Source organism: Procambarus clarkii, chromosome 7, assembly GCF_040958095.1.
Source record: "Procambarus clarkii isolate CNS0578487 chromosome 7, FALCON_Pclarkii_2.0, whole genome shotgun sequence".
Lineage (NCBI taxonomy): Eukaryota > Metazoa > Arthropoda > Malacostraca > Decapoda > Cambaridae > Procambarus > Procambarus clarkii.
The window spans coordinates 8,036,326-8,108,414 of NC_091156.1; the positions used below are offsets into that span (position 1 = coordinate 8,036,326).

Sequence of the window (72,089 nt, forward strand, 5' to 3'; positions counted from 1 at the left end):
CCTCTCTCATGCTGACCCCCTCTCTATCTCATGTTGACCCCCTCTTTCTCATGCTGCCCTCCCTCTCATGCTGACCCCCCCTCTCTCTCTCTCTCATGCTGCCCCCCCCCCCCGGATTAAGGCCAGCGAGAAATGTCAATCACCCGCAGAAGACATTATATAAACTTTTGAGTCAAACCAGTTGAACACAAAAAGTGAGCCGAGTAGCGGGCCGTAGATGGTATGGTCAAGGACACCCGCCACACAACCATCCACCAGCACCCAAGGCCGCACGCGAAAGTAAAAATTCGATTGACGCAGACATTAGGCCAGGCAAAGTGTTAAATAAAGGCTCTCGTCGGCCACCAGGGTCATTAAGGCAGTAATGTCTCACAGCTCCCGCAGAAGTTTGTTCCTTGTAGCCCTTTAAGTTAACTATGTGGCACAGAAGTCTCCGAAATGACTATCTTGTTGCATCACTCCAGTTGCTTGTGGGTTTTATGATGTACAAAGGATCTTTTCTTCTTTAGCTGTTGTCGACTTTTGGGATGATTATGTGTATTAAATTTACCTATAGTCTCTCAGCTTAAAAGATGTGTTCAAACCATCCATGGCTTCTGAGGCTGCCCACCAATTGTCCTTCCATTTATCAGTCTTTCTTTGTTACTTTGCTATTTTTCTAATGAGGTTTTTATATTACTTTTCCCTTCCGTTGTTTCTACTACTTCTTACACAACTGCAAGTGACGCTGACTCTACCTTGTTTGTTGCGTAGTCCTCAGAGTTCTCTTCCTTTGTCGCGTTTCTTTTGTTACCCGTTTTCCTGCTTAAATTGTTATATATATATTTTACTTGATTTCTGTAAACCAAATGGTGTCTCCAGCAGTACATGTCCCTGGGTTAAATTGATCGCGATGGGACATTTACAGTCACATTAGATAACTAATATTAGAACAGATTGGTGAACTCTTTCGCACCTCAGAATACTCACATTGCTTCTCCGACTCGTCAATTGTCCATCATGAACCTCATTTTACCTGTTGTCAATGAGCAGACTCTAGCCTGGGGGCGTGTCATCTCTCAGTGTATCTGATCGGCCCTTTACAGCTTACACGCCCCAGTCCTTTTTATTAGTAAGATAAAATAATTTAAACTAGTGTTGACCAGACCACACACTAGAAAGTGAAGGGACGACGACGTTTCATCGATTTGAGAATGGTCCAGGACGGACCGAAACGTCGTCGTCCCTTCACTTTCTAGTGTGTGGTCTGGTCAACATACTTCAGCCACGTTATTGTGACTCATCGTCTGCATAATTTAAACAAGAGAATCACGAGGTGGGTCATATTACTGCTAGAATATCACAAATATCAAACATACACAGCATGCAGGAAGTTCGAAGGGTTACGATAGGGTCCGTTCTCAGCAAATGCATTACCTCGCTCGACAAACCGCCCCGTCAAAGTCTAGATATTTGTGAGGGTATGAAAGCCAACCCGGCCTCAGACCAAGTCCATTCCAACCAGTGGTCGACCTCAAAGACGCATTCATAAATTTTAACACGCTGTTCATTCAAAACAGGAATTCTCTCAAATAATATTAATTGATATCATATTGTACATATTTAGGCACTGGTTAGGTTAGGTATTTAGGTTCTGTTGGCGATTATTTGTATTTGTAGTACGCAGGTGAAGTATTTACAGCGTTGTGGTTCGAACACAATTCGTTAGTGAAGGACTTGTTTCGGAAGTGTTCGGACGTCATCAGTTGTGAGTCGTGTAAACCGTTTTTCATTCATAAACAGGGGGTTTGGCGGGTGCATGGAATGGAGTTTGCCTTTTGTTTATGAGGACGGGCTGCTGAAATCATATTACGGTTCTAGTAATAATCTACTAATATACTCACAATGGAACCTTTGTCCTAAACATAAATTATTCTCGAGTTATAAATTCATTGTATTATAAATCATTGGTTTAAAATATAAGTGTTGAAAACGTTTTCTTTGAAACGGTCTGAAGAATTTGGTTTTCTATAAACAAAATTTAAGGGTACACTTAAATAGATTTGTTCATTTGATGCATCACGTTAGTGTGATATATCTGTGTGTAGTGTAGTGTACACTTAAATAGCTTCAGAATTCCATATTTAAACTTTGGGCAATATTACTCTGTATTAATTAACGTAACCAAATATAATGAATCCTCACCTAATCAACCTCTAATCTTAAGTAACCTTATCCTAACCGAACCAAACCTTATCCTAACCTAACCAAACCTTATCCTAAAGTAACCTTAACCTAACCATGGATAGAGAGTAGATAAAAGCTCTAATTACGAAGTCGTTTTGAATCCATTCCCGCGAGCGGATTTCCTCCCAGAGAACAGGTTGCATAACATCGTAACATACAAATATGTCATTTTGACAAACTCAAAATCTTGGTGTCTCTTGTGTGGAGAGAGTTGCCATTACTGAATCTTGGCATTATAAAATTGCCAGGCGACGGACGAGGTCACCGCCATGGGAGTGTATGAGAAAGGGAAAGTGTAGGTTAGTGGAACCTGCTGTCCCGCCCGCCCGCCCGCCCTGCCTCACACCTCCCGCCCTGCCTCACACCTCCCGCCCTGCCTCGCACCGCCCGCCCTGCCTCACACCGCCCGCCCTGCCTCACACCGCCCGCCCTGCCTCACACCTCCCGCCCTGCCTCGCACCGCCCGCCCTGCCTCGCACCGCCCGCCCTGCCTCGCACCGCCCGCCCTGCCTCGCACCGCCCGCCCTGCCTCGCACCGCCCGCCCTGCCTCGCACCGCCCGCCCTGCCTCGCACCGCCCGCCCTGCCTCGCACCGCCCGCCCTGCCTCGCACCGCCCGCCCTGCCTCGCACCGCCCGCCCTGCCTCGCACCGCCCGCCCTGCCTCACACCGCCCGCCCTGCCTCACACCGCCCGCCCTGCCTCGCACCGCCCGCCCTGCCTCACACCGCCCGCCCTGCCTCACACTGCCCGCCCTGCCTCACACCGCCCGCCCTGCCTCACACCGCCCGCCCTGCCTCACACCATCTGACTAAATTGGAGAGGTTCAGAGGTTTGCCACCAGACTAGTGCCTGAGCTGAGGCGGTATGAGCTACGAGGAGAGACTACGGGAACTAAACCTCACGTCGCTAGAAGAAAGAAGAGTTGGGGGAGACATGATCACCAAATACAAGATTCTCAGTGGAGTTGATAGGGTAGATAAAGACAATTTATTTAACACAGGAGGCACACGCACAAGAGGACACAGGTGGAAACTGAGTACTCAGATGAACCATAGAGATATTGGAAATAACTTTTTCAGTGTCATTTTTCACTATAGCTCGTGCTACAAGAACATTTCGTTCTGATTAGCCAAATCTAAAACAACAACAACAGTGTCATTTTAGTTAACAAATGGAATGCATTAGGTAGTGATGTGGTGGAGGCAGACTCCATACACAGTTTCAAATGTAAATATGATAGAGCTCAGTAGGCTTAGTCGACGTTTGGCGTAGGACTATTATCGCGTATACTGAAGATAGAAAATAAGACTCAAATGTGGTCCCATGGCTACACAATTAATATACCGAAAGACCTGACCATAAAAACTGGCTGTACTTGAAGCCCGGCTGATTTGAGAGCACGATTACACAATAGATAGCAAGCGACCTGTTCAGGTTTACTTTATGCAATGCAACGACCGCCTCTTATTATGAGTAAATTATAGTCGCCTCTCCTGCTACCTTAACTTCTCCACTTGATGCATTAATCTAAATTAATTACTCTAAGCTTTTGACATTTATTTATTTATTTTTTTTACTAATTTAGTCACCTCTTACTAGTGTTCGAGCTCCTCCACTGAAATCGCCCCAACACCTAGACTAGGTCCATCACAAAACTAACAGAGACAAACAGATAGACAACAACATGTATTGATGTAGGAAACTATAAGTTTAAATGAAGCAGGAAATAAAGGCCCTCCCCAATAATATTAATTTAGCTGCTTGGTGAATGTACAAAGTCTTCTTGGTTGTTTTGATGATGAAAGTTAATTAATAAAAGATGCGGGTCAGGTACGGTAGAAAGTTGAGTTTGAGGAAGGAATGAGTAATGAGTGAGTTGGAGGAAGGTGGTTACCTGAGCCCTAGGTGCCAGGAAGTGTACACACACACACACACACACACACACACACACACACACACACACACACACACAGACACACACACACACAGACACACAGACACACACACACACAGACACACACACACACAGACACACACACACACAGACACACACACACACAGACACACACACACACACAGACACACACACACACACAGACACACACACACACACACACACACACACACACACACACACACACACACACACAGAGTGGTAGTAACAAGCTAAGTGAGAAGGTGGTGGCTAAAACTATTAGTAGTTTCAAAGCGTTTCACGCTATCAGTTTAAAAACCCTATCACCCTTTGAACCTTTGTGACTCTCACTTTCTGACTCCCTCCAGACTCACCACAGGCTCCTGGTGCCTGTCTCCTCAGTCAGCCTCCTGCAGGCACCAGGCCAGTCAGCCTCCTGCAGGCACCAGGCCAGTCAGCCTCCTGCAGGCACCAGGCCAGTCAGCCTCCTGCAGGCACCAGGCCAGTCAGCCTCCTGCAGGCACCAGGCCAGTCACCATCCTGCAGACACCAGGCCAGTCACCATCCTGCAGGCACCAGGCCTTATCCCGTCACTGAATGTAGGACACCAAGATCTGAGTCTGACTTGATTGCAGTTTGACTACCAACATGACGGACTGCCAGGTTGGTTAGAATGTTGGCCGCTGAAGTGAATGGTTGTTGACATGGCTGGATAGTTACTAGGCAGGCTGGATAGCTACTGGCCAAGATGGATAGTTGGTAACTTTGCCGGATAGTTGCTTGGCTGGGATGGCTTGATGGTTATGTTGGATGAAATTATTTACCGAGTGGGTTTGAGCACTGGTCGACTCATAATGTTTTGATTGGACGGCTGACTGGAATAGTTGAATTGGACTGACCAATCGTCTTATTGGGTTACCGGAATGACCGTGTGAGCTGCCAATACCAGAACTGGTTATTCAGGCCTCAGGCCAGACACTAGATTATCATTATTCTCTCTGTTTCTTGTTCGTTAGCATCTTCAACTTTTTTGTTTGGGCTTCATTATCATTTTTGCCCATCCTCTGTTTCTATATATATGCTGCGACTCTCCACTCTCTCTTTCATGAGGGTGGGTGTCCTTGGGGAAGAGGGAGGGGGGGGGGCTCCCCGTTACCCAACAACGGGGCCTCTCCGTTACCCCCAACAACGGGGACGCCAGCATCCCACTTATGTGTTGACACCTCACGTTTGTTTACCTGTGTTTTAGCATCCCCAGTTCATCTCATCTCGTCTTCTCTCTTCCTGTGAATTGCGTGTCTGTGGTGTGTGCGGTGGATGTGTGGTTGGTGGGGGGTGTGGTTGGAGTGTGGTTGGTGAGGCGCATATACTTAAGCGTTTGGTGTTTGTTGATGAGCGTCTAAGAGAGATGTGGCAGGTCATGACCAGGGTGTGTCTGACCCAGTGCCACCCCATGGGAGCCCCAGTGCCACTCCAGGGGGACCATATTTCGGGTTCTGAAGTGCCACCTGGGGCTCCGGCGTGGCCGCTAAGAGTCGTCTGTACGCTCTACCGTCCATGCAGACGGTAGAGCGACGGTAGTCCCTGCAGGAGACGGACTCTTCCCCCAGACCGTCCCGGTCCGTCTAATTACCCAAAGCTTCCAAGCACTACGTAAATAATGAAAACTATGATCTATTTACTCACTATAATGTTGATGCTGAATGTAGAACATGACACAACATATTTTTTACTCTGAAATAATATCACTTTATAACATTAGATGAAACTAAGTGGCAGGCGACGCCACAGGAAGTCGACGATCCAAGTAACTATGTTGTGACTTTGAGTAATTTAATGGACCTAATTTTGTTATAAAATGGTATTATTTCAGAGTAAAAATAAGTTTTTTCATGTTCTACATTCATCACTACAATTATAATGAGTAAATATATCATAGTTCTTCACCAGGAAAAAATGGAAGAATAGAACAATGGTTAAAACAAAGAAAACAGTGATGCTAAAATGGAATAAATCTGATTTTAGAAATGTGGTAAGTGGGGTACCACGAGGGTCCATTTTGGGGCCAACCCCTTTGTCATATACATCAGTGACGTAGATGAGAATATTACAAACCACATCATCTAATTTGCGGATGACACAAAGATTCATGGTAATGTGGGAAATGATAATGATGCTGAAGCCTTACAAAAAGATCTGCAGGAACTCCACAAATGGCCAGATGACTAGCAAATGCTTTTTAATGTTGACAAATGCAAGACCCTGCATGTGGGGCATAACCCACGCCACAACTACCTAATTAATAACGTTACACCACAGCAGATTGGTGTTGAAAAGGACCTTCGAGTCAAAATTCTCCACTCAATGAAAGTTGCACAACAGGTAGGAGCAGCAGTCAAAAAAGTTAACCAAACACGGAATAATCAAGCGTACCTTCGACTTCAAGGAAAAGTAGGTAGTGATTCAATTGTATAAATCGTTGGTGCGCCCCATTTAGATTACTGTATCCAAGCATGGAGACCTCGTCTTCAGAGGGATATAGCTGCTCTGGAGAAAGTGCAACACCGGACGACATAACTGTTACTAGTTTTGCACCACAGTGCTAACAGGGCCACAGGGCTAACACAGCTGCAAACCAGGCATAACAGGACGGACCTTACCGAAACCTTTAAAATACTGAACAATTTGGAGGATGTTAATCTAAAAAATTTCTTCAAAAGGTCAGATATAGGTTTCAAGGAGCAACGGTTTCAAGTTCAACACAATGTAGGACTGAGAACTGGAAATGCTGTGTGTGCTCATTTGATGATGAAGATGATTAAGCCACCCAAAAGGTGGCACGGGCATGAATAGCCCGTAAGTGGTGGCCCTTTGGAGCCATTACCAGTATCATTAGCTGATACTGGAGATCTGTGGAGGTGCGTCTGCACCCTACGGAAAGGTCGTGACCTCTGTGTGTTCATTTGTTGTTGATGTTATAGATTCGGCTACTCGGAACAAGTTCCAAGTAGCACGGACTATGGTGAGCCCGTAGTTGACTTACCTGGCACAGGAGCGGTGCTGAAAAAAAAAATACTGTTCATTTAAGTCGGCCCTGTATTTATAGCTGTATGCTGCTAGTGTGGTGTGTCCCCAGCCTTAGTCTGGTCGTTGTTGTATATATCTCACTGTTTTCATGCCTAGTATGTATACAAATTTCCCAGGTTTATTGTATGTTTACAAAATATAATAATAATTCATTGTGTCGGGGGACAGGGAGCTAGAGTGTATTCATACACGTTAGGCTTATATCGAGATCAGATCAATCTTCTTTGTCAGATATAACATTGTCAGATCAATTCTTTTTGTTCTTAAGGAAATCAATCAAATTTTTATAAATTATTTCTTTTCTATACTCTATTTTGTTTACTGATGTATTCCGTGTTGCTGCTTGAAATCAGGATGGTAAGAATATATGAAAGGGAATTTATATTATTTTATTTAAATTGTTACATAGCTCATGACAATAATTAGAAACACGTGCAGTTTGAAAACAAGTGTTGTCTATTTACAAAAAAGGCAAAGTTGTCAGTAAATCGACTTGCTTCATCAGCTAAGTTGCTACAGCATCTAGAACAACTTATCTATGCCATCAATTAGTATAGCTCACTCATGCTAGCACCTGAAAAAATTTCACTTAACCTTGCATCTATTATAGCTGCACTAATAATAGCACTTAGTATAACTGTAGTTATACAATCTTGTATAATGCCCCTTGCACTAGCACCTAGTATTACTTTACTTATGCTATCACCTTATAAAACTCATTAATCCTAGCACCCATAATAAGATCACTTATCCTAGCCTTACTACAGCTTCTTGTAACTGCACTTTATTACTGCATATTGTAAGTCAACTTTTGTGGGTGGGGGTGGACATAGTGGAGTGCCAGGCTGGAGCAGAGGTGGGCATAGTGGAGGGCCAGGCTGGAGCAGAGGTGGGCATAGTGGAGGGCCAGGCTGGAACAGGAGTAGGCATAGTGGGGAGCAGAGGTGGGCATAGTGGAGGGCCAGGCTGGAACAGGAGTAGGCATAGTGGGGAGCAGAGGTGGGCATAGTGGAGGGCCAGGCTGGAACAGGAGTAGGCATAGTGGGGAGCAAGCTGAGGGTATTGATTAGTAGGATCCAGAAAGTTTAATTTATCACGAATACTCTGGTAATGGCGGTACTGAGATGGCCGTCATTAAATGCCCAATTTCAATGCGTGGCTTACGTCTAAGAAGGTTTTCTTCATAATGCTACCAAACACACACACACACACACACACACACACACACACACACACACACACACACACACACACACACACACACACACACATACACACACACACACTCACGGATCATTTCATAAAGAAACTCAAGTGTCACATCAGCGGACACAACTCCTCTTTACTTAGTTCTGTTCAAATGTAATTCTGGATAACGCTTACATATTTTTTTAATAAAATGATTGGCTGTGTTGTCTGATTTTCTGCTCAGCAGAATGTCCAGCGCCCTGTAATCTGTAAACAAATAACGATTTTAGTTTCTACTTTATTATTTCAATACATTTTTTTATATAAACAATATATTAATGATTATTTTTAATTTTTTCTTGTTCAATATAATAAATGTGTGCTGTATTTACTGTCAATTACAATTAACTTTTTGGAAATTTGAGAAACATTTGTAATTAATTAATATAAAATAATTATCTCAAAGTTTGTCTTTTAAAGGTAAATAAAACAAATTCCCTGTGTTTAGCTTTCCATATAATTATTTAGCGACACTGTAGCACTAAGCTGGTAGTACTTACGACGGTCTTTGCTGAGGAGATTCAAGTGGAGGTATGAGTTCTTAACCTCAGACAGATCTGAAGGAATGTTGGAGAGGGATACGAAGGCTTCGCCCAGGACAATGTCTGAATAAATTCTGTTCTTGTCCTTGAGAGTCAGCAGCAGCATGCCCTTGTCCGTCTGACTGGTGTCTGAGCCACTGATGTCGCTGCCAGACAAAAGGAAACAAATATAGGGATTAGGTCTCTAATGACTGGGATGGGGACAAGACCCAGTGGTTGGAACCTGTTCTCGCACTTGCTTAGTCAATATTGGCTTATTTAATAAGTGCATATGTGACATACTAATTGATTGTAAATATTTTAGTTTACCTTGAAAAGCTTCATAGAAAACACCGACCTCACCTAACCTTCTTAGTATGTTAGATAAGCATCTTATTGCTTCTTAATTACAATTTTTACTTAATCTATACCGTTGATAGGTTAAGCAATAATTGTAATTAAGAAGCAATAAGATGCTTATCTTAACATACTAAGAAGGTTAGGTGAGGTCGGTGTTTTCTATGAAGTTTTTCAAGGTAAAATAAAATATTTACAATCAACTAGTATGTCACATATGCACTTATTAAATAACCCAATATTGACTATATGCAAGTGCGAAAACGGGATGCGGTGTAGAGCGCGCGCGCACACACACACACACACACACACACACGTGCACACAAGTACACACACGCACACTAACCCTGTAGTGGCTGCGACGGGTTACAGGAAGCCTGCCACTAGAGACTGTAAAACACACATGCTATATAACCCAATTTTTTTATTGTAAATGATTTAAAAAAAACAATAGCCACAGGTTTCTTGTCCCAGGTTATGTCCCTAAAGCTAAAGGACATCCAGGCAAAGAAAATGTTTGATTTTATTCACCTATTTTTCTCTTCTCAGGATCTCTGTATTACATACTTGCTGTAGTAATATCAATGCTCTCTACATTCTTTTATTTGAGCAGACAAGTGAAAGATTGTAGTATGTGGCAGTAATCAGTGTGTTGTTTGCGGATGTTGAAGCCTCGGACGGGCATGTAGATTTGTTCAGGAAGAGATGACAAATAAAATGTTATCACGACGATTCTAAAATCTGTCTTCCTTTAGAGCTTGACAACTATAACCAATCCTTAAACATGTATACACAAGTTGTTGTTTTTTACTCACAACTCAAACTCCTCATCAAAGGTGGCTGGATCTTCCTTTAGAATTTTAGTGTGTGCCTTAGTTGCTTTAGGGAACCACCCTGGAGGCTGGAGCTGAAGTTTAACAAAATATTCCAGTGGTAAACTACGGGCGTCCTCCTCAGTGCTCGCTACTATGTCTCTTGCCATGATAATTCTCACGGCCAAGTGGTCTGCATCCTTGTAAAATGCCTGTAATAAAGAGCATTATCCAGTGAACTATTGCACAAGATCTTACGGCTGCCTCTCTCTCTCTTGTATATAGACTTTCAAATAGAGGACCTAACCTGAACTGATCTGAATTTGCCTGAGGACCACCATCTGTCTAGTGGCCCCATATATTTCACTCAAATTCAAAATTCAAATTTTTATTCAGGTAAGAGTATATACATAGATGAAGAATTACAAACAATGTTGGATTGACATTATCCAACATTATCAAGTCTCACAATCGACTTGAGACTGGTCCAGGACGGACCGAAATGTCGCCCCTTCACTTTCTAGTGTGTGGTTTGGTTAACATATTGAATTTATAGATAGAGCTAGTACATACAATACATAAAGCCACTAATACGCATAGTGTTTCAGACACTCCATGTGTCTAGTGGCCCCCCCCCCATATATCTAAATGACTTTAAATTATTAAATAACAGTGAGACCATAAGATATCATCTTACCCTGATGACAAGCAGCCCCGTGACGGGAAGTGTAGCTTCAGTCTGTTCGTCGTAGCGCTCTTGACAATAATTGGCAATGAGCCTATTTGAGTCCATCCTCATTATCTCCAGGTGGTCGAGAACGGACGCGTAATCTGCATAATAAGACCTGCATTATTGATATGTTATATACACACACGAAGTTACGAATAGCCATGAACACACAAGGTTTTCAAAGTGTTACCTTAAACTGAATAGTGCTAGAGGAAGGGAGGTAGAGGCAACAGATGAGGTATCGACGGAAACAGTCTGTTTACGGGGTTAAATTGAGAGAACAGGTGAGTGGCGCTGCCCAATAAACTCGCCCCTCGGGGTAAAATTTAAAAAAAAAAAATTAAATGTGACTGTCTTGCTTAACCAGAATGAGTAAAAATTTATCCAAACCCCCCAACGATATTTTTCAAAATATCGGAAATCTGATTCATGAGCGTTATTTTTTAGCCGAATTCTGGCTCACTCGACATATTTGGAGTTTGAAAAATTACGACTTGTTATTCCGAAAATATGGCAATTAGTGAAAACGGCGATGGGTCGCATTTTGCCCCCCCCCCCCACACAGTTTTCAAAATAGACTAAATATCCCAAATCTGACTCCAGAACCATATTTTGGAGCCAAATACTTCCTCTCTACACATATTTGCAGTTTGAAATTACGACTTTTTATACCGAAAATTGCCAATTGCTGAAAACGACGATGGGTCACATTTTGTCCAAACTCCTCCCCTCCCCCCTCCTACACTTTTCAAAATATCCCAAACGTCCCAAATCGGACTCTTGGGCCATATTTTGGGGGCCAAATTCTGGCTCTGCACCTATTTTCATTTTCAAACTACGAATTTTTATACCGAAAATATGCCAATTACTAAAAACGGCGATGGGTCATATTTTGCCCAAACCCCCGATGCAGTTTTCAAAATGTCTGAAATGTCCGAAATTTGACTCCTGAGCGTGATTTTTGAGCCGAATTCTGACTCTCTGCACCTACTTTCATTTTCAAATTACGACTTTTTATACCGAAAATATGCCAATTATTGAAAACGGCGATGGGTCATATTTTGCCCAAACCCCCCTGCAGTTTTCAAAATATAGGAAATGTCCGAAATTTGACTCCTGAGCGTGATTTTTGAGCCGAATTCTGACTCTCTGCACCTATTTTCATTTTCAAATTACGACTTTTTATACCGAAAATATGCCAATTACTGAAAACGGCGATGGGTCATATTTTGCCCAAACCCCCCTGCAGTTTTCAAAATGTCTGAAATGTCCGAAATTTGACTCCTGAGCGTGATTTTTGAGCCGAATTCTGACTCTCTGCACCAATTTTCATTTTCAAATTACGACTTTTTTATACCGAAAATATGCCAATTACTGAAAACGGCGATGGGTCATATTTTGCCCAAACCCCCCTGCAGTTTTCAAAATGTCTGAAATGTCCGAAATTTGACTCCTGAGCGTGATTTTTGAGCAGAATTATGACTCTCTGCACCTATTTTCATTTTCAAATTACGACTTTTTATACCGAAATTATGCCAATTACTGAAAACGGCGATGGGTCATATTTTGCCCAAACCCCCCTGCAGTTTTCAAAATGTCTGAAATGTCCGAAACTTGACTCCTGAGCGTGATTTTTGAGACGAATTCTGACTCTCTGCACCTATTTTCATTTTCAAATTACGACTTTTTATACCGAAAATATGCCAATTACTGAAAACAGCGATTGGTCATATTTTGCCCAAACCCCCCTGCAGTTTTCAAAATGTCTGAAATGTCCGAAATTTGACTTCTGAGCGTGATTTTTGAGCCGAATTCTGACTCTCTGCACCTATTTTCATTTTCAAATTACGACTTTTTATACCGAAATTATGCCAATTACTGAAAACGGCGATGGGTCATATTTTGCCCAAACCCCCCTGCAGTTTTCAAAATGTCTGAAATGTCCGAAATTTGACTCCTGAGCGTGATTTTTGAGCCGAATTCGGACTCTTTGCACCTATTTTCATTTTCAAATTACGACTTTTTATACCGAAAATATGCCAATTACTGAAAACGGCGATGGGTCATATTTTGCCTAAACCCCCCCTGCAGTTTTCAAAATGTCTGAAATGTCCGAAATTTGACTTCTGAGCGTGATTTTTGAGCCGAATTCTGACTCTCTGCACCTATTTTCATTTTCAAATTACGACTTTTTATACCGAAAATATGCCAATTACTGAAAACGGCGATGGGTCATATTTTGCCCAAACCCCCCTGCAGTTTTCAAAATGTCTAAAATGTCCGAAATTTGACTCCTGAGCGTGATTTTTGAGCCGAATTCTGACTCTCTGCACCTATTTAGATTTTCAAATTACGACTTTTTATACGGAAAATATGCCAATTACTGAAAACGGCGATGGGTCATATTTTGCCCAAACCCCCCTGCAGTTTTCAAAATGTCTGAAATGTCCGAAATTTGACTCCTGAGCGTGATTTTTGAGCCGAATTCTGACTCTCTGCACCTATTTTCATTTTCAAATTACGACTTTTTATACCGAAAATATGCCAATTACTGAAAACGGCGATGGGTCATATTTTGCCCAAACCCCCCTGCAGTTTTCAAAATATCTGAAATGTCCGAAATTTGACTCCTGAGCGTGATTTTTGAGCCGAATTCTGACTGCACCTATTTTCATTTTCAAATTACGACTTTTTATACCAAAAATATGCCAATTACTGAAAACGGCGATGGGTCATATTTTGCCCAAACCCCCCTGCAGTTTTCAAAATGTCTGAAATGTCCGAAATTTGACTTCTGAGCGTGATTTTTGAGCCGAATGCTGACTCTCTGCACCTATTTTCATTTTCAAATTACGCCTTTTTATACCGAAAATATGTCAATTACTGAAAACGGCGATGGGTCATATTTTGCCCAAACCCCCCTGCAGTTTTCAAAATGTCTGAAATGTCCGAAATTTGACTCCTGAGCGTGATTTTTGAGCCGAATTCTGACTCTCTGCACCTATTTTCATTTTCAAATTACGACTTTTTATACCGAAAATATGCCAATTACTGAAAACGGCGATGGGTCATATTTTGCCCAAACCCCCCTGCAGTTTTCAAAATGTCTGAAATGTCCAAAATTTGACTCCTGAGCGTGATTTTTGAGCCGAATTCTGACTCTCTGCACCTATTTTCATTTTCAAATTACGAATTTTTATACCGACAATATGCCAATTATTGAAAACGGCGATGGGTCATTTTTTGCCCAAACCCCCCTGCAGTTTTCAAAATGTCTGAAATGTCCGAAATTTGACTCCTGAGCGTGGTTTTTGAGCCGAATTCTGACTCTCTGCACCTATTTTCATTTTCAAAAAACGAATTTTTATACCGAAAATATGCCAATTACTGAAAACGGCGATGGGTCATATTTTGCCCAAACCCCCCTGCAGTTTTCAAAATGTCTGAAATGTTTGAAATTTGACTCCTGAGCGTGATTTTTGAGCCGAATTCTGACTCTCTGTACCTATTTTCATTTTCAAATTACGAATTTTTATACCGAAAATATGCCTATTACTGAAAACGGCGATGGGTCATATTTTGCCCAAACCCCCCTGCAGTTTCCAAAATGTCTGAAATGTCCGAAATTTGACTCCTGAGCGTGATTTTTGAGCCGAATTCTGACTCTCTGCACCAATTTTCATTTTCAAATTACGACTTTTTATACCGAAAATATCCCAATTACTGAAAACGGCGATGGGTCATATTTTGCCCAAACCCCCCTGCAGTTTTCAAAATGTCTGAAATGTCCGAAATTTGACTCCTGAGCGTGATTTTTGAGCCGAATTCTGACTCTCTGCACCTATTTTCATTTTCAAATTACGACTTTTTATACCGAAAATATGCAGATTACTGAAAACGGCGATGGGTCATATTTTGCCCAAACCCCCCTGCAGTTTTCAAAATGTCTGAAATGTCCGAAATTTGACTCCTGAGCGTGATTTTTGAGCCGAATTCTGACTCTCTGCACCTATTTTCATTTTCAAATTACGACTTTTTATACCGACAATATGCCAATTACTGAAAACGGTGATGGGTCATATTTTGCCCAAACCCCCCTGCAGTTTTCAAAATGTTTGAAATGTCCGAAATTTGACTCCTGAGCGTGATTTTTGAGCCGAATTCTGACTCTCTGCACCTATTTTCATTTTCAAATTACGACTTTTTATACCGAAAATATGCCAATTACTGAAAACGGCGATGGGTCATATTTTGCACAAACCCCCCTGCAGTTTTCAAAATGTCTGAAATGTCCGAAATTTGACTCCTGAGCATGATTTTTGAGCCGAATTCTGACTCTCTGCACCTATTTAGATTTTCAAATTACTACTTTTTATACCGAAAATATACCAATTACTGAAAACGGCGATAGGTCATATTTTGCCCAAACCCCCCTGCAGTTTTCAAAATGTCTGAAATGTTCGAAATTTGACTCCTGAGCGTGATTTTTGAGCCGAATTCTGACTCTCTGCACCTCTTTTCATTTTCAAATTACGACTTTTTATACCGAAAATATGCCAATTACTGAAAACGGCGATGGGTCATATTTTGCCCAAACCCCCCTGCAATATTCAAAATGTTTGAAATGTCCGAAATTTGACTCCTGACCGTGATTTTTGAGCCGAATTCTGACTCTCTGCACCTATTTTCATTTTCAAATTACGACTTTTTATACCGAAAATATGCCAATTACTGAAAACGGCGATGGGTCATATTTTGCCCAAACCCCCCTGCAGTTTTCAAAATGTCTGAAATGTCCGAAATTTGACTCCTGAGAGTGATTTTTGAGCCGAATTCTGACTCTCTGCACCTATTTTCATTTTCAAATTACGACTTTTTATACCGAAAATATGCCAATTACTGAAAACGGCGATGGGTCGTATTTTGCCCAACTCCCCTGCAGTTTTCAAAATGTCTGAAATTTGACTCCTGAGCGTGATTTTTGAGCCGAATTCTGACTCTCTGCACCTATTTTCATTTTCAAATTACGACTTTTTATACCGAAAATATGCAGATTACTGAAAACGGCGATGGGTCATATTTTGCCCAAACCCCCCCTGCAGTTTTCAAAATGTCTGAAATGTCCGAAATTTGACTCCTGAGCGTGATTTTTGAGCCGAATTCTGACTCTCTGCACCTATTTTCATTTTCAAATTACGACTTTTTATACCGACAATATGCCAATTACTGAAAACGGCGATGGGTCATATTTTGCCCAAACCCCCCTGCAGTTTTCAAAATGTTTGAAATGTCCGAAATTTGACTCCTGAGCGTGATTTTTGAGCCGAATTCTGACTCTCTGCACCTATTTTCATTTTCAAATTACGACTTTTTATACCGAAAATATGCCAATTACTGAAAACGGTGATGGGTCATATTTTGCACAAACCCCCCTGCAGTTTTCAAAATGTCTGAAATGTCCGAAATTTGACTCCTGAGCGTGATTTTTGAGCCGAATTCTGACTCTCTGCACCTATTTAGATTTTCAAATTACTACTTTTTATACCGAAAATATACCAATTACTGAAAACGGCGATAGGTCATATTTTGCCCAAACCCCCCTGCAGTTTTCAAAATGTCTGAAATGTCCGAAATTTGACTCCTGAGCGTGATTTTTGAGCCGAATTCTGACTCTCTGCACCTATTTTCATTTTCAAATTACGACTTTTTTATACCGAAAATATGCCAATTACTGAAAACGGGGATGGGTCATATTTTGCCCAAACCCCCCCTGCAGTTTTCAAAATGTCTGAAATGTCCAAAATTTGACTCCTGAGCGTGATTTTTGAGCCGAATTCTGACTCTCTGCACCTATTTTCATTTTCAAATTACGACTTTTTATACCGAAAATATGCCAATTACTGAAAACGGCGATGGGTCATATTTTGCCCAAACCCCCCTGCAGTTTTCAAAATGTCTGAAATGTCCGAAATTTGACTCCTTAGCGTGATTTTTGAGCCGAATTCTGACTCTCTGCACCTATTTAGATTTTCAAATTTCGACTTTTTATACCGAAAATATGCCAATTACTGAAAACGGCGATGGGTCATATTTTGCCCAAACCCCCCTGCAGTTTTCAAAATGTCTGAAATGTCCGAAATTTGACTCCTGAGCGTGATTTTTGAGCCGAATTCTGAGTCTCTGCACCTATTTTCATTTTCAAATTACGACTTTTTATACCGAAAATATGCCAATTACTGAAAACGGCGATGGGTCATATTTTGCCCAAACCCCCGTGCAGTTTTCAAAATGTCTGAAATGTCCGAAATTTGACTCCTGAGCGTGATTTTTGAGCCGAATTCTGACTCTCTGCACCTATTTTCATTTTCAAAATACGACTTTTTATTCCGAAAATAAGACAATTACTGAAAACGGGGAAGGGTCCTATTTTGCCCAAACCCCCCTGCAATTTTCAAAATATCTGAAATGTCGGAAATTTGACTATTGAGCGTGATTTTTAAACCAAATTCTGACTCTCTGCACCTATTTTCATTTTCAAAATACGACTTTTTATTCCGAAAATAAGCCAATTACTGAAAACGGGGAAGGGTCCTATTTTGCCCAAACCCCCCTGCAATTTTCAAAATATCTGAAATGTCGGAAATTTGACTATTGAGCGTGATTTTTAAACCAAATCCTGACTCTCTGCATCTATTTTCATTTTCAAATTACGACTTTTTGTACCGAAAATATGCCAATTACTGAAATCGGCGATGTGTCATATTTTGCCCAAACCCCCCTGCAGTTTTCAAAATGTCTGAAATGTCCGAAATTTGACTCCTGAGCGTGATTTTTGAGCCGAATTCTAACTCTCTGCACCTATTTTCATTTTCAAATTACGACTTTTTATACCGAAAATATGCCAATTACTGAAAACGGCGATGGGTCATATTTTGCCCAAACAGTTTTCAAAATATCTCAAATGTCCGAAATTTGACTCCTGAGCGTGATTTTTAAACCGAATTCTGACTCTCTGCACCTATTTTCATTTTCAAAATACGACTTTTTATTCCGAAAATAAGACAATTACTGAAAACGGGGAAGGGTCCTATTTTGCCCAAACCCCCCTGCAATTTTCAAAATATCTGAAATGTCGGAAATTTGACTATTGAGCGTGATTTTTAAACCAAATTCTGACTCTCTGCACCTATTTTCATGTTCAAAATACGACTTCTTATTCCGAAAATAAGCCAATTACTGAAAACGGGGAAGGGTCCTATTTTGCCCAAACCCCCCTGCAATTTTCAAAATATCTGAAATGTCGGAAATTTGACTATTGAGCGTGATTTTTAAACCAAATTCTGACTCTCTGCACCTATTTTCATTTTCAAATTACGACTTTTTATACCGAAAATATGCCAATTACTGAAATCGGCGATGTGTCATATTTTGCCCAAACCCCCCTGCAGTTTTCAAAATGTCTGAAATGTCCGAAATTTGACTCCTGAGCGTGATTTTTGAGCCGAATTCTGACTCTCTGCACCTATTTTCATTTTCAAATTACGACTTTTTATACCGAAAATATGCCAATTACTGAAAACGGCGATGGGTCATATTTTGCCCAAACAGTTTTCAAAATATCTCAAATGTCCGAAATTTGACTCCTGAGCGTGATTTTTAAACCGAATTCTGACTCTCTGCACCTATTTTCATTTTCAAAATACGACTTTTTATTCCGAAAATAAGACAATTACTGAAAACGGGGAAGGGTCCTATTTTGCCCAAACCCCCCTGCAATTTTCAAAATATCTGAAATGTCGGAAATTTGACTATTGAGCGTGATTTTTAAACCAAATTCTGACTCTCTGCACCTATTTTCATTTTCAAAATACGACTTTTTATTCCGAAAATAAGCCAATTACTGAAAACGGGGAAGGGTCCTATTTTGCCCAAACCCCCCCCAGCAGTTTTCAAAATATCTGAAATGTCCGAAATTTGACTCCTGAGCGTGATTTTTTAGCTGAATTCTGACTCTCTGCACCTATTTTCATTTTCAAATTACGACTTTTAATACCGAAAATATGCAAATTACTGAAAACGGCGATGGGTCATATTTTGCCCAAATCCCCCTGCAGTTTTCAAAATATCTGAAATGTCCGAAATTTGACTCCTGAGCGTGATTTTTGAGCCGAATTCTGACTCTCTGCACCTATTTTCATTTTCAAATTACGACTTTTTATACCGAAAATATGCCAATTACTGAAAACGGCGATGGGTCATATTTTGCCCAAACCCCCCTGCAGTTTTCAAAATATCTGAAATGTCCGAAATTTGACTCCTAAGCGTGATTTTTGAGCCAAATTCTGATTCTCTACACCTATTTTCATTTTCAAATAACGAATTTTTATACCGAAAATATGCCAATTACTGAAAACGGCGATGGGTCATATTTTGCCCAAACCCCCCTGCAGTTTTCAAAATGTCTGAAATGTCCGAAATTTGATTCCTGAGCGTGATTTTTGAGCCGAATTCTGATTCTCTGCACCTATTTTCATTTTCAAATTACGACTTTTTATACCGAAAATATGCCAATTACTGAAAACGGCGATGGGTCATATTTTGCCCAAACCCCGCTGTTTTCAAAATGTCTGAAATGTCCGATATTTGACTCCTGAGCGTGATTTTTGAGCCGAATTCTGACTCTACACCTATTTTCATTTTCAAATTACGACTTTTTATATCGAAAATATGCCAATTACTGAAAACTACGATGGGTCATATTTTGCCCAAACCCTCCTGCAGTTTTCAAAATGTTTGAAATGTCCGAAATTTGACTCCTGAGCGTGATTTTTGAGCCGAATTCTGACTCTCTGCACCTATTTTCATTTTCAAATTACTACTTTTTATACCAAAAATATGCCAATTACTGAAAACGGCGATGGGTCATATTTTGCCCAAACCCCCCTGCAGTTTTCAAAATGTCTGAAATGTCCGGAATTTGACTCCTGAGCGTGATTTTTGAGCCGAATTCTGACTCTCTGCACCTATTTTCGTTTTCAAATTACGACTTTTTATACCGAAAATATGCCAATTACTGAAAACGGCGATGGGTCATATTTTGCCCAAACCCCCCTGCAATTTTTAAAATGTCTGAAATGTCCGAAATTTGACTCCTGAGCGTGATTTTTGAGCCGAATTCTGACTCTCTGCACCTATTTTCATTTTCAAATTACGACTTTTTATACCGAAATTATGCCAATTACTGAAAACGGCGATGGGTCATATTTTGCCCAAACCCCCCTGCAGTTTTCAAAATGTCTGAAATGTCCGAAATTTGACTCCTGAGCGTGATTTTTGAGCCGAATTCTGACTCTCTGCACCTATTTTCATTTTCAAATTACGACTTTTTATACCGAAAATATGCCAATTACTGAAAACGGGGATGGGTCATATTTTGCCCAAACCCCCCCTGCAGTTTTCAAAATGTCTGAAATGTCCGAAATTTGACTCCTGAGCGTGATTTTTGAGCCGAATTCTGACTCTCTGCACCTATTTTCATTTTCAAATTACGACTTTTTATACCGAAAATATGCCAATTACTGAAAACGGCGATGGGTCATATTTTGCCCAAACCCCCCTGCAGTTTTCAAAATGTCTGAAATGTCCGAAATTTGACTCCTGAGCGTGATTTTTGAGCCGAATTCTGACTCTCTGCACCTATTTTCATTTTCAAATTACGACTTTTTATACCGTAAATATGCCAATTACTGAAAACGGTGATGGGTCATATTTTGCCCAAACCCCCCTGCAGTTTTCAAAATGTCTTTAATGTCCGAAATTTGACTCCAGAGCGTGATTTTTGAGCCGAATTCTGACTTTCTGCACCTATTTTCATTTTCAAATTACGACATTTTATACCGAAATTATGCCAATTACTGAAAACGGCGATGGGTCATATTTTGCCCAAACCCCCCTGCAGTTTTCAAAATATCCGAAATGTCCGAAATTTGACTCCTGAGTGTGATTTTTGAGCCGAATTCTGACTCTCTGCTGCTTTTTTCATTTTCAAATTACGACTTTTTATACCGAAAATATGCCAATTACTGAAAACGGCGATGGGTCATATTTTGCCCAAACCCCCCTGCCGTTTTCAAAATGTCTGAAATGTCCGAAATTTGACTCCTGAGCATGATTTTTGAGCCGAATTCTGACTCTCTGCACCTATTTTCATTTTCAAATTACGACTTTTTATACCGAAATTATGCCAATTACTGAAAACAGCGATGGGTCATATTTTGCCCAAACCCCCTGCAGTTTTCAAAATGTCTGAAATGTCCGATATTTGACTCCTGAGCGTGATTTTTGAGCCGAATTCTGACTCTCTGCACCTATTTTCATTTTCAAATTACGACTTTTTATACCAAAAATATGCCAATTACTGAAAACGGCGATGGGTCATATTTTGCCCAAACCCCCCTGCAGTTTTCAAAATGTCTGAAATGTCCGAAATTTGACTCCTAAGCGTGATTTTTGAGCCGAATTCTGACTCTCTGCACCTATTTTCATTTTCAAATTACGACTTTTTATTTCGAAAATATGCCAATTACTGAAAACGGCGATGGGTCATATTTTGCCCAAACCCCCCTGCAGTTTTCAAAATGTCTGAAATGTCCGAAATTTGACTCCTGAGCGTGATTTTTGAGCCGAATTCTGACACTCTGCCCCTATTTTCATTTTCAAATTACGACTTTTTATACCGAAAATATGCCAATTACTGAAAACGGCGATGGGTCATATTTTGCCCAAACCCCCCTGCAGTTTTCAAAATGTCTGAAATGTCCGAAATTTGACTCCTGAGCGTGATTTTTGAGCCGAATTCTGACTCTCTGCACTTATTTTCATTTTCAAATTACGACTTTTTATACCGAAAATATGCAATTACTGAAAACGGCGATGGGTCATATTTTGCCCAAACCCCCCTGCAGTTTTCAAAATGTCTGAAATGTCCGAAATTTGACTCCTGAGCGTGATTTTTGAGCCGAATTCTGACTCTCTGCACCTATTTTCATTTCCAAATTACGTCTTTTTATACCGAAAATATGCCAATTGCTGAAAACAGCGATGGGTCATATTTTGCCCAAACCCCCCTGCAGTTTTCAAAATGTCTGAAATGTCCAAAATTTGACTCCTGGGCGTGATTTTTGAGCCGAATTCTGACTCTCTGCACCTATTTTCATTTTCAAATTACGACTTTTTATACCGAAAATATGCCAATTACTGAAAACGGCGATGAGTCATATTTTGCCCAAACCCCCCTGCAGTTTTCAAAATGTTTGAATTGTCCGAAATTTGACTCCTGAGCGTGATTTTTGAGCCGAATTCTGACTCTCTGCACCTATTTTCATTTTCAAATTACGACTTTTTATACCGAAATTATGCCAATTACTGAAAACGGCGATGGGTCATATTTTGCCCAAACCCCCCCTGCAGTTTTCAAAATGTCTGAAATGTCCGAAATTTGACTCCTGAGCGTGATTTTTGAGCCGAATTCTGACTCTCTGCACCTATTTTCATTTTCAAATTACGACTTTTTATACCGAAAATATGCCAATCACTGAAAACGGCGATGATTCATATTTTGCCCAAACCCCCCCTGCAGTTTTCAAAATGTCTGAAATGTCCGAAATTTGACTCCTGAGCGTGATTTTTGAGCCGAATTCTGAGTCTCTGCACCTATTTTCATTTTCAAATTACGACTTTTTATACCGAAAATATGCCAATTACTGAAAACGGCGATGGGTCATATTTTGCCCAAACCCCCCTGCAGTTTTCAAAATATCTGAAATGCCCGAAATTTGACTCCTGAACGTGATTTTTGAGCCAAATTCTGACTCTCTGCACCTATTTTGATTTTCAAATTAAGAATTTTTACACCGAAATTAAGCCAATTACTGAAAACGTGGAAAGGTCCTATTTTGCTCAAACACTCCTGCAGTTTTCAAAATATTTGAAATGTCGGAAATTTGACTCCTGAGGGTGATTTTTTAGCCAAATTCTGACTCTCTGCACCTATTTTCATTTTCAAATTACGACTTTTTATACCGAAAATATGCCAATTACTGAATATCGCGATGGATCATATTTTGCCCAAACCCCCCTGCAATTTTCAAAATATCTGAAATGTCGGAAATTTGACTATTGAGTGTGATTTTTAAACCGAATTCTGACTCTCTGCACCTATTTTCATTTTCAAAATACGACTTTTTATTCCGAAAATATGCCAATTACTGAAAACGGGGAAGGGTCCTATTTTGCCCAAACCCCCCTGCAATTTTCAAAATATCTGAAATGTCGGAAATTTGACTATTGAGCGTGATTTTTAAACTGAATTCTGACTCTCTGCACCTATTTTCATTTTCAAAATACGACTTTTTATTCCGAAAATAAGCCAATTACTGAAAACGGGGAAGGGTCCTATTTTGCCCACACACCCCTGCAGTTTTCAAAATATCTGAAATGTCGGAAATTTGACTCCTGAGCGTGATTTTTCAGCCAAATTCTGACTCTCTGCACCTATTTTCATTTTCAAATTACGACTTTTTATTCCGAATTTTTTTCATTTCCTTTTATGGTTATACAATTTCAAGTTATTCGTCACCTTTTAATTTCTTCGTGATTTACACATGAAACACACAGCTCAGGCTCTGAGAACTTGGTCATACCTGGAGTTTTAGCAAGTGTGGGATCCAGACCTCCAGATTCTGGTGTGAAAAACTTGAACAATTCTTGCAATATTTTGTGCATTGTTTCAAAATAGACATATTCTCTCTGAAAAGTATGGAAACGACTTTAAGACATTCAAGAAATCCAAATTTATTTGTGGAATCTTTTGTTTATGAATAATAATATACATACAGAATTTTGTATTTGCATTATTACTATGAATATATCGTGTAGTACAAACCTTTGAATTAATGCTTATTTTGCTTGCAATCGTCGACAATGTGGCTTTCCAGAATCCCCAGAGGAAATGTTGGAAATAATGATCTTGCAGGCCATTGCGGAGGATGACAACGGAGGGGTCAAGTACCTCTTTCAAAAGCAGTGAAGATTCGTGAAACTCATTTGCATCATCAATAGATTTGTCAATTGTTGCCTTCATCTGGGGAAATAAATACTTGAATGAGCGCAAGTGGTGACAGTGACCCCATCTTTCCATTGTTATTTAGCCTGTTCTTTACTTTCATGAGGCGATATTAGCCCGGCGAAAATAGGTGATGTTATATGTAATAAAGACAAATGTACTACTCTTCGGTTCGTTATAGTGTAAAAACTAAATTATACCACAGATAAATAAATACCACTACAGATCAGCAGTCATCTACAGTAGCGTCCCACTGCTTCTTAGGACCAGGTGCACAGTACTCCTTATAAATTGTGTTAATTTACACCACAAACAAATATAGCCACTCCATATTTACAACACACTTCCATCCAGACTTCTTCCTCACAATATTCCGTACGCTGTTCAGTTACTCCAAGTGCTATATAGTCGTAATGGCTTGACGCTTTCCCCCTGATCATTCCCTCCCCACTTACTCACACACACTCAACATGTCTGCCCATCTTCCGTGCCTTCCTCTTCTCCTCCTGCTCTCAAATTCACTAAAGTCTACCCTCATACACTCGTTAAACACTACCCAAACCCTCTCGGTTTGCTCTCAATTAAATTTTCATTCCTTACTCTTATCAACTCTCTCTCTAACACCACACACGTTGCTTACATTGTCCATTCTATTTCTCTAATTTGTAATTGTTTATATTCATATTCCACCGTAGTCTCGCATCCTCAAGTAAGTCTCTACACTACTACTACTACTACTACTTCTTGCTAGCCCCTGGTGGATTGTATCCATGTGTTGTTATCCACCCCAGGACACCAGCCGCTTGCCTTCCTTCACTCCCTCTACTCTCAAAAATTATGCTTTTGCATAAACTACACATCCCAGGCATTGAAGCCGATCATCTCTAGAGTTTCACAAGTCTCATATATTTTACACACATATAATGTCCATCTCTCGCCACCACCATAAATACCTTTGCTCAACATTCACTAATGACTATTTTCTACACGCATCAATAGCATAGGCTGTAAATTAGCTTATGTAAATCCCTATCACTCTCACAAAACAACTGCATTATCTCTATGCAACTTATCTGACTTGCTCTCATTATTTATATTAGGCCTATGCAATATTGAGACGACTCCGACACTCTTAGCTTCACACCCCTCACGACCCCAACCATGCACACTGAAGAGCCATCGTGTCGGATACACGGTTTCAACTTTGTGACCAGACAAGCCTTTCACACACTCCTCATATCATACATATTCTTAAGCATACTTCTCTCACCAAGCACACAGTCAGTACAAATATTTTCAAGTGTTTTGTAAACTTAATAGTTTACAAAACAAATCGTGAAAAAGCCAATATGAAAGCTATTAATAATGGTCTATAGCTCATCTTCTTACTTAAAATTCAATTGATTATAACACATATTATTCTGGTAAGCACCATCTCACTTTATAACTAGTAATACTAACACTATTCGCAGTAATGTTAATATGGAGCGAGAACTGAAGACGTGCATTTCTCTGTTGTAGTTTGGGTGAAGAGGTTTTCGTCTGGAAGCTCTCTACTGTTTCTAGTATATGGTTGTGTGTTCAGTGGTTTGCTCCAGAGCGCTTTTAAAACAGTCGACCGTTTCCAGTATATTGTAGCGTTCAGTTGTTTAATACCAAAGCGCTCTAGAAGTCACATACCATCTCCAGTAGTAGTAGTAGTATGTAGTGTGTTAAGCTGCTTACTATAGTGCGCTCTCGGGAACACTGGAGATACGTCTTACCTTATTTATGATAACATCCATAAAATCATGGGTCTTGACCTTCATATCATGTAGTTTACTGCTAGTCAGAGTTTCCTCATTTGAGTTGATCTGAACGGCCAGGCTTTCATTTCCTTCTTCAATGATAGTGGTTACTAGAGCATGAATTCCGAAGATTTCAGGCAATCTTTCCATCTCCTTCTGAATTTCATCAATATTTTGAAGTGCTATGCATACCTTTTAGAATGAAATGTGACTATTAGTAAATATTAAAGAACGCAAAAGACTGCTTTAAATTTGACAAAAAGTTGACAAATTTGGCAACAGTATATGTATATTACAATACTATATGTAATTTTACAATAATATATGTTTATTGTGGAATATGAGCTGCAGGAAATGTAACAATAACAACACAGTTTAATCACGACTTACCTTTTCACTAATATGGAGACCATTTGAATATTCTTCAAGCAACCTGTCAGTCGTTTTGCACAGAGTATCAACATAGTATATACACAGGGAGTACATGTTTTCCAGAGTTTTGAGAAGGAACAGCGAACGAGAACTTGGATCAGGCCATGACAGTTTATGCCACCATACTTTAATCTGCAATGTGAAATAAAATATTAAAACTTGCATCATTTAAATATATGCAAATGTTTATTTACTTAAGCATTGTGGTCACTTGAAGTGTTCTTGGAGCAGTGGGTTGAGGTAACGGCAACACTAGCTGGGCCCTGTGGAACTTTCAGAAAAATGTGCGTCTCCTGTAGAGCATTAATAATATACATACTTGGTGATCACCACCACCGTCAGACTTCACACAACATACTGCAGCTTCGTGTAGAGATGAAACCATCAATACTCCGGCAGAACGTCCACAACAGCACCACATCGTTAAATATAATCAAGTTAACATGTGCCGCATCAGTTATAAGTTAATTAAAACAAATAACATTAAATTCTTGTAACTACCTAAAGAGAGGAGTTCATTAAGGGGTCTCAGTCTCCCTGTCACTTTGGTATTTTCAGTGAGGTGTTTCAGATTTAGTATTTCTTAAATTTCTTAGTGTTAGACTGATGAAAGGACACTGCACATTTTACAATATTGAATAAATATTGACTGCGAGTAATATAGCAAGCTGTGATATGGAGCTGAATCCTCACACGAGGAGTGTCATCCAGGTCGTGCAGAGGCAGTTTGAAGGTGGACACTTTTTAAGGTGTGTCCATCATAACAGCACTCAGGCTGTATGACTTTGAGAGTCGTACTCACCCACAACCAACATGAAGGACTGCCAAGGAATGTTATATTTATGTTAGGATGTATAAATGTATGCAATGAAATTGATATAAAGGTAACTATATAATTCTGTGTATTATTATGGTTAAACAAGAAGGCGGCAGTTAGAGCTGTGGTGTGTCACTTGTTTGTTTGACATCACGGACTCTCGCGGACGGAGTAAGAGTCCTTCATCTTGGTGCTCTGCGAATTTTTGGCCTTCGTCTATTTGAAGATTTGTAAGCACGACTGCCCCAAGTTTTGAGCAGAAGCTATCGTATTTTGAGATAGGAGTTATCTGAGGACCCATTCTCATGTAGACCTGGTCGTTAGTAAGACGTTTGTGCAGTAATGGACGAGATTATCAAAGATGTGACCTTGTGACGGAGTCGACGGCAATTTTATGATCTTGGAAAGTGTTTGGTCCAAGGTCAGTGTTCGAGGTCCACCCCTATGTAGTGTTGATGCATTTCTTGTCTTAGTAGACTTCCTCGTGTGTACTGTTTATTACAAGAAGATTAGTATGAGATGTAAACCTAACACGTGATAATTATCATCAAGCCATTTGTTTTCTTAGAAAAACTGTGACTATGACAATTTACCTAGACATGTTCCAACTCTGTCTTGGTTCCTAAGTGGAAAAATTACCTAGTGTTATTTTTAGAAAGACGGTAAGATAATTATCAAAAGGAGGCTCTAAACGAGTATACCATAGTATAGCATATACTCTAAACCAGAGTATAGCACTTGGAAGGAATATGATCACAAGATAAGAGTGGGATATGATGATGGAGTACAGGAACCGTTCCAACCACTTTAATCATAAGGGGGATCGAACCACAACTCTTCAAGAAGCAATAGTAATTATTAAAAGAATTATTGAAAGAGTTGGTGTTCGTAGCCCTTACTCTACTTACACTATGGAAAATAGCAGTTGTCTCTTTAGAAGACTGGCTGAAGGAGTTATGAAAATCGATTGGAGTAAAGGAGTCCCTCTGTATTGCTTGCAACACGTGGTCATAGGCCAGTTGGTTAGTAGAGTGGAGCCAGCTCTCAACAGCAGGAATGAACCACTGGTAATACTGATCAACACCTGTCGAGGTCTTTATCACAGGTGGAACATCTAAGTTTAGTCTATAATAGAACAAAACATGTTATTAGTATTTCAATAATTATATCATCAATAATAATGTGACATGCGAGATGTCACATGGCCTTCATTTAATGACTAGTATTTCAATATAATAAAAATACAGTTCAATTATGTTTTATACACATCGCATCTGCAACTGTACTCACAGAGAGATGATGTCAAGATTCTTGAAAACCTTAAACAATGAAGAACCTAAACCAAAGTCACACTGGGGTTTGTCGTCACGGTTCTCTGTAAAAGATGCACCACATGAGAAACCTGTTCAACTCAATGCCCCTGAATTTGTCTCATATTTAAATAGCAAAATCTTGTAGCGATTTATAACCTTGTGGGCCATGTGAGATACATTGTGTTAGACAAAAATGAGCGAGTTCAGAAAGGCACAAACGTTCAAGCAGTGTACCCACCTGAGAACAGTTCCGAGATGATTTTACTCTGAAGATCAGCTACGACTGGCTGCAGGGCCTCCACCATGTTGCTGACAACAGTCTCGTATATGTACATCACGGCACGGATGTCCATCTCTCTGTATTATGGTGGGTTAATGACCATGTAATGATGTAATGAGTGGTAGTATATATATATATATATATATATATATATATATATATATATATATATATATATATATATATATATATATATATATAAAAATAGGGGTGGTAGAAGCAGAAAATATTAATGTGTTCAGTGAGAATCAACAAGGTCTTCTCTGAATACTCTTTATTTTCTTCTTCAAGGCAATGGGTCCCTACAATTGCACCAAAAGTGGTACCCCTACATATATATATATATATATATATATATATATATATATATATATATATATATATATATATATATATATATATATATATATATATAAGCCTATACTTGCATAAACCACAAGTGAAGATTAACAATCTTTGGACAACACCCACCAGTGGGACTCGAACCCAGAAAGCACAACTACCTTCCAGTAGCTGGCATAACTAGTATGCTTTAACCCACTACGCCATCAGACCTTACAAAAGAAGTAGATAGTTCGAGATATATATATCTCAAACATCTCCACCTCCCGAAGGCACCAGATGAGTGAGGGGTCAGTCTGCATTTTTCGTCAAGCCACTGTCAATGTGAGAGAACTCGTGTCCAGCTTATAAGAGCCTTATATATAGCCTTATAAGCTGGACACGAGTTCTCTCACATTGACAGTGGCTTGACGAAAAATGCAGACTGACCCCTCACTCATCTGGTGCCTTCGGGAGGTGGAGATGTTTGAGATATATATATCTCGAACTATCTACTTCTTTTGTAAGGTCTGATGGCGTAGTGGGTTAAAGCATACTAGTTATGCCAGTTACTGGAAGGTAGTTGTGCTTTCTGGGTTCGAGTCCCACTGGTGGGTGTTGTCCAAAGATTATATATATATATATATATATATATATATATATATATATATATATATATATATATATATATATATATATATATATATATATATATATATATATATAATAGTTTTGTTGTAATAATTCATTCATGGTAATTAAATTGTAAATATATCCAATTTACTAATATGAAAGCATTAATTATACCTTCCAAAGATATTTTTTTACAAAGCCACAAATATAGACTATTTATAATAATAATGAATACCAATAAATATTTGATACAGCTTACTGCATGAAGATGTCATTATAAGGCTTGGAGTGATGCTTGAGGAGGAAGAGCACCTCCTCGGTGACTGTGAGGGCGGCGTTACACTGCTCAGAGACGCTGGCCGCCTTATCCAGGGCCGGCTGACACGTCCTCCGCCACCTGACACCAAACACAAACTCTTACATGCTCCTTAAAAACTGTCTTATTCCATTTCATGTCATATAATATTCTTTGGTATTTCAGACTTTGTGTCTCGAAACAAAAGACTAACGTCACTTAATACAAAGGTATGATAAATATTATTTTGGTTCATCAGCTTCATTGATAACATGTTTACATTCAGTGTTCCTTTGACATCAGTTCTTTAGAAATCAGGAGGTTCTTAAGAGTATGTACTCTTAATGACAGTCTAAAGGAACACAAAACAAGTGTTAAGTCTGCAGATATAAATAATGCTATCTTCTGTCATGTTAGGGACTGTAATCATCCTAGAGAGTGTTCTAAAATAATCTTTCCTGCCTCTACTCTTCACAGACGACGTCTGGCCGAATCAGCTCTCATACCCAACATGTCCAACATGAACCTCAGTCCTAACTGTGTTGCTCTTGATTCCTGACTTTGTTGCTCTATGTACTGAGACACTTGTGTTTCTCAGTACACACTATGTACATTGTACATAGTGTTAACCTTAACAAACGTGATTTAATTTAGATATTGCTCCAGTAGACTATTTTCATTCGTTCTCTTCTGCATCACATATTTCCTGTCCCCCGTCACGGCCACTAGAGACATTAGCCGGCAGGTAAATCTAGGTAAATATTCCCACGTTCATACACAGAGATTTCAAATACATTTGGAAAATAAGGGAATCACCAGGAGAAAGCGCTAAGCTAGTACGACTACACAGCAGTAGGAAAGAGATACGAGGACGAAGATCTGGGATAGGAAGGAGGATAATAACGTTCCCCAACCATTTGGATGGTTGGGGATCGAATGCTGACCTACAAGAGGCGAGACCGTCGTTCCGCCGGCCAATCCAAATGGATGGTTATGTTAACCAACTCATCCATTTGTTTAGGCACTACTCTTTGCATCTATGTAGACCAGCGCACATATACTGACGTAATGGACAAGTAGTTCAATTTGTACAATTAACTTAACAGCGTCCGGAAAAAATAAAGCTAAAAACCAAACATATATCCCTAGGTCTAGTATTGGACATATATGTACTATATTATGTACTATATAATATGTACTATATTAGGCCTGGGATGGTTAGGTTAGCAACATAAGTACAACTCCCTTTTCCGATCTGTCCAAATTCGATAGTACCCACTTCTACTTTCTAATTGTCCATTACCTGAATATATGTCCAATGTTCAACATTGTTACTATAAGTACTATATAAACAGGAGAATGGGCTGATTTTAACAGTATATATATATGAGGAACTATATGCAGAAGACGTGCAATATTGCACCACGTGTACTACAGCCACACATCCTGTACACACACACACACATATAAACATGTTCTATATAAACAAACATTAAAGTTTTAAATCAAGTTTCACTCATTGTGGATGACCTACCACTGATCTGCGTATTGTTTAATGGCCTTAGTAACATCCTCGTTGACGCCTGACTGCTTGACATGGCTCAGCAGCTGTCTGGTCTGTGGGTGATTATGCAGACTCTGCAGGGCTCTGTAAATCAAGACAAGCAGGCAAATATAATGTCTTAATATATCGTAAATGGATTCATTTAAGTGCTGACAGCTGACACCACACAGTCACAAAAAAGCGAGTAAGACACTTACTTTAATGTAGATGAGAGCTGTAGTTTGGAGTGATCTGAAGTAATGGGGAAAACTATGTCCAAATTTTGTATCTGCTTTAAACATTTACTTCTAAAGAAACACAGAGAGGAGCACAATTCTAGCTGTTCTTCACTGGAATACAAGTTGAGGACAAGCGAAGACTGAACAGCCTTGAGTTGGGCGAGGGTCCAAATGGCGTCCACAGCGCCTGCCTGGACGGCTGTGCTCCACCAGAGAAGCTGCTGAGCTTCCATGCTGAGGTTGAGCAGCAAGGCGTGCTGGGCGATCACGGCACTGATGCCATCCGGGACTGTTCCATTCCACATTGCACTGCGTTTATTGATGTCAATCTGAAGATATAAATATAAACATTACATTATTTAGTTCAGCACTAATGACAAATATTAAATATATAAATAATACTAAGTAGAGATGTAGCTTAATTAAATCCAGCGTCCATAGGAGCATTACCACGAAGGAAACAAATAAGGGTATTCTTGTACCGTAGACGTTGCCTCTCAGTGGCAACATCCGTATGCATGTTATGGCAGCACAACTTATCAATGAGAAGTGGAAAATGATACAGGGGCACATAATGAGCTCAGGAACTGAATCCGAAACTCATTCAGCTAAGAAAGTCACAATCTTATAATTCCATAGTTAATATAATAGTCTTTCATAACATAATTAGTTCAAGGCGAGCCAAGGTACGTTTCAGTTGAAAGGCGCACATTTCTGGCACACACAGAAGCACAAAGTTTCTCAGTACTGGATTCTATCCCCTCTTAATGCTTGCTTTGTGAAGAGCTTTGACAGCCAAATGAGAGGAGATGAAAACCGAGAGAGAAATAATCACAGGAGAAACAGAATGATCAGACTGGGCGACAACACGTCATAAGTAAACATATCATTATATATATAATAGCCAGGTTGTTAGCCAATTCCATTTATACCAACAATTATCATTATCAATGTGATTAGTTGAGTATTGAGTGTGCCGCATGCATAATGGAAGGGAAGGGAATTGTCAGGGGGAGGAAAGCGCCAAGCCATTACGACTATATAGCACTGGGAAGGGGACAGGATAAGGATTCGGGAAGGGACGGGTGGCGAAGATTGGTACCCAACCACTTGGACGGTCGGGGATTGAACGCCAACCTGCATAAAGCAAGACCGTCGCTCTACCGTCCAGCCCAAGTGGTTGGACTACGCATAATGGAAGGAAACCAAAACTCTGTATACATGCCGTGTCACTGGAGTGAAGAAGGTGATGCAGTACCAGCTTCAGCAGAGCACCATGGGTCTTATAATTAATGTTTGTTAAGTCTGTCACGGCTGAAAGACTGCCTGAGAGCCGCACTTTTGTAGAATAATGATCACTGTCATTTTCGAAATCAGCATGATTTCCAAACACATACCAGCCATCAAGTGGCGCTAAAACAATATCCTGCAAAAGAATACAAATTATATATAACGAGAACACTGAAGAATATTTAAAAATGGAGAAAGCCACTGGCAGGGAACATTGTTTAATCAATATATAGATGAAGAGAGGAGGTAATATAACCCATACATTTAACCCCCACAACAAAATACGAATATTATATATATATATATATATATATATATATATATATATATATATATATATATATATATATATATATATATATATATATATATATATATATATATATGTCGTACCTAGTAGCCAGAACGCACTTCTCAGCCTACTATGCAAGGCCCGATTTGCCTAATAAGCCAAGTTTTCCTGAATTAATATATTTTCTCTAATTTTTTTCTTGTGAAATGATGAAGCTACCCATTTCATTATGTATGAGGTCAATTTTTTTTATTGGAGTTAAAATTAACGTAGATATATGACAGAACCTAACCAACCCTACCTAACCTAACCTAACCTAACCTAACCTATCTTTATAGGTTAGGTTAGGTTAGGTAGGGGAAAAAGTTAGGTTAGGTTAGGTAGACGAAAAACAATTAATTCGTGAAAACTTGGCTTATTAGGCAAATCGGGCCTTGCATATTAGGCATAGAAGTGAGTTCTGGCTACTAGATACGACATATATATATATATATATATATATATATATATATATATATATATATATATATACATACATATATATATATATATATATATATATATATATATATATATATATATATATATATATATATATATATATATATATATATATATAACTTGCCTTAAGGGAGTAGGTGAAGGAGGAGAGGAGGACAGGAGCGGCGTGAGTGTTACGGACCAGTTTATGGAAGAGTCGTTGACTTGCAGTCTCCTCTACCTCCTCTTCCTGCTGCCTAGTGGGTACACCTGCTGGTCAGTCTCTTTAACTACGTGTCTCTCAACACGTCGTAAGTTTAGACATGTATACCATAACTGATGCAGTATTTAAGATAAAAAGAGCAGGTGGGTTTTGGCTACTTGAGAGAGATGTAAGGAGTTGTGAGATGTTCAAGAACTGCTCCAGTAATATAATTGAATTCATATTAACATTTATATTCATGTCAGTCATAAACGGCAGAGAAAGTAAAATAGTAATTACAAATTAAAATGTAGTATACACAGAAATTTTTATTCCATTAGACTCGATACAGACTATATAGAGTTGGTGTTTGAAAAGTGCATTATGAAATAAATTGAAAACTGGAAATGTGGCCTACCAGTTTGTGATCAGAATAATAGTTTACATGTAATACATAATGGACGCTAAACTTAAAATAAAATTCAGAATATAAAAGTTTCTTCATGGAAGAACAACAATAAATATTTTTTTAAAATCTCACCATAATTCCAACAGAAGATGATCCCTCTGAAGGTCGTTGATAAGCCTGGAAAAAAATATTTGTAGTTAATATAATAATATATAAAACTGAATCGACTACTGTCTCAAAATACCGTTTTAAAAGATAGGAAGTACCCGCTACATAGGAAACTCCCCCTACCACCGGCCACCCATGTTGTCAAATGAATATTGTAGTTTAGTTCATTTATTGTGCACCCCATACCCCTCCTGTGGGCGGTAGTGGAGAAGGTTACAGAGGCACATAATGGGCTCAGGGACTGAACCCCACAATTCATTTAGCTAAGCCAGTTACAATCTCGATGAGCTAGTTACAACATTCAATGCACATCGTCACATCAATAATGGGTTCGAGATCAAGTACAGTTTCTAAATTAAGCAACTGACATATGTGAAGAGCTAGTGTCACAATTGACATGTTTATGGAGCTCATATTTGTGTTTAAACTAAAGCGTTCTCTTAGCTTGTACGAGTTCAATGGGTACTCTGTTACTATGATGTAGTTCCCTCTTTACACATGTCACATTATACATTATGAAGTATAAGGTGTAATTATACACATTTCTAAGTGTAACATTGTGAAGTGTAGGGGAAGAGTAAAAGGAAAAAATAGTTTCTATTTTAACGAACTTAAACCGTTCAGAGAGCAGCCCAGTCATGCCTTGTCCGTACAGTTACCAGTCCTGCGGCCTCCACCTCACACTGTTAAGCCACGTAACTTAATTCAGTAATAATTCTCGTCACATTGTGTTGAACTTTTTTCAGAGACTGTCATTGTGTAGGTGGCTTGCATGTTATAATATATGAGTCAAGGTACATGTTGTAGTCTAGGTGTTGGAGTATGAGGGATATGTAACACTAAATATGTACAATGACGTACATAATGGAGATTGTCAATACTGTCAAATCATGATTTCTGTTTAGTCCTCATCAAAGTGCTAAAACAACACAAATTACAATGTGATTCTGCTTCTTTACTTCTATAGCAGGTGATACCCAAGTCCATCCACGCGAGGGAGGAGTCTTCAAGCCTATAAACTCAGAACTAGTGAACAGAATAGCACAAACACACAGTAAGTAATTATCAAAAGAAGGCACACACACACACACACACACACACACACACACACACACACACACACACACACACACACACACACACACACACACACACACACACACACACACATACACATGTCGGTGGGCCTGATAGCTGAGTGGACAGCGTTCTGGGCTCTTAATCCTAGGGTCCGGGTTCGATCCCTGGTGATGGCAGAAACAAAATGGGCAGAGTTTCTCTCACCCTGATGCCCCTGTTACCTAACAGTAAATATGTACCTGGGAGTTAGAAAGCTGTTACGGGCTGCTTCCCGGGTGTGTGTGTGTGTGTGGAAAAAATTAGTAGTTAGTAACAGTTGGTTGATTGACAGTTGAGAGGCGGGCCGAAAGAGCAGAGCTCAACCCCCGCAAGCACAAGTAGGTGAATACAGATGCTCACTCCCGTTCAAATCATAGGTGACATGCATGATAATCCGCAGATTATCAAGCACACCGCTGCTTGTTGTTGTTGTTGTTATAGATTCAGCTACTCAGAACAAGTTCCAAGTAGCACGGGGCTATGGTGAGCCCGTAGTAGACTTACCTAGCACAGGAGCGGGACAAGTAGCACGGGGCTATGGTGAGCCCGTAGTGGACTTACCTAGCACAGGAGCGGGACAAGTAGCACGGGGCTATGGTGAGCCCGTAGTAGACTTACCTGGCACAGGAGCGGGGCTGTTCACACCGGACTCTACCGGACTCGTCTAAACAATAACTAATGATACACACAAACTTACAGGTCAAAAGTTTCCATCCACTTGGGATAGAGCGTGTCCCTCTCCGTCCGGGTCCTGTGGTCTGGGTTGCCGGCCAACACAACCGTCACGTGGGTGCTGGTGGGTCCTGTCACAAGACGGAGTCATCTTATTCGGGGACAGGAAGCCAGAGTGTATTCAAACATGTTTGGCTTTTATCGAGGCCAATGTGACCGAATTATTGACCCCCTTCCCCCCGGTTGCAACCTCAAAGCAGCAAGCTGAGTACCTACTCACTGCTAGGTGAACAGAGGCATTCAGTGAAAAGAAATGTGCCCAACCATTTCTGCTCCACCCGGGATTCGAACCCGGAATTCTCGATTGTGCGTCGGGAACAAACCCGACTGTACTACCGGGATCCCTCTTGTATTAATACATAGTAATGCATGACTGGTTTAACCTAGGTGAAATAAATATATATTACAAAAATTAGTCAGATAAAATCAATTACATTGGGATCAATGCACTTTTAATACAAGTTTGAATAGGCTACAAAGCAACTGTATGTGTTTGTTATCGTATTTGCAATTAAAATTACCTTATATCAGATACGTGTTGGAGCTTATATGATCAATGGATTTAAAATATAATCACAGTAGTCTGTTGGCAATTAGAACTGGACATTTAAACTTTGAAAGGAAAGTTTTTAAATATATATGAAAATAATAACCCACTATTTTGAAAACACGAGGAAATGTAGAATATTTCGATCCCAACCTGGGATCCTTTTCAGCAGTGGATCCCAGGTTGGGATCAAAATATAGCCTATATTTCCTCGTGTTTTCAAAATATTGGGTTATTAAATTATATATATATATATATATATATATATATATATATATATATATATATATATATATATATATATATATATATATATATATATTATAAATACGCACCCTTAACATCCCTCCGACAGAACACCCTGGCTTCCTTCACCATCAGGTGCAGGGTCACTGCAACAGGCTGCAAATAGACGAATAGTGATACAACAATCAAGTACATCTGAGAGGAACCTGTGAGGTTCACTCTAATGCTTGTTATTTTGTTAATCTGTTTTGCAAGGCTATTGGGTCTCTCGTTGAAACAGCTTAAGTACACGGTATTATGCTGTTATCCTAGTCTATATGAGGGGGTAACAGAGTAAAGGTCAAGAACTATGTTATTAATATTATATTCATTTTTCATAGGATAGTAAACCATGTATGGGATGGAAGTCGAGTCTACTAGTCGGCACAAGCAATCTTCTAATGTCCATTAGTAAACCAAAGTGAAAGATATAGACCAAACGGACCCCCAGGGGACAGATTCACGAAGCAGTTACGCAAGTACTTACGAACGTGTACATCTTTCCTCACTCTTTGACGGCTTTGGTTACAATTATTAAACAGTTTACAAGCATGAAAACTTGTCAATCAACTGTTGTTATTGTTATAAATAGCCTCCTGGTGCTTCGGAGCTCATTAACTGTTTAATATTTGTAAACAAAGCCACCAAAAATTAAGAAAAGATGTACAGGTTCGTAAGTACTTGCGCTAGTGCTTCGTGAATCTGGCCCCAGATTTCCAGACGATACAAAGACTTGTGACAGTATAGTGATACAAAATCATCCTAGAAGTCCTTGTAATCCAATCTCCTAATTAATTATCTTAAAAATACATATGACTGTACCTTTCTTTCTTCAACTTGTAGCCTCAACCGCTCAATGGTTTCATGATCAACGGTGAAAATATCTTTGAGGGATTGTATCAGTTGCGGCACAGTTGTCCTTCTTGAGGAAGCTGCACTGTGGCTCACCTTCCTCCCTGGCACACAGTTTGCTCGTCCGGCGGGGCCCGTGGGCACGTACCACACCCCACCCTTACCCATGAGGGCATTGATGCCGTACAACAAATCCAGCAACAGTTCTTCATTCTGTGGTAAGAAAGCTCTGTGTTTACAATATATTACATAGACTCGTTACCAGATATCCAGAATATACTCGTCTGAGGAGAGACATCCACAAATCAACACTATAAATTGTAAACAAGTATGATAGAGACGAGGAGTCACAATAACATGGCTGAAGTATGTTGACCAGACCACACACTAGAAAGTGAAGGAACGACGACGTTTCGGTCCGTCCAGGACCATTCTCAAGTCGATGAAGGGACGAAACGTCGTCGTCCCTTCACTTTCTAGTGTGTGGTCTGGTCAACAAATATGATAGAGGATTTAACAATTTTTTACAGCAGTTTCTACAGACAATGATAAGTGTATTTGTTGACTTATATATCTCTTCTCTTCCTAGATTGCCTTACCATCCTTTCTCTCCTCCTCCTCCACAGCTTGTGATAACATGGTCAAGGATATCCTACCGGAGGGAAGGAATTATCAAGGGAAAGCGCCTAGCCATTACGACTATGTAGCACTGGAAAGGTCCAGGATAAGGATTTAGGATAGGACGAGCGGAAGGAATAGTGATCAACCACTTGGACGATCGGGGATTGAACGCCGACCTACATGAAGCGAGACCGTCGCTCTACCGTCCAGACCAAGTAAAAATCTTACCGGAATGCCTTAAAGGTACAAGACATTCCGGGCACACCCTGACACACTGTGTCACTGAGTAGGACACCCTTGTAATTCCAGTACCCAGATTAGTCCCATCAAAAGCCAACAAGCAACTCAGCTGGGACAGCCTCATCGTGGATAAATCCACGATGAAATGTTATTTGAAGCCGCAAAAGCACCTCGTGATTATGTCTCCCCACAAAGCTGTTAGTGCTTCCCATGCAGAGTTTCCTTTACTGACCTCAACAAGTTTCCACTTTTGTTTTGCGCTTCACAAAATGCAATTTCCAAGCTGGTGTGTTGCATATTCCAGTATTAGTCTATTGTAGGTTGCATTACAAGATGCAGAGTCCAGCCTAGTGCTACATATTTAAGAACTGGTCTACTGTAGGCTGTGTAGATTGCCTTGAAAGAGTTATTATTTAGAGTGTTTAGATGATGGTCTAATGTTTGCCAGTGTCCCATATGCCATCCATGTTACCCTGTTTATGTGAGTCTCCAGAGTTAGTGTTGGAATTATAACCACATCCCAAATCTTTTTATTTTTCCGATTAGTAAAGTTGCCCGCCTCTTATAGTATAGATTCCTTGTAGCCTCTTTTCTCCCCTTGCCCATTTATCTCTCATTACACTCTATGGGATTTAATTCTAGCAACTATCTGTTTGCTTCTCTAACAACTATTTCTTGTCTGCATTTTTCCATCCTTTTTATGCCTTTTCATTATTTTCTCTGCATTGCCTACTGAACCAAATATTTGCTCTTCACTTATTGTTCACCTTTTTGAGTGGGATGAACTGCTTTGTGGCATCCACATATTTCCGGGCTAAGAATTCCATCATATCATTTGTTTTTTTTCTATCAAGTGTCTCCCTACCATTGTTTTCTTGGCAGACAGGCCTTCACCGTCCTGTAATCCCCACTTTTGACAAATCTAACTTTTCTCAGTGTGTTTCTTGGTATCAATACCTTTTATTAGCTGTGTACTCAAACGATAATTCAGTGGTCGTTAGCCCCCCCCCCTAGATGCCTCTTATACTCTTATGTTTTCGACATCTTCCTTATTCTGGGTAAATGCCTTGCTGTTAGGTCTTCTTCTCTTACCTGTAGTTGGTTCTGAAATATGTTGCTTTAAGAAGCGTTTCTCTGCTGTGTCTACCAGTTTTACTCTCGTCTCATTCTTCCCTAGACCTTCTATTTTGTACTGTACAATCACATCTTCCGCTATCTTCATGTCACCTGCTTTTGCTATTCCTAGTATGTACTCTTGCTAATCATTTTCCTCTGATAATTTTGTTTCCTGTAGTTGTAGTAACAATCTGAAGAACATATATATATTTTTATAATATCGGGATTATAGAAAAGGTCATTGCTGTCAGACTGGTTATTCTATTCAAACATCACAAATACATAAAGTGTACTTCTTCAGAATCATTTGAATATTCTAAGCTAAGAAGGCGTAGTCTGCGACGAAAGAATGCATGGAAAAAACCTAATATCCATGCGCCCACACACACGTACGCACAACACAGACGAGCTAACTTGTAAAACAGGTTGTGGTAACCTGTTGGAAACTGCAGTGCATGAGTCTCCGTGATCCAGTGGTAAGACACTCGCCTGGCGTTCCGCAAGCGCTTTGTCATGGGTTCGTATCCTGGCCGGGGAGGATTTACTGGGCGCAAATCCTTAACTGTAGCCTCTGTTTAACTCAACAGTAAAATGTGTACTTGGTTGTAAAAACGATTCTTCGCGGCGGGGATCGTATTCCAGGGACCTGCCCGAAACGCTACGCGTACTAGTGTACAGGAATGTAACAACTCTTGTATATATCTCAAAAAAAAAGGTAGCATCTATCATAGTGGAGATAGCGTCTCAGTGAGGGAGGAAACCAGGGGAGCATCTAACAAACAGGCTCAAAAAATGCCAAAACTGTTAACTTTTTAGGTATATTTTAGGTATACTTAGGTGAACGGAAGAGTACTCGACAAACAGAAGGCACAGAATTACAGTAATAGTGGAGATATCAGGGTGGGAATGCGGGAACGACCTACTTGCACAATCCTTCAGGACGTGACTTGTGGACAGCATGAAACTAGTGAAAATATCATAAATTGAAAGGATGTAAATAAACATAAACTGAAAGTATGACATTCACGAACTGTAGGAATGATCTAGCACTGGCTACAGGAGTTGCAGTAACACCTGATAAATGTAATAGGACTTTGATAAGAACAGAAGGTCATTGGTGCCGCTCAAAATAAAACGCAAACAGCTCAAGCGTCAGAAAAAACACTTATTTATTATACCAAACCTTCACATTGGGGACACATCAACATATTGGCAGAGTGGTTATCATACTGGCCGATCACTCAATGGATTCAGAGTTTAATACCCATTGAGGAATTTTTCTTTTTACTACTACTGCTCCAAGATACGCCCATATGACCATGTCTATGGTATAAAGAATTATCAGCAAAATTGTTGAGCTCCATTGTGGGCTGGGGAGGTCTGGCCAGAGTAGCGAAGATGTGAATATCGGTATAAATAGTATTATTATTAGTATTTTCATTCTGTATAATTAACGACCGTCCGGCTATTCTCTCCAAGGACAACAACAACAAAAAACCTACCTCTGCCAGTGTCATGTTCTCTGAAAACAAAATAATATCTCTAGAAAATACTACAACGTAGACACGCATAAAATATTACCCCATCCCTCACAAATAATGATTTTCTTTTACTCAGTGGAGTGGAAGAGGATTCATAGCAAATAACATATTTTTCTAAGGCATACAAAACAATTCCGTTTATTTAAAAAATATATTTCACCTCATACAGGCACAAGGCAAAGCGCTACCCCCCCCCCCCCCTCAAAATTACGCAACAGGCTGCAGCTGTAAGGGTGGTGTTGTATCAGTTAAATTCAATAGGAACCACGCACCTGGAAGACTCTTTGCTGCTTGATCTAGATGACCTTTAAAACCTGTTGCATGAACTCCCCTCCCATCACTGCCCCGCTGCTCCCCTTCCTGTTACCAAGGGACTTCACTCCTCATTCACATTAACGTAAACATATATTTATTCTGCTTCTGGGATCAGTATTTATTCTAGCAATATATCCCGTTATTTCGGCTGGCTTGTGGAACAAACTTCACGGAAACAATAATTTGCCAATACATATATAAGTAAATTCAAAATAAAGTATGCCACTTTTAGCACCATCAGAACGGAGGCCAGTAGACAAAGGGAAACAAATGCACAAAGAACGCCACCATCTTCCAGACACTCTACTCTTGTAAAACACACCAGTAATAGTAGCCAAAAGTTTCTCCAGGAGTAATACAATAAATTAAAAGTATACTACTCATGCTGATATTTATAAATACTATAAGTCCTAATGCGGACTAGGTACAGTTTCCGGGGTACCATAATAGTCTGAAAGCTTATTCGATCCCGATTTGAGACAGTCAAATGGAAACGCAATAAAATCTCAAAGATATTAGAATTCCCCTTCAATCATCAGTAAGGAGTTGGTAGGTCATAGTCTTGAAGATCTACGACGCCAAAATACAGATAAAAACTGGTTTATGTTGATCAAATATACTTGTTGACCAAGTAAACCGCTTTGAATTAAGATGCTGGAACTAGAGGACAATCTGGGTACTAACATATGTTCAAGAGGTATAGATACAGGAAAAAAAGAGCCCTAGATCTAATAAAGGAACTGAGACTTCATTATCTGAATAAAGCTTCACACACTTCAAAACAGTTATAACACAAATGGAGCTCTATGCTGTTAGATACAACAAGATAACAATAAATCTCCGAACGTGGTGAAATGTTGTTAGACCTTAACATAAACTTCCTAAAGCCAGAAAATGCATACAGGGTGGGTCCAAGTCCGGGACGGTGTTGGACGTGCCCAGCGTTCACTGATTATAGTCACATACATCCCAGTAAAAATATCAAATTTTCATAACCTTCGAACAATTTACTACCAATATTATTATTTGTGAAAAGTTTAGCTATAGCCACACTGGCTTAATACTGCTCTATCATAGTGAGAGCTGATAAACCTGGCATTGTAATTTATCCCGATAGAAGAGATAAATGTTAGAAATAATAACTGGAAATTCATCTTAAAAGCTGATTTGTTTGCCGCGCTCATTCCCCCCAGATGTATAGAAGATACAACCATACACAGCTTAAGCTCTCTCAATCATCCTCATCACTGGCATTATTCAACAGAAGCCAGAATGTGATAGAGACGAAGCCTTACCTGAAGGATTCAATTCAAATAAGTTTGGCTTTCTTCTCAAATATGTCGTCACGAACACTATCAACTTGCATTAAATAAAGATCATGTTTAATATACTTTTGCCTTGTTCAAGAAGACGTTTTACTTAATGAATTTAAATATGTTATGGGCCCTTTATTATTGTGAGGGACACCCATCCTTTGGGAGGTCTTACCCATCCTCTGGAAAAGGACGTGTCCAAAAGGGAGGATTTCCATCCATCTTGCTGTGGATGGAAATGACCTCCCTCCCGCATTCATCCTGCGCGAGGTCTCATTCATCCTGCGGAAGGTCACATCCATCCTGTGGGATGTCTCTCCCATCCTATGGAAGGTCTCTCCCATCCTATGGAAGGTCTCTCCCATCCTATGGAAGGTCTCTCCCATCCTATGGAAGGTCTCTCCCATCCTATGGAAGGTCTCTCCCATCCTATGGAAGGTCTCTCCCATCCTATGGAAGGTCTCTCCCATCCTATGGAAGGCCTCTCCCATCCTGTGGAAGGTCTTTTCCACAGGATGAGGAGGAAACGACATGGTCTCTCTGCTGTGGTCTGACACCACCGCTAATATCCCGGAGCCACTTTCCTCGTTAAGGTCACATCAGTGCCATATCCGGAGGAGTCCTTCAGCGTCGTTTCTCTGTCTCATAAACCATCAAGATGTTGTCAACACCAGTTTAATAAAACCGTTTATAGAATTAAATATTACGTCTGAATAATTATCGAAGAAATAAATCGTGGTTTTCATGTCCTTTTCTAATAAAACAGCCCCACTGGTAACTCATAGATTGGCATCATTTTCGTTCATAAAAAGCAATTGTTACTTCCTGTTTCATTTATATTTTCTTAGACGATGTTTATATTTTATCAATCTTTTCATTTTATTTATTTATTTATTTATACAAGAGTTTTTACATTCTTGTACAGCCACTAGCACGCATAGCGTTTCGGGCAGGTCCTTAATCCTAATTTTCCCCGGAATATGACCCGCCAAATCGTTTAACAACCAGGTACTCATTCACTGCTGGATGAACAGAGGCTACAGTTATGGATTCGTTCAACTGCTACTTGGTCACCTATAACAAGTTCCAGCAGCTAAGAAGTCCGCCCTAGACTACACCATCAGTCGATGCAGCCAACGCTGTGTCTTAATGACTAATAGTACTAATATCATTGGTGTGACTAACTAATATGCTTCAAAACGGTGACTTGATTGGGATGTTCAAGACGATAGAGCTAACGAGTGTACAAGATCCAGAGCAACTGGCTCACCTTGAACGTCTGCTCGGCTCCTCAGTCTTCCTAAATGATAGTCCATTATATACCTGTATGAATCTTCCACCACTGCCCACTGGAGGGATACGCACGGGGCCTTTATAAATCAGCCATCTAATTACATAAAGAAACTGCTGCTATATAAAGACCTTGATCATAATCAAAGCCGTGGACAATTGTTTCTGTGTTACCAGTGGGGAAATAACATGACAAGAAATGAAAGGCTCGGGAATCATTACACTTGACAGCCGACGATAGGAAAGGCGGATCTCAGGAGCTGCAGCTTTGTCATATAAACACTGTAAGGTAAGTACTGTTTTTGCAAACGAACATACACACATAATTGCAATAGTCCGGTGCGATAGGCAGCATAAGGATCAGGTATCATTCAATAGGCGACAGTCAACCGACTACTAAAGGTGGGACCCAGGAGTTATAGCTCACCAATGAGCACATATTGGTGAGAGGTTTATACGTACTTTGAATTAAGTGTGTTAACATTAGCTCTTGCAATTCCTTTACTGTCAAAACATACCTCATGATAAGTATTAACATCCACTCTTCCCTCATGGCAATGGTGTATTGACCTTACTACTTTCAAGATATGTTGTAGAAATAAGGTTGCTGCGACCTCATTTTGAGAGATGCAGTAAAGACAAAGGTTGGTAACTGTACACAGGCGGTCATCCCAAGAAAGCGGTGCTGGAGAACAATTCAAGTATACAGGATGTCTCTCTCTCCCAGACAAAACGTCTCCTCATTAGGGCGGACTCCTGGTAGCCTCACGTAATAACTGTTCTCCATAAACTGCCACAAATACTAGTATAACTTATTAACGTTTTACTTAAGGCGTAGATGAGTTGTGTCTAAAGTATATCGGCCTTCATGAAATGAATTACCTGGTCTTTATAACCAACCACCTCAAGGATAACCAGTAGCTTACACTTTTCATTAACTTTAGTTTATAGTTAATTGTGTCTATATTATTAGCATTGTGTCCAGGCTTTTCGAATCACAACATCATGAAGTTTAGTGAATTTATAATCACTATTCGCGATTGTACTGCGGTTGTCATTTCCTTTATAACGGAGATGCCAGTGATGCACTGTGCTCCCAGCCAAAGCTAGAGTGATATCTTCTGCAAGTTGTAATTCACCGCATACTATGGTGATATATAAACGAGAATACAGTGATTTTAATATCCTGCTTGAATTATCTTGAAGTTATGATCGAGTTGATTGGCATCATACTTTCATGCTGCCTATAGTACGTGATGGAACAACCAAGCTGGCAGCACGTATTTGATGTTCTCATGTCAGGAGATTTTCACGGTAGGAGCCCGTGCTACCATTTATCGTTAGGTTAAATCTAAAGTTGATAAATGATTGGATAAATTATAAACAAAAATAATAATGGGCTTACCTTTGGGTCATTGTATGGAGGTTCGTTCTGGATTTCGGGAATGGCCTCCAGCTCGGGTCCATTGCTCAAGTTGAGGACTAGATTTGGCAGATAATCTAAGTCCTCCAGTGACTTAGCCACGAACGCAGACTGTGGACAGGTGTTTGAGGAAGGTTAGACCAGACTCTTGTTGACAATACTGATACAACGAAACATGATACCTACTTTGGGTTACTAAACTGAGAGGCAATTTGAAACGAAATTGCGGCGTAAGCTAAAGGATCAGCCAAAGCTGTTCTATAGCCACGTAAGGAATGTTGTATATACAACATAATGGAAAGGCTAACTATAGAAATCGAAGAGAAAAACACATTTGGGAGTAGATATAATTCCAACACTACCACCAGAGGCACACATAAACACGGGTGACATCGACGGCATATTGGACGCTGGCAGAGATTAGAACGTTGTTTAGAAACCTAAATTCAGGACTCTTGCAAGGCAATCTATGCAGCCTTTATTAGACCAATAATGGAATATGCAGCACTGGACTGGAATCCAAAATTAAAAAGTGCAGAGGTTTTTTTATAAAATTAGTGTCAAAACTATGATAATAGGTTAAGGGAGCTGGATCTTACAGCCCTGGGGAAGAGAAGAGATAGAGGGGATATACACAACATACAAGATACTTAAGAGAACTAGGCAACATGGATAGGTCTTGGAGCCTTAATGTTGATAGAATTGTCTCTTAGTGTACCCATTGTACCTCTGCCTTCACTACAGGGCTGTTTTGCACTTCCTGTCATACTTCCTGGTTTCGTAAGGAGTTATTTCCGTTTGTAGATTTGAACCCAGTCCATCAATTATTTTCCATGTGTAAATAATAATATAATATAATCTCTTGCCTGCTCTCTAAAGCGAACATATTGAGATTGTAATCGGTTCCAATAATTCGGATGTGTTATTAATGGATTCAATCAGTAAAAATTATGTGCACGTTCTCCAGATTAGCAACTTCTCCAGCTTTGAATGGGGCTGTTCGTGCGCAGCAATATTCCACCCTAGATACCATCACTTCCTTAAACAGTACCATCATTGGTGTGGCATCTCTTACTTGAAAGGTTCTTGTTATTCAGCCTGACACTTTTCTTGCTGTTGTGATGACTACTTTAGTGTGTTTTTAAAATATAAGAATTTTCGACATAATTACTCAAAGGTAAAACCTTTTATATTTTTTCTTTCTATAGTGTGATTTAATTCTGCTTTAAATGTGGTCTTCGTTTTGATATTTTCGTGTTTATCACAGCAGAGGCGCTAGAACTTGTCATTGAACATCATGTTGATTTCTGTGGTCCATGGAAAGACGCATCAGTTAGGTTTGCTGTCCTCTATATTGTCCACTTTCATAAAAAGACTAATGTCATCTGCGACGCATGATACAGTACTACAATGTGTCCTTGTCTATATCTGATACGAGAATGAGAAAAAGTATGATACTTTTATATGTAAAAAGTATGATAAGTAAAAAAGTATATGTAAAAGTATGATAAAAAGAAAATACGAGAAATGAGAAAAGTCGGCAATCATTTGTCTCGCAGAGATTCGAACCTGGGATCCTTGTTTGTAAGTCATAAACGTAGACCACTGTACTAATTCTACCACAGACCACGGCGGGATAGGTATCGAGTCCATCATTATCTAATTATCTCTTATATCAATGCAATTTCGTAAGAATTATCTTTATAATACTCTCATTGGGCTGTTCATATGGAATCCAAGTTTGCTCATTATAAAAACAAATGCTTTGATTACATCAGTTTTATCATTCATCTGGAGGCAAATATATAGGATGGGATCCATAGTAAGCAGACATTTATTCCGTCTTTATTTATTTAAGGCTATATGTGTCTTGATTCCGAAGTAAGAATGTTACAGTTATGTTCAGAAGAGCTGAGTGCAATCAGGTGAATCAGCTGTTAATGATTTATACAGCGTTGCCAGACCCGATTTCCAACTCATTTTCAGATCAAGAATCATATACTCTAAGCATAAGTACTGCTCTGAAATTCTCGATAAATAACCCATTCCATGTTCCTAAAGAATGTAAAAGAATAAGCAGCGAATTTTAGTACAGTTGTGGGAATAATGACACGTTAAATTACGGCAAGCTTTGGCGACCCACACGACCTGTAGGCAGGTACCAGGTTCCAGTAGACACCATTAACACGGACCTTCCTAGCTTGCGGTTAATTCAAATTCAATTTCAAATTTATATTCTAAAAGAATGTGTGTACAAGTACATAGGAGTCATGTTAGTTTAGTTGAGTTTATTGACTATGTATCCCCATGCCCATCCTCTGTGAGGTAGTGAAAAGGGTTACAGAGGGGGACACAGTGGGCATCAGGAACTGAAGTCCTAACGAATTTATATATTAAAATATAAATTCGTTTTAGCCAAGCAAATTAATAGCAACACTGACAACCGGCGCAGGTTTACTGAGAGCTGTTTACACTTGGCGTTAACTCGTTAACTGACGTTTCCAGCAGTTAACATTTTTAATGTAAAGTGATTTGAGACATTTACAACTTCACTAATAGAGTGAGGGTCATGCAGACGCAGGACAACTTGAGGTAACCATCGTCATTAATCGTTTCCGACTTACGTAGGGTGATATCCCAACCCGGAGAAGTGGGCAACGTATCGTAGGAAAATGTGGCAACGATACTGAGAGAGACACCAGAGATCTTGCATCATACAATACACCTTAGCAGCTCGCGGGTCATAGGATACAATCTGCGAATCCCGTGAATCATATCATTCACACCCCCTCCCCCTCCAAAAAAAATCGCCGTACTAGACAAAGACCGAATTCCAGAAACACCGTTATGTCAGCAGCGGCATTCCCCTTCAGCCGATTGCCCCGGGGAGGAAATGTGTGTCCAGTGGATACAATGACCTTGCAGGAGTTGAGCGCCGCTCCTATATATAATTAGTTATTGCAATAACATTCCTCTTTTTTCTTGTCTTATTTTAACTCAAGCTTGTTAAAAGTTTTCCTTACATCTCTCCGGCTCTATTGTCTCTAGTTCAAGTTCAAGTACGTTTATTGAGACAATAAAATACATCTCAAAGGGATAGAGTAGCTTATGCTATTTCTAACCCCCTTCACGTCGAGTTCAGTGCCCACCCGTGGTCTCTCAGTTTCCACCCGTGGTCTCTCAGTTTCCACCCGTGGTCTCTCAGTTTCCACCCGTGGTCTCTCAGTTTCCACCCGTGGTCTCTCAGTTTCCATCCGTGGTCTCTCAGTTTCCATCCGTGGTCTCTCAGTTTCCACCCGTGGTCTCTCAGTTTCCACCCGTGGTCTCTCAGTTTCCACCCGTGGTCTCTCAGTTTCCAATCGTGGCCTCTCAGTTTCCACCACCATATCTCCCCTTATGCAGTGTTTTTATATCACTGTTACCATCTGTTCCCTACCTACCTAGCTATGAGTCTCGAAGTACGGTTAGCTTTGTTCTCGACTCAGAATCGGGGATCCCGAGTTCTATTTACGGGCGGAACAGAAATGGATGGGCAAGTTTTTCACTTAATGCCTCTGTTCTCCTAGCAGTAAATAGGTATCAGGGATTAGGCTATTGTTTTTGTGGGTGCAGCCTAAATAAAACCAGTAGCTTGACCTGGAAGAATGGGGGCCTCCATACAAGCCGTGTATATACATATATATATATACACACAAATATATATACTTTCTGTCCCCGCACAACGGAAGTTATTATTAGAATTAATTATTATTATTAAGAGATACCTTCTCACCCATCTCAGCACTTGTGTCGGCTTTGTTCTCAATTTGTACAGTAGCCATTCTTGCGGGACAGCATCAAACACTTTCTGACAACCAAGGAAGACGGTCTTCCCGCCCTTCTCTCTCCTATTGTATTGGGTTTACGTGATCTACCTTCGTTGAACAAATAGTATTTCGAAACCTTCCCAATATATATATTATATACAGTCCAAGAGACTTTTCAAGATTAGTATCTCTAAAACTTTGCAGGGAAAGCTTGTCAGTAGCAGTTCAATGACCCCTGCCGTCTTTCTTTTTTGTAGATATATGTACGGCATTAGCTCTTTACCGTGATGTTATTTATTAGTCTCAGTACCCTAATTAGCCTCTTACAGTATCCTTGGCGATATCTCGTCTGATCCCACAAGCTTCGTCTTAACGAGTTGTGTAGATACTTGTGTAAATTACACAAATGGTGTAAATTATTACAGTCGTACACGGGTATGATAGTAAATAATTATCAAAAGAAGGCGTCAAGCCGGGAAAAGTAGCATACGGTTACATAGTATAGGTGTATGTGTGCTTACAGATATCATCTTCATATTGCAGTAGTGCTACTTGAGAACGCGGTAAAACCACAACTTCTCTGTAGTCTCCAATGCAAGGTGTACGTATTTTCCACATCCGGAGACAGCTCCAAGGAAAACTCTGTGGTCCATAGATCATGGGGTCAAAGGGACCACTGCTATATACTGTACTGTACTCTGGCGTTCAACCCCCAACCGTCCAAGTACCATTTCTGTCCCCCCGTCCCATTGCAACTCCTAATCCTGACCCCTTCCAAGTGCTATATACAGTAGTAGTAATGGTTTGGTGCTTTTTCTTGATAAAACAAAATAACCACTTACGAGTGGGTTGAACTGAATGTCTCCTCTTAAAATTTACATGTAGTTTTAGCAGAGAATAACAAGTTGTGACATACGAATGTATGTATTGTCGCACTAATGGCTGCCGTCAATTTTACTATCTCTTATCTGTTTTGCTGTAGGGGATCCACGGGTAAGAAAAGTGGGTTGTAGAGGTCCACAGATCAGAACGTGGTTGGAAAAGTAGGAATAAGACTTAACATTTTGGGAACCACTGGTCTAGGAAATGTTGATGGGGTCAGTAGCCTATGCAACTTTTCAAATTCAAAGCAATACAGTATATGAAGTATACAACATGCAAGTTACTGAATTTTATATTTACTTCACTCGGTCGTGTTTGTGGACTCGACCTTTGCCAAACAATCATTATATAATGTTAGTCTGTTGCCTTAAAGGCGTAAAAAGTGGTATTAGTTCATCCGTTTCTGAGATAGACAATGTAATACACAGGGTTAGTCTATTAACAATAGTTAATTAATTTTTGTGTATGTATATTATGTGTCACCTTACTGTGATTAGTTTGAGTTATCAACCAACTGTGTAATTACCAAATGTTTAACTTACCATTGTTATCCAATCTATATAGACCTCTCGAGAACAATTAAATTTTCAAAATACGTCCACGTTCCAGGTTCACGACTGAGCCAACATATCCAACCAAACGCATCACTAAAGATATAAGTGCAGTCGAGCGGGTATAACAGCCCTGGGTTGTGAGAGAAGCTGGACAAACTGGCGTTGTGTGAAGCCAGAGTCCAGGTGCTCGACCACCACCGTGTGTGGAGGAGTGCTGGAGACTGCCTCGTATTGGGGACTCCCTGACGACCTTCACCACCACACTGTGCGTTGCCAACTGGTCCCTCGCGCCCCTAACACTACACACATTGCTAGCCTCGAGCCCATTGTTGATGTGACGACTTATACTGAATTCTGTAACTAGCTTATCAAGATTGTAACTTGTTTAGCTAAATGAATTGTGGGGGGTTCAGTCCCTGAGCCCATTATGTGTGCCTCTGTAACCCTTTCCACTACCGCCCGCAAGATGGGTATGGGGTGCATGATAGATGAACTAAACTAACTAGCACCCATCACTACACACTGAATTGTTGCCACCATTTGGCAGGCGCACACGCTGCCGTCCACAGCATTTTATTTTATAATGTATAGAAACTATGGCCATTTTGAGATAGATATAAACTTACGTTCCATGCATTGGCAAAAAAAAATAATTCAATGGTTGTGCACCCCATATTCATCCTGTGAACACTTGGTTTATTGTGCACTCCATGTATACTCGATCAGTAGCTTATTGTGCACCTCATATATACTCGATCAACAGTGTAGTGTGTCGACCAATCCACACACACTAGAAAATGAAGGGACGACGACGTTTCGGTCCGTCCTGGACCATTCTCAAGTCGATTGGGATATCCAACATGAGTGCAATTGGGCTAGTGTGTACCCCTTACTCATTCTGTATGCATGTACCCTGCATATTAATCCCATGAGCAGTAGTTTACTATACATCCCATACTCATCCTGTGAGCGGTAGTTTATTGTGCACTCCGTGTTCATCCTATGAACGATACACAATATATACTTGTGGCGAATGTGTTATGAATTTGTTTAATTCCTGTATAAAACTTACTAGAGCATGACTCCAAGTTGGCATCACTGCCACTCATGACTCCGTAACGTAAAATACAAACAAAAACGTCACATCTTCAGTCGTGACAGCCAAATTTAATTGAAGGTCATGCTGAGCATCCTGGACCTTCCCCTTGATGTGTGGGATGATGGTGGTGGAGGTGGGTGGTTGTGTGCAGTGGTTGTGGGAGGGTGGTTGCGTAGAGTGATGGTGGTGGAGGTGGGTGGTTGTGTGCAGTGGTGGTGGGTGGGTGGTTGCGTAGAGTGATGGTGGTGGAGGTGGGTGGTTGTGTAGAGTGATGGAGGCAGTGGTGATGGTTGTTGTTGCATGGAGTGATGGTGGTTAGTAGTTGTGTGTAGTGTTGGTGGTAATTGTGGTGGTGGTTTACATTTTGTTTACTTCTAATATATTTTAATTGATGTTGTCCCTGATATCCTATATCCCAACATGGGACAACAGGAAACGTTTCAAATGGGTGCAATTGGACTAAATCTGAAAGAATTTTCCTAGAGGATACTTACGCATCTGTAAATATGCATGAGTATCCACTAGGAAAATTAGACGAAAATTCCAAACGTTTTCGAGTCTCACCACATTATCAAGGAATTTCCCCTCCCATATCAAGGAATTCCTTGATAATATGGTGAAGGAATTCCTTGATAATGTGGTGATGCACGAAAACATTCGGAATTTGTATTTCGAATTCCTAGTGGATACTTATGAAAAACCGAATCGCTTGTTTTTTTGTGATTATTCTTGCATCTGTAAATACTGTATATCTAAACCAGTCATTGGGTGACAATTGTTCGTGACCTACACCTTCTCAGACATTTTCTTTCATCCTACCAAAATAAATAAAATGAAGATATATACATCCAGAGATGTACAGAGATGATACTATCTCTAGGTCTATATACACTGAGTTTTCTGTAGTCCTGGATTTTTTCTCACTCATTTCCATTATCTGTCCCCTCCTATTCTCTCTTCCATTCTCCTTCCTGCCTGTTCTATCTCCCTCTATTCCTCCCATTCTCTCTTTCACCCAGTCTCTCTTCCTCCCTCTCTCTTATTTTCTATCCTTCCCTACCAATCTTTCTCTCCCCCTCCCATTCGTCCAACTACTTAGGCTAGACGGTAGAGCAATGGTCTTGCTTCATGCAGGTTGGCGTTCAATTCCTGACCGTCCAAGTTGTTGGGCACCATTCCTTCCTTCCTTCCCCCCTCCCCTTCCCTTTCTTCCCATCCCAAATCCTTATCTGGATCCCTTGCATGTACTATATAATCATAATGGCTTCAGGCTTTCTCTTAATAATTCTCTTCTCATCCCTTCCCTTCCCCCTCTCATTCTCTATCCTTCCCTCCCTTACTTCCATTCTGTCCCTACCTCCCTACTGTTCTCTGTCCTTAATACTGCCTCTTTACTTTCAAGGCAGGTACATCAATATGAAGGTGCAATGTATACTGTCTCCTATGTCATCTTAGCCTCAGTCCCGTCACTGATGCCTGTGAATTCAGACCTCTCCGAGTCACCGACTGTAGCATGTCCCACTTCTTTTCAAGATAGTGTAGGCTAAGTATGTTCAATTTCATTATTCCTAAAGTTAGTAAGCGCTTTTGTACCGTAACTCCCACTTGCAAAAAAAACTTTCACTAACTGGTGGATCATAATTTCTAGGTTGTTTTCTTTACCTGACTGCTGCATAGTTGTTGAGATGGAAAATATGGTATGTTGCTATGTCCTCTTGCAAATTGTAAGGTCATGCAATTTTTCAATATTTGTAGAATTCATGTAGATCACTTTACAAAGTCTCAAAATCATCTGAAAGGTGCCCTCTTATCATTAGCCTTTTGAGCTTTCTTTTTCATTCACATGATTATCTGAAGCTTAGATCAGGCACAAGACCAAAGCAAAAAATCTAAATGTTAAATATAAAGCCAAGTGCAAACAATAATTTCTCTGCCAATCTGGAATGATCATTTTCAATTTAAAATACAGTAGTAATGAAGGTATAAAGTACAAAATACAGTACTAGATTAAAGCATTAAACCCATATTTATTTTATATTCATCATCATAGTACATTTTACAAACAAGGCAAGTAACATCTGCCAATAAACAAATTAAGTCAACTTTTTAGTAGTTAAAATATTTTTTATTATTTTCTACAATACTGAGAGGTTCTGAGAAACCTTTAAATATGAAAATTAAGAGATTTATAGTCCCAGGAAAATCTGAGACTGGGTGTGAGCAAAAATTTCATTTGATTTTATTTAATTTAAAATCTTAATCATAGCAGAACTAAAAGAACACTGGTACAGTATACACTTTGTCAGAAGATCGCATGTACTAACTGAAAAACTTTCACATTAATAGTGGCACTGCTTTTTATTGAATTATATGTACAAAAAATGAGGTTCCTAAGCAGTTGTATCCATAATTAATTCAATTCACAATTTATATAATCTCTACTGTACTATCTTTTTAAAATATTAATGAATGTCTCCCTGGGTACCTCAATATTTCCGTACATCTTCATTCTCTTTTTTCCTTCTGCTTGACGCTTCAACAGTTTCATCTTTCTTGAAATGTCACCTCCATACTGAAATAATAAAAAATCACATTTTGAAAGCCAAACAGACAGTTTCAAAATTTTTACTCATTATGCTTGGCACTTTTAATAGGTAAAAGTGTGATTCAAAATATATTAGACTCCCAGTACTACAGTGGAATTTAATGAAGTCCTGTTTTACAGGAATCAAAATTCAGATCATTGGCAATAAGCAAATTGGCAATAAGCAAGAGTGCTACTTGGCAGTCCTCAATGTATCATGTTAAGCTTGGAGGGGCTAATGTGTTTATGAATGAACCTTCTAAGGACACTCCAAACTGGATCAAATTTTTGTCTAGTGCCTTCCTAGTACCAGCATGACCAAACAGAGATTTCTGAAATGTCATCTTGCCTTGACTGGCATGATATGTCCTTATAAACAAATCAAGTCAAATTCTCCTCAGATGGAGCATCTGAGGAGAATGACTTGGAAAAATATACATGACAAAAACATAAGCAATTCCTATCAGGAATAACTAAAATGAAGGTTAAACAGTTAAAAAATGTTCAACTTACACACTTGGCAAGAACATCTTTCCGAGCAGCTTTTATGTTGCATCGTGCCAGGATCTCTCCTCCAGTGGCAGCTTGTATTGCAATCTGGAAGCAAATATAACTATTGCACCTTAAATATCTTTAGGTAGGCAGTGAATACATAAACAAATATGGTACTGTTTATACAGTATTAGATGGTGTAGCATGGCTGTGCCCGCGGTCTCTGTCTCTCCCTTCCCTCTCTCTTTCCGTCTCTCCTCTCCACCTTTCTCTCCTCTATCTCCCAATATTTCCCCCCTCTTCCCATATTCTCTCAGAAAATTTAATATTAAGAGGCACTGTTGAAACTGCTATACAGAAAACACACACACACGCTACCTCAGAGTGTACTTATGAAAATTGCAGGGGGTGTTGCTATAATACAAAAATGAATAAGAAACATGTAATTACAGTACATCATGGATAAAAATGTTCTCCAATATTTACTACCTGTACATAGTTTTCACATACCTGGAACAACTGTCTGGGTAAAGTTTCCATTAGAGTCTCACAAATTCGTTTTCCCATTATTCTCGCTTGAGAAATATGGACAATTGTTGAAAGCTCAGGTACAGCATGATTATTTAGCAGAATATCAAGCTATGGACAAACAAAAAAATTCAGATGAAGTATTTAGTGAAGTATGACTAAATTTTAAAGTATAATTCCTTAAAACATTCTCTAACCCATATTTTTCCATTACCCTAAAAATTTGCTGTGTGGTCTGAATCAGTTTAACAAATATAACATTTATATTGTACTGTAATTAATTCATGCCTGAAATGTGTTGCATATTAATGACTTTATTCAATACACATATTCTGTATCTATTAATTAACCACTGTATGTGGTTAATTCTTATGTATATCTATTAAATAAAATTATCATTATTATTACTTACAATTGTTAAATTACAGTATATTGTACATATTTGTTAATGATATTTACTCACAGTATATCAACCAAAAATCTTATAATACTTGTTTAACTGATGCTACCCAGTTTTGACCAATGGAAGTGGCTGATTTTGTTGCATGTGGCTTTCTCAAGAGGCAGATTGCATTTGTGTGGGAGCCCCCTATACTGTATAATATATATATACAACCTGATACTGAATAAAACAACATACTGTACTGTATATGCAGTACATATTACAGTGAATTCCATTATATCCCTAAAAAATAAAATATAAATACAGTTTTGCACCAGTTAAAGGAATCTAAATTTAAAGAAATGTTTATGTACTCTTACACACATACCTTTACTAGGTGAGAAGGCTCATATCCCATATCTTCATAGTCAAATGTTGCATAACCTGATGATAACGACTTTAAAGTATCATAAAAGTCCACTACAATTTCGTTTAATGGTAGTTTATATTGCATGATTATTCTGCAGTGATCTAAATTTCTAATGCTATGTTGAACTCCTCGCCTGCCTTGACACAATCCAATAATTGCACCCAAGTAGGTATCTGCAAAATATATACACTGATTTAAGCACATATCTTTTATGAAAGAAACAAGGAACCATGGATCGTACTTTTAAAAGTTCATATCAAAATAACATAGGTAACAAATTTAAGAGACAGGTAACAAAATTAAGCTTTAAATTAAATTAAACACCATTTTCTGGTGGGCCTTCAGTAACGCCACATAGCTAGTCTGGGAAGTTTTGAGTCGGGTGTAGTCAAACCTTGAGAAGTACACCAGACCTGAGACCAACACTGACTTACTTGAACCCAGGACTTGAATCTACAAGGCAAGAAAAACTTGGGAATCAGACTGATTGAAACCAATAAAAACCCATTAGAAAGATAGGCAAAGCAAAACATACTATTACTGCACAAAGAAAGAAAGAAAAAATCTGAGGAAAAGGCAAATGATCATTGCCCTGGGCAAATAGAACAAACCTTGATACACCTGACTACAACCACACAGGAACCAGCCAGGAACCCACCTCATTCATGAACCACCAGTACAGAACCCCAAACATCCCACTAGGAAGAAGGGATCAGGGTAGGAATGGAGAGTTCCCAAGGGTCTTAATGTAGAGGAACAATAGGTGCAAGCCCAACACCATGATGGATCATTAAAAATCCTGAACCCACATAAGTCTTAGACAAAAAAAAATAAAAATTATAGCCACAGCAACAAAAGGCCCCCACCACAGACATGCAGAAGAGAACCAACCACCAGCAAACACAAGGACAGTCAGCTGTAGGTCCAGGAACAACAGATGGCCCACAGGGGGACACTGACACCCACATGTCTGTTAAAATATACTAACATAAAATATAACAAAAATTGTTGAAAAGTTCCATCCCATTACAGCATATTTTCTTAAATTATCTGAATTTTAAATTTGTCAAACTCCCAGGAATATCAGCGGGTCCAGATAATTAGATCTACGGCGTGGATTACCAGTGCTTTAGCTCTGAGAAGCCACTGAAGAGGCTGCCCAAGAATATGAAATTTAGATTGATAATGTAAGATGCATGATGTCATGTCATATTTAAAGAAAATTAGAAACGTGTGTGAAACTGCATAATATTAACCACAGCAATTTTTTCACAATGTGATGCAGGAAATAGAAGGACTAAGCTTAACAATACCAGTACTACTGGAATCTTAAACGCACATCAATAACCTGAATCTGTCCATTAGGATAACTAAGACAATCACAGGTAAATTATATCATAAGTTCCTATACAAAATTGAAGATTAAAACATAGATAGCAATAAAACATGGTGCTTGAATGTTAAGGTCTTTCTTTTCATTAAAAATAATTCGTTAGATACTAAGCAATGGAAATTTTCTTAATAATGTATATATTTCATAATTAAATATAGATTTAAAAGAAAATTTTATTATAAAATAAAACTAACCAGGTGTGATAATAGTACTCATCACAAATGGTTCACTTGTCTCTATAATGTTAAATGTTTCTGGCCACCATGATGGGTTAGTGATGATCACTTCTTCTCCACCGTAGTGACGTATCACTTTACTGCCTTTCACTTTGACCTGAGGAAATACTATAATAATTAATATTATAAAAATAATATAATAATGGTAAAGTAATTAGATATGCATTAATCACCCTGTCCCATCATGATAAACACAATGTTTTAAATTATTTGTAACAAATCCTGAATTAATTGTAATGAAACACCCTTTCCAGTGCACAACTCAGTAGCTTCCCATAGCGATAGCACTCGAGACCACCGGAAGCCACAACCAGAATCTGGTTCTATACAAGAGTCTGAGATTAATTCAGAACTGAGAACCCCCTTCCCCTATTAGAAAGCATAAGAGTAACAAAACAAGCAGCGGCTTCAAGAAAATTAGATACCATGATTTAAAAAGACACCTAATAGTTGCCCCCAGCTGCCATCAGGTGGTAGTTCAAGTTTCCTGGGGTCACAGACAACATGTTCCCCCTCACTCACAAGCTGCCCAAACCCAACTCCTCCCACTAAATAGAATCAACAAGGTGGGGACTAATGCCTACTGAAAGGGCACAACAGGAAAGGGCATTTCATTACATACAAGAAACTGGAGTCTGATATTTCTGAAAAAGATCAAATTATTTAACAGATATATGCAGCCAGGGCTTATCCATGGAAGAAGGCAGGAGAAGAAAGCCCAGGGCAAAAGAACATCAACTTTGTACAAAATACCCAAGAGCAAATATAATCGTGTCAAGGCCCTTTTGAACTGCAAAAATGTCTGAGCCCAGATGTTAGTTGTGGACATACTGGCAATGAAAGCCATTAGAGCAGGAAAATTCCAGACATCATGAGAACAAGCCCCAATTTCAATTTTTTTTTTTTTTTTTTTGTACAATGACATTACTTTTTGATGATGTAATTAGAGGGTTAACAAACAAGGCCTCACTCTTAAGAATATGGGTAGCATGCAAATAATGCCATATAGTAACCATGGAACACAACATATGATGCACCCTCAACCAGACAAATCAAGCATCACTGACGAACAGATTCCTCAGGAATGCAGAAGTCTCAATCTTGGCCAAAAATTAAGGCAAGAAAAGCTACTGCCCAGCCCAAAGGAACAGAAACCATGCTCTCAACAAAGGGTGCAAAGCTTCCCCATCCAACAGCTGGAAGCAAGAGTGAGAAGTAAAAGTCCTCAAATGAAGGGAAAGTGGAAAGTGAGAAGACAAAAACTCCTAAACCAGATTCCAAACACCAGGATAGTTCAGGAGGGGGACAGAGTGAAAGAATTTCCAAGACAATTCAAGGAAGGGAGGCTGATGACACATCCATCCCAAACCTCAGTGTGAGAAGCTCTGTCAAGGTCAAATGACATGAGGTGGCAATACTAAGCATCACAAAGGGTTTAAGGAAGTCCCAGAAAAGTAAAGACATCACAATTGCAACTGATACAGTTGACAGATGCTGAAGAGAAAGAAAGCAATAGAAGACCTATACCTCATATTGCTGCCTCAAGGAAAGACAAAAGTGTAAAACCAAATGGTCCACCACACTTGACTCCAATACAGGTGGCAGGATGCGTACATGGCTAAATAGATCCATATGTGAAAATTAGCAGAGAGCCTCAAACCATACTGAGAAAGGCAGAGCCTTAGGAAAAGCCAGGAACCAGTGCTGTACCAGCCACATGGGAGCTAGAAGAAGGCTGTGCTGGGGCCTAAATGTCATCCTGTTTTTGATACATAGATTTTTACCTTAGGGAGTAATAGAAAGCAACATCTACAGAATAATCTTGCAGGGGCTAACCTTGTAGGGAACTGAAGGAGTAGTTGTAATAACTTGTGCCCCATGTTCCTGCTCCAGTCTCTGCGTAAACACATCCATGTGTAAAAGACCAAGGAATCCAAGTCTCCAACCCTGGCCTAATGCTGAGCTGAAAATATAATTTTGAATATGCAACATTAAATATTGTAATATTGAAATATTATTACATATATTTAAATATTATAATATTAAATATTATAATATTAAATATTATAATAATAAATATTATATTATTAAATATTATATTTAATTATTATAATCTAAGTTTGTTTAAACCAAACCTAGATTACCGACATCAAATTATGAGAAATTCATTATTTATAATATTAATACTATACTTCTACCTCCATCCCCCACCCCCTCTCCCACCCCAGATAAAACCTGCATTGATTGTAATAAAACTCCAGTTTCTGAGTGAGCCTCGGAGGCTCCCTGAACCTATCCCACTGATTAAGTGCCATACTACAAGGAGTCATCAATTGTGGTGTTCTAATGGCCTACCAGAGACCATGAGCTAGAATCTGGCCCCCCTTAGAGAGGTGCAGTGAGTGATAGTCTATGAACACTTTACATTTAAAGTTTATCATCTTTGCCACCATGATGACAGCATCCAAGGAAAGGCACACAGAAAGATAGGCGAATCAAAACAGACTATTGCATAGTTAAAATGAAAAAGCAGCCTCAAAATTGCCAAAAGGACTCCCCACAATATGATCCTCTGGTGACATTGTACTCTCCCGATATCTTTCTTTGAGTTCTTTAGCATCTTTTCACACAATTTAAGAATATAAGCATAAGCCACTGTGCACTAGAAAACAAGTTTTATCATATGAACTACAAGTCATTTATATCTGTGAAGTGGTTCGCTAACTTTCACAAGACACAGTGTGTGAGAATTTACCTGAATTTACCTGAGGGCCACTAACACTCTAGTCGCCTCGATGAGGACAGGAAGCTGGTATCTTGTCAAAGGTCCCTCCATTTGTCTTAATGATTTTTTCAAGCTGGATTTTAAAATTCAGCAGTGTTTTAGCATTTACGGATTTGGCAGGTAGGCAGTTCCAAAGGTTTATAACCCTATGGGCAAAAAAGTATCTCCTGTTTTCTGTCCTACATTGTGGCTTGTTGAGTTTGAAACCGTTGCTCGTTATTTGTATTACATCTGACGTTTTGAAGAAGTTGTCTGCATCATTATCCTCCAAATTGTTCAGTATTTTAAAGGTTTCAACAAGATCTACCCTGTCATGTCAGGTTTGTAGTGCCCCTCAACTGTTTCTGGTATGAAAGTCTCGGTTATGGAACCCTGAGGTGTTCACGTCAAGGTTTTCCAGTAACTCCTTAATATGTATTGTTTGAAAAGTTCCCATAATGCCAGTGTTAGAATGTCATCCTGCCTGACTGTTCAACATCCTGCCAAATGGCACAGTAAACCTTGAGGCAATCACATATGACAACTTGGAATGATAATCAGACATTTGTACCACAGTATTGATTGGTTTTGCTACAGTTAATCTAGTTGCAGATAATTGGAACCTCACACTTTACACTGATGCACAGTTATCAAACAAGTGAACCCAACAGCCTTCATCAATGATCTGAAGTGTGTTTACTGTCAACAAGGGTAAAATTAGCAGTTCTGGAGATCCGTACACATACTACTTACCTTGATTCAATACTAACAGACACACTTCCATCATTCAGGCAAAGACGTTCTATGGCAGCTTTGAGCGCTGGGAGTTCTTTCTGATCCATAGGATACACACCACCAAAGACCTGAAATTAATAAATTAAGGTAATACTAATTTGCCCCTCTCACATTTATTTCTTATAAATAAATAATACAAATATTATTTATTTGCATATGAAATCATTGTTTACACACACTATGTCTAAATATGCAGAAACATGTGTTGTGTCATTTGATATAAGAAGACTTAAATTAATTTTTGATAAATAACTGAAAATGGAAATATTTCAGAAACCCTGATTTTGTGACAATCGGGATTGTGTCTAGAACAGATTTTGAAGGTGCCACTAAACTGAAAACTCATGTAAAATCAGAGGCACCTCACATACCCAATGCTGCTTATCCAATTTATTTTGTGCCTATTCTCAGAAACAATAATTTCCAGACAGTTAGCAGTTGTTGATCAGTTAGCAAATTGCCACAAGGGGTGATTCACTTTGTACAAATAAACAAACCACCACCAAACAGAATGCAAATGTCAATATAAGCAATATTATTATCAATCACAGTCAAAGTGCAAAGCCATGCTACCTCACCTGTAAAAACACTAATAACAGCCACTTGAACATACCATAGGCTTCGCTGGCTTTAATCCTTTGAGAGGTTCACATTTTGCACCCTTACGATGAAAAGTGTCCCCCACTTGGGCTTCATTAGCTGCTCTTATGTTGGCTGTGAAATATCCAACCTGGCCTGTAAACCTGCAGTTTAGGCAGAACAAATATCTATAGTACAATGCCCAATGGGGTTGCAGAGCAGATTAAAAAAAAAATCAAATAAGTAGCCATATGTTTTAGTGGCTTAATCTCTTTAGGGTATTGGCTTTACCAACTGACATCACTGTATTCAACAGCAGAAATAATATTTATTTGAAATGAGACTGTTAAACTAGACCTTTTACAAAAATCTCTGAAGGTGATGTCTTTACCAAACATGTTAACCTGCTGAATGACCTCAGCATGTGTCTGTGTTACCTCTTGTAAAGGTGGTTTGTGTCTGTGTTACCTCTTGTAGAGGTGGTTTGTGTCTGTGTTACCTCTTGTAGAGGAGGTTTGTGTGTCTGTGTTACCTCTTGTAGAGGAGGTTTGTGTGTCTGTGTTACCTCTTGTAGAAGAGGTTTGTGTGTCTGTGTTACCTCTTGTAGAGGAGGTGTGTGTCTTATCATTTCTGGAGGTGACGCATGTCTGTGTTACCTCTTGTGGCAGGAAAATATGAGGCTTTTATATATTATTTGAATTTGTTAAGAATATAAAATTTTCAGCTGTTTTAAAACCAATCCAGCATATTAAATGGTTTAGGATAATTATTAAGCTATAGGAGACTATAACAGAAAATTACTGAATCTTACAACTGTGGTACTGAAGTTTCAAGTGGTGTAAGGATTCCCAAATCTCTTACTTCATAAGACTTTCCAGTGTGTGAAGACGTAATATGATCACCTTTCTTTAAAGTTCCGTCAACCACCAATATCAAGCACACGGCACCCTATAAATAAGAAAAATATTGTTCGTAAAGAAATTCATGAAGCCAATATGAAATGAAGTACATAGTACTGGATAAAAACAGAGACCAATAGGTAATAATGCATGCATACACAAATATAATATCTGATAATTTCTCTTCTTTAATCAATATAATCTAACTCACCTTGTATGCATCAAACCAAGAGTCAAAGAGAAAGACACGGACCGGAGCATCTTTGTTACACTTTTTCTCTGGAGATGGCACATTTTTAATAACGGCTTCTATAACTTCATTTACACCTGTTCCCAACTTAGCAGATACCTGCAAATTTGAAAATTGTATTTAAAAGTATATCAATTCATCAATTTTATCTAATACAGTATTGTGCTGTACCTATTCCCCCAATTTCAACAAGACCTAAACACATAACTACTTCTGATTATGGTACATGTCAACACCTCACAATGTGGCTATTATCAAAACTGCTGCCTTACCTGTGCACCAAAAAATATTCACACTTGAAACAAAATCATACTTACCAAGAGAACTTCATCCGGATCAATTTCAAAAAGGTTCATCAATTGCTCTTTTACAACTGTAGGGTTGGCATTTTTTAGGTCAATTTTATTTAACACTGGAATGATGGCTAATTCATTCATAAAAGCTAAATAAAAATTTGCTACTGTTTGAGCCTGTACACCCTGATTAGCGTCGACTAACAGAATGGCTCCTTGACATGCAGCCAATGATCTTGATACTTCATACGTGAAATCAACATGCCCGGGAGTGTCTACAAGGTTCAGAAGATATTTCTGAAAAAGAAAACACACAAATAAACAATTCTGAATGTACAACACAGATGCAACATAACATCAGGTGGTGGTACCAAACCAACAACCAGATTCCTCTGACCCAAGCTTTTAGACACACTATAATATACAGTGGAACTTCGATTCAAAGAACCTTGATTCGGTGAATCTCCGGTTGGAACACACACTTTCCATGCCACATTTACTCACCCGATTTGACGAGCAAGAGTTTACTAAAGCAGGGGATGTGTGTGGATTTGTTTAGGATGGTGGGACCAAGTTCATAGATGGGGGCCAGAAATGAGATCACAAGAAATAGTTTGAGCCTTGGGAAAGCCACTGTGTATATTTAAATCCAAGTTCTATGTTTTTTGTTTTTTCCAGTTGCAGAGGTTTTTTTCAGTAAACTATAGGCCCTTTTTCCCTTTAAAAATGAGATTTCAAGGCTTGGGCATGGGAAATATACTAGATATTACTCAATCTCTTTACAGACAGGTTATCTTGGTTGTGGCACTTCATATGACAGGCTGCAATTACAATTTTGCTCAGTGAAATCAGCCCACAGAGCATGGAAAATATTAGGTGTGAATGGTAACTTTTAACATGGCTCCAATCACATTTTTAATGATTTTCATTGGAATTTTTTGTTGGGCATTTTGGAATTTTTTGTCAGGCAATTTCAAATTTTTTGTTGGGTGCTTTAGAATTTTTTGTTGGGTGTTTTGGAATTTTTTCTTGGTTGTTTTGGAATTTTTTGTTGGGTGTTTTGGAATATTTTGTTTGGCATATTGGAGTATTTTGTTGGGCATTTTAGAATATTTTGTTGGAGATTTTTGGAGTTTCTTCTCTATCTACAGAGTGCCAGATAGGTAGGCCAGCAAAGGGTCTCACAGGCCTGGTGCAATTCTTATAACTTGGCTATGCTGCACCAGAACATAATCTATGCCAGTATGCATAATTTTACTTAGAAATATACACTGTACAAGTTTAAATAGGATATGCAACTCGAGACACTATAACACACGTAAGTTATATAGAAAATAGAATAAATAAAATAACTACAGTATACTGAAATATGCTGCAGAGAAGGGGGTAGTATTGGCATGATAGGACTAGTGTTTGGGACTGCTGCCACCAGATGACAGCACGTTACAATATTTATTTCAAATTTCCTAGGTCGTGAGATGACTACCCACTATCATACTATAAAAAGAACTTTTTATATGAATGCAAACAAATGTCTTTTCAGCACTAATAAAGTACTAAGGTATTAACAATCTAATTTCATATAGCCTTATTTCTTATCACTTTTTGAGTGTTGTTCACTATGTTTACCCTTCGTGTTTGGCATTCCTTTCCTACTTTAAATTTGCATTATTATACACATTATTATAAAATACAGTATACACATTATTATAATAATACACATTATTACAAAAACACATTATTATAAAATATTTTTGTATAATGATTCAATATGATTAAACTATCTCAAAATTCACTAGCCCATTTCCTTAACTCAATACAAAATAAATTTAAAATCATAATACATGTACTGACACTTTACAAACTATAGTCCACCAATTTTGGCCCTTGGTTAAAAGTTGTCTCTCATATATTTACCTGGTCATTATATTGATAAACAACTGAAGCAGTCTGAGCCTTGACTGTGATTCCTCGTTCTTGTTCTACCTGTAGCTTGTCCAAAACCTGCTTGTTGTCAGTGTCCTTTTTTATTGCACCTGTAATGAACAAGGCTTTGAGTTAGCAAGAAATTAAATAAAATGCACACAAGGCAAAGACAAAGATATTTACTGAATGAAGAATAAATGTTTACAAAACAAGGCTTTGAGTATCGATGAAAAGCTGCTCCATAAGCAATGCAATTGGTTGTTTTCCTTAGGGAAAGTCTTGCTGTTGGTTCAGACATGAATATACAGTCAAGAGAAGGGCAACACTATGTACAGTATCAGCACAATAGCCATCTTTCTGAACAACCCTGACCTGTATCAAAGCAAGAAATGACACGATTTCTTGCTTTGCTACAGGATTTTTAGAATTTGTTTAAGAAACGAATCCTAAATGAACCCTAAAAATCCTGAAACCCACCCTGCCATAGGAGAGAGATAGTGTCAGGGGCTGAGCCACGTTTGCACCATTTTTTTTTTTTTGCAGCCTTGTTACATTTAGCCAGAGGGATTTTCTCTTGATTCTGCCTCTCTGCAGGTTTCCATGGTCTTATCTCTGTGGAGTTCTGTCAGCAAGAAATGCTACAGATTCAGTTCAGTAACCATAACCATGCATTTGTCCAGGTTCTGAACACATTCTTGTTTCAATGTTGCAACATGCTGCAGCTCGTCCTTCAGCTCCTTGGCCTCTAGATTTTCCCAGTTGGGTTTGGGTTCTTTTTTACATTTTGCTCACAGGCTGTGGTCCCAGTCTCTTGACTCAGTAATGTTAAGCTCTTAAAAATGTCTGTAATGTTGCTGCATTTCTATAAATATTTTTGTGTTTGAGATATACATTATAGTAAGTACTGTATAATGAATTTTATATAGCTTACCAAGAAAAATATTTTATGAATTAAAGTATACAACTCATTTGGTGTTTTCTTTAAATGTATCGTTTAATGAGTGCACTGTGCAATAATAATATACTGTACAATATATCAAAGCTTGTATGAGAACTATGGTATACAATAGTAAAGTACCCTGTACCAAAATCTCTAAATATTACCTGTTACTTCCAATATACGATCTGCAAGAGTACTTTTGCCATGATCAACATGAGCAATTATAGAGAAGTTCCTTATACGGTCTAGTGGAAAAGATGACAGGTTAAGAGCATCCGATACAGTCTCTTTGGATTCCTTGGCTATATTTATGCGAATATGCGACCTATGTATGCTTCTGCCAGTTTTTAATGCGCTTCCTATATAATGTTGGAGCAAACATCTGAAAGAAAAATATATATAGTTATTTTATCAGAAATAATAAAATAGAAAGGCCCTGTAACACAAAATAAAATACTCATAGAATATGCTAATTAGTCAAGAATTAGGGGCAATCAAAAGGGTTCTGTAAACTGGTCATATAAAATAGAAACAGAAACTCTTATTTTATTTCTCATTAGTCTCCCATGACTTCAATACACTTTACTAATTGTTCAAACCCCGTCTTCAGTAGCCACTTTCAGCTCATCATCATTCTGAAGGTAGCACATATGAAGGTGAGACTTCAAGTTTCAAAGCAAGATAATAGTCACTTGGAGCCAGATCTGGGCTATATGAGTCATTCCATTGGGTGAAAGAACAGTTGTAAATAGACAATTGTGGAACATGTGATCTATATATAGACCGTCCCAATGCCATGGAGCAGATGCACACCTCAAGTAAACATTGCCTACTGTTTTTCTTAGATGATATGATATATTTTTTGGAATTAGCACTGCATAATATTCACTGTGACTTTTGTTATATGCAGTAGGTACTCAATCAGCAAAATTCCTTTAGTTTATACAGCATTCTACACTATAAGAACCTTTTACTTAAATGGGATTTATTTGAAATTATATTGATACTGTACAAGGTATATAACAAATGAAATAAAGTAATTTTACATGCCTTGCCTTAATACCTATGAATTTTATACATTTCAGTTAGCCGTTAAATACCTTGTTAAAGTTTGACGAACTTCACTGATAAATTTTGTAGAGGTCATATTCTTCTTATTCTCCTTTATAAGTGTATATTGCTTAAAGAAATGTGTCACTACCCAGGTTAGTTTAGACTCGAGTGTTGTCTCCTGGAGTGCAGTGATCTACGTTATTGGTTCATAACCAAGGTTTGCAGGTTCCATTAACAGGCAGAACAGAGATGGTTGAGCACATTTCCTTTCACCTGATGAATCTGTTCACATAACAGTAAATAGGTGCTCAGGAGTTAGATAATTGTTGTGGGTTGCATCATGAGAGAAGTCAGTAGTTGACCAAGAAAAGGGTCGATGAGCCTTGATAATAGGAAACCATGTTGCAGTTTACATGAATGTTTTCAGCTATCAATGATTGTATGAGTGGCGATGTTAGGATATGCATCAGCGTTGATAACCAAGACTTGAGTGTTGTTTCTTATAAATACATTCCCATGCGCCAGGAAAAAAAACTAAGTTCGGAGGGCATATGTTGCCAGTCAACAGAGAAAAACCTGCACCTTATGGCAGAGAAATGCACTGCACAGCAGGTGCCCAATTACACACAAGCATGCCCCCAGGGAGGCGAGAATCAGTACCCACTCTACACATAGCACCAACAGGAAGGCTGTCTATCGATACCCAGTGACCCAAGACAACAATGCATCAGGACTCCAGTGGGAAGCAGAATAACGTCAAAGCCACAGCTAAAACACAAAGCCCCTCAATACTCAAAATGGGCAAAATTTACCAACGTCTTCCAGTAACCCCTGGCAGAGCAGCAGCCAACCACCCACCAACCCACTAGTAGGCAGTAAAACCCTATGGGCACACCAAGAGCCCACCAACTGACACCTATCGGCCAAGCCGGCGTTGGACAACAACTCCCCACCCGAAGAACCTGCCAGAAAACGGGAAAACAAAAATAATCTATCAACTTCCCTGAGACCCCCAGACGATAAGACGTCAAAAGCAGCCTGTTGAAGAGAAATGCCAGACGGCAGTATTGTGACACAAAGAGCAATAATGTTCCGTTAACCGGCGGCCCTAAACGAACCCGTGTCCAGACGTTCACGCCTCAAGATTGAACCTAGAGTTAGATGCGAGCACTTCTTTATGATATGCGCAGTTTACGTGAAGGTTTAAACCCTTTCTGGTGACTGCGAGTTATTGTTGGTGATTGAGGGGCGAGGACGAACCAGGGATCGTGACTGCGAGTACTGAGCCTCCGGCAGGCTCTGTTGTTGTTTTGATGGCCTCAGCTGATCGCTTCTATTTCTTTAGTGCAAGCTTTACGTTTTCTATGTTAGTTTGTCAAGGGACTTAATTTGAATTCCATAAATTACTTAAATTTACCTTAGGACTACCATCTCTTTAGTGGCCTCGACGAAGACAGGAAGCAGGCGGCTTGTCAAACGTCTCCCACTTGTCATGATATCATTAAATTACAGCAATGCTGCTGCTGTTGTTGGGTTAGGAACATGTCAGATGGTATATAAGACATATTTTCACCATTTTGCAAACAATATTTGTACATTCCGTACACAAATTATTACTCAATATTAAAGTACAATATAATGCTATTATCAGCTAAAATCTTCTACTTAGTAGGCATATAGTTACTAAGTGAAGCTCACTGATGTGATAGACATAATCTGGGCTTCATAAGAACAATTTTAATTTAAAATTTACACGGCGCCAGTGTTAACCCAACACATCCTAAGGTCCATAAACATTATTTAGAAAGTGGCCAGTTGATTAATAAAGATTAAGCCACCCAAAAGGTGGCACGGGCATGACCAGTTTTGAGGTAGACTATTATATCCATGGGTAAACTAACAATGTAATACAGTAACAGTGTATGAGGTCGGTATGAGATAAGGGAGCCGGTCGGCCGAGCGGACAGCACACTGTACTTGTGATCCTGTGGTCCTGGGTTCGATCCCGAGCGCCGGCGAGAAACAATGGACAGAGTTTCTTTCACCGTATGCCCCTGTTACCTAGCAGTAAAATAGGTACATGGGTGTTAGTCACCTGTCACGAGCTGCTTCCTGGGGGTGGAGGCCTGGTCGAGGACCGGGCCGCGGTGACATTAAAGCCCCGAAATCATCTCAAGATAACTATCTCAAGATGAGAGGTTAACATTGTATTGCCCGAGTGGGTGGACCCAGCGAGTCTCCCCAGACTCGAGCCACTGACAATTAATTTCGGTGCAGATTTCCAATCTAGGGAGAACTATCATTTGGCCCAGAGATTTTCTGAAAGGGAGTTTCAATAGTAGGCAAAGTACTTCTACCAGTTTTTATACGACTTTGGCGTGAATTTCGTTCACACCTGGAGCTTTTGAGTCCTTTAGTTTGTCAATGTTCTTTCTGATAATGACGCCCATTATGGGTATCTTCCTTCTCTTCATCTCCTTAAACTGATGCGGTCTACCACTACTGGGGGAAGGTCTCACCTTTAGATGTTTTACCTAGGGCTAGGAGAGTTGTTCGTTTGGTAGGGCTAGGGGTGTTGTTCATTTGGTAGGGCTAGGGGTGTTGTTCGTTTGGTAGGGCTAGGGGTGTTGTTCATTTGGTAGGGCTAGGGGTGTTGTTCGTTTGGTAGGGCTAGGGGTGTTGTTCGTTTGGTAGGGCTAGAGGTGTTGTTCATTTGGTAGGGCTAGGGGTGTTGTTCGTTTGGTAGGGCTAGGGGTGTTGTTCGTTTGGTAGGGCTAGGGGTGTTGTTCGTTTGGTAGGGCTAGGGGTGTTGTTCATTTGGTAGGGTTAGGGGTGTTGTTCGTTTGGCAGGGCTAGGAGAGTTATTCCTTTGACAGGGCTAGGAGAGTTGTTCATTTGGTAGGGCTCGGGGGAGGTGTTCGTTTCAAAATAAGTAAATATATATATAATATATATATATATATACACACACAGCCTGGAAGAAGAAAACAAAGAGCATTCAGAGAAGACCCTGTGGGTTCTCACTGAACACTTTAATCCTTTCTTCTCCTACCACCCCTATTAATTTTTTTATTCATTTTATTTTATTGCATTGCTACAGTTAACAGAGAACACACACACACATACAACAATCAGTGCTTGAAGACCTCATCCAGCACCTCGAAGGTTGGGTGCATGCCAAAGATACAGCACGCATTTCCCCTCTGGACCGCGACACTGAGGCGCTGGAATAGGAAACTGGCCACCCTTGAGTCTTTGGTTTTCCCAATGAGGTCCTCACCCACCTTCTTTAGGAACTTAAGTGCACAGTTACTCCAAGCGCCCAGTCTCAGAGTCTATCAGTATGAACCTGTAACAACATTCTAGATCCCTGTACTTGTTGTTTTTCTGGTCTTCCTGGAGGTAGCTGCCCCACCTCCCTCAGCTGTGCTGTAAGGTAGATAGGTATCAGCCAATGTAGACGACCTGTTTACGTTCCCTCCATGGCTGCAGGGTGACTCCATCTGGGTGCTTGTGGCTGTTGTCAGGTCTGCACAACTTTAGTTCCCTTTGTGCTGGACACCGAGCCGTAGCTAAACTTCTCTTGATGATGTCATTGACTGCTTCATTTCTGGCACTCTTTCCCGGTGACTTATGGCAGATGAGACCATGGCTGCTGTATTGGTCATAGCTGGAGATACACCGGTGTTCAGTGGAGACAGGGGCGGCAAGGCGCAGGGGCAACACCAATACTTAGGGCCCGATGGTCCAGATGGGTGCCTAAGGTGGAATTAGGGACAGCCAACAGGAAGTCCCCGGCATGGGGTGCCTGCACAGCTAGAAGACTCACTCTGTCCTTCCCAGAAGCTGCCTCCAGCAATGCTGAGGCAATGTTCTACCCTGTGGGGCGATCCCATTTGGCCTATTTACAAAAGTTGGTTGAAGGTGAGAGTTGGCAAGATTGTCCCACTGACCTGCTCCGTCCGAAAATTTGGAATCATGAATCCCAATGGAGTCTCTTAGGTATTATGGTAGTATTTCATTCACTAATTCACCTGTAGCACTGGTCGAGGATAAGAATGCCGGCAATGCTAACTCTGTCGCCTTGCGAAGACGGGACACCACGAGCGTAGCTCTCATCCTGTAACTACACTTAGGTAATTACACTTAGGTAATTACACATTGTATAACAAACACATACACACATACATACAAGTGCAATATGCAATTTTACCTTTTTCCAGCTACCAAATCTTTGATTTAAAGGGCAAATTAAACCGTGTAGTACTGCAAAAATGAAAGGATTTATG

At 39.5% G+C, this 72,089-nt stretch overlaps 3 protein-coding genes across 4 annotated transcripts in view; all 3 read right to left on the reverse strand.

Moving 5' to 3' along the window:
• Window positions 1-7,603: 7,603 nt before the first annotated feature.
• On the reverse strand, window positions 7,604-51,561 carry LOC123761317 (protein unc-13 homolog D). Its single transcript, XM_045747263.2, has 22 exons — window positions 51,146-51,561; window positions 45,898-46,026; window positions 38,027-38,269; window positions 37,255-37,321; window positions 36,338-36,443; window positions 34,486-34,530; window positions 33,888-33,999; window positions 32,906-33,106; window positions 31,660-32,009; window positions 31,433-31,546; window positions 29,863-30,000; window positions 28,608-28,726; window positions 28,347-28,431; window positions 27,965-28,181; window positions 26,198-26,371; window positions 25,784-25,999; window positions 23,841-24,038; window positions 23,599-23,704; window positions 10,865-10,998; window positions 10,171-10,379; window positions 8,978-9,165; window positions 7,604-8,684 (listed from the first exon to the last, which is right to left on the reverse strand). Exons 1-22 carry the CDS (start codon window positions 51,146-51,148, stop codon window positions 8,572-8,574), a joined length of 3,267 nt encoding a protein of 1,088 aa, XP_045603219.2. The 5' UTR covers window positions 51,149-51,561; the 3' UTR covers window positions 7,604-8,571.
• Window positions 51,562-54,259: 2,698 nt separating this feature from the next.
• waw (Translation factor waclaw) lies at window positions 54,260-69,309 on the reverse strand. Of its 2 annotated transcripts, none has more exons than XM_069312371.1 (14): window positions 69,218-69,309; window positions 66,912-67,129; window positions 65,799-65,917; window positions 63,906-64,178; window positions 63,550-63,687; window positions 63,251-63,387; window positions 62,474-62,603; window positions 61,819-61,928; window positions 60,138-60,264; window positions 58,260-58,398; window positions 56,631-56,845; window positions 55,843-55,971; window positions 55,354-55,437; window positions 54,260-54,828 (listed from the first exon to the last, which is right to left on the reverse strand). In XM_069312371.1, exons 1-14 carry the CDS (start codon window positions 69,292-69,294, stop codon window positions 54,703-54,705), a joined length of 2,022 nt encoding a protein of 673 aa, XP_069168472.1. In that variant the 5' UTR covers window positions 69,295-69,309; the 3' UTR covers window positions 54,260-54,702. The 2 variants fall into 2 exon arrangements, with proteins under 2 accessions (XP_069168472.1, XP_069168480.1); XM_069312379.1 differs by lacking the exon at window positions 69,218-69,309 and adding an exon at window positions 67,848-69,101.
• A 2,755-nt stretch (window positions 69,310-72,064) lies between these two features.
• Window positions 72,065-72,089, reverse strand: part of LOC123761315 (serine-rich adhesin for platelets) — a 52,192-nt gene continuing 52,167 nt past the window's right edge. Inside the window, 1 exon segment of the mRNA XM_045747257.2 lies at window positions 72,065-72,089. This exon segment is cut by the window's right edge and continues 5,242 nt beyond it. The gene's annotated coding sequence lies outside the window, so the exon portion shown is untranslated.

What these genes read in the sequence shown, in the direction of transcription:
- LOC123761317 (XM_045747263.2), bottom strand. An exon ending in TGGATGGAAACTTTTGACCT is followed by an intron (nt 34,531 to 36,337) that starts GTAAGTTTGTGT and finishes ATTTTTTTCCAG; the next exon opens with GCTTATCAACGACCTTCAGA. An exon ending in TATAATGACATCTTCATGCA is followed by an intron (nt 28,727 to 29,862) that starts GTAAGCTGTATC and finishes ACCATAATACAG; the next exon opens with AGAGATGGACATCCGTGCCG.
- waw (XM_069312371.1), bottom strand. Translation starts at nt 69,294, where the DNA reads ATGACAAGTGGGAGACGTTTGACAAGCCGCCTGCTTCCTGTCTTCGTC. An exon ending in TCGTATATTGGAAGTAACAG is followed by an intron (nt 65,918 to 66,911) that starts GTAATATTTAGA and finishes TGTTCATTACAG; the next exon opens with GTGCAATAAAAAAGGACACT. An exon ending in AGCCTTCTCACCTAGTAAAG is followed by an intron (nt 55,972 to 56,630) that starts GTATGTGTGTAA and finishes GTTTGTCCATAG; the next exon opens with CTTGATATTCTGCTAAATAA.